Source organism: Rhinolophus sinicus, linkage group LG05, assembly GCF_036562045.2.
Source record: "Rhinolophus sinicus isolate RSC01 linkage group LG05, ASM3656204v1, whole genome shotgun sequence".
Lineage (NCBI taxonomy): Eukaryota > Metazoa > Chordata > Mammalia > Chiroptera > Rhinolophidae > Rhinolophus > Rhinolophus sinicus.
The window spans coordinates 50,452,377-50,524,465 of record NC_133755.1 but is presented as its reverse complement, the minus strand read 5'-3'; the positions used below and the strand labels follow the sequence as shown (position 1 = coordinate 50,524,465).

Here is a 72,089-nt window from a genome sequence, read left to right as displayed (position 1 = left end):
CATCCATGGTTGTCCCAGGCAGAACCCTGGGCAAGCAGATGTTTCCTTCTCCCTCCCTCTTTGGTGCCCTATCACTTCTAAATACCCCCTTTCCTCAACTCCCCAGGTGTCCAGGATCCCCTGTTATAATAAAGTAGGGCCCCTGGCACGGCATCCGTGCATGTGTCTCCCTAAGCCCTCCATGTTCTCTTCTGTTCCCCGCTCTATCAGCCCCTGATGCCCTCAAATCTCCAGCAAGAATACTGCCTCATTAGGTCACACGGATGTAAGCAGAATTGACAAATATCTCATCAACTGTCCCAGGAGTGCTGGCCTTTCAAAAGAGGAGACATATTAGCCGTATGAACCTCTAAATGATCCAACTTCAGGCACAGAGGAGTGGGGTGATGATGTTCAGGCAGCCTGGAGAGATATGGAGGCAGAAGAGCCTCAGCTCCCACTCTGTACCTGTGGCTTAGTGGCCCTCGCCTTTCAGGCTCACACAGACAGGGGTCATTTTGCCCTCTTGACTGTTCTTTTCTGACAAGGGCGGTGTGCATATATGTGTGCAAGTATGTCCACGTCTTCTTGTTAGGTCACTGTTTAACGTACGTGCATCTGTGTAACTCGTCTTGGCCCATCGGCCCTTTTGAAGAACAGCAGTCTTTGAAGTGCCTGCCTTTCTTACAGGTGGCGCTGTGCTCACATGTCGCCATCATCCAATTCCGGGGGTCAGCTTGTCCTTTCCCACCACTCCATTCACACAGGGTGGGAGAGACAAGACACTTCACATACATTATCCCAGGGCTGTGATTTGGGAAAGAAATAGGGTTCATTTTCTTGACACTATCTTTCACCACTTACAAATGGTGACAATTGCCTGTGGGACTCTTGAGAAATTATGAAGTGTTAATTAGCAGAAGCACTGTGTATTTAAAATATATGGCATATTTAAATAACCATTAAATTAAACCTACTTTGCAGAGTTGAGAAACCATCTGGTCCAAAAATCTGAGGAGTTGAATTTTGCTGTATACATTAAGAGAAATGTTTAAATGATTCTAGAAATGGTAATATTGTGTCACTTTTATTTCCTTAGCTATGGAAACTGAGGCATGGAAGCAGATGGTGACCTGGCTATGGTCACAGCCTGGGCTACTGTCATTGATGTACCACCATCTCCCAGAGTGAAGGTTTAAATCACTCCGGATGCCCGGAGGATGTGTTTAGACCGTAAAAGGACTGTGTTTCTATGACTGTGGTTGTCCCTTAGAAGTCATGTATTTCAAACTTCTTGATCCTAATGACTTGTGATTCTTTGCATTTTTAAAAGTGCAAAGCAAGCATTCTGCTCATTTTCTGCAGAGACGAGGACAGAGACAGGAAACCCAGTCCAGTCATGGGCAGCTAAGTATTTGTGTGTCTTTCTTTGGACAAATCACACCCTCTTGGTCTCAGTTTTCTCAGAGGTTTAATAAAGGGGGAGGGGCCTACCAAGGAAAATAGGAACTTCTCCAAGTATCTCAATACAGGGCATTTAATGCAGGACATTTGCACAGATCATGGAGGAACTAAAACAGACAGGGCATGGAGAGGCAGCCCAGAGATTAGCTCCAGTGGGACGTCACTGCCGCTTTGAGACTGGAGGGAGAAGGGCAGGAGGTGGTGACCCCAGCCCAAGGTCACTGTGAAAGATGGAACATGGTGGGCCTCTCTGGTGGGAGCTGGCGAAATGGAGGAGATGCCGCTTGAGGCAGAGAGTGAAGGAGGAGATGCCCCAGTGTCTCTTCCTGTCTTGGGTCAGTGCCTCCTATTGCCCCCAACCCAGCAGGAGCCAGTGACATGGTGCCTGCTGGGGTCAGCAGGGAAGTCTGAGCAATGGTTGGGTCGGGAGCAGCCCAGGCCAGGTTGCCTTTGAAGTACCCTGTCACCCTGACATGCAATGAGAGCTAGAAGTTCAGTGTGTCCTTGAGGGTTTGCCAATGGGAAAACCAGGCCAATAAAGCCAGACTAGTCTTTAATGAGACTCCTCTACTCCCACCATCAGAAACAAACATTCCTAGGGCACACCTTGGAATGCACTGGGCTTGCCTCTGTGAGGGGTACACCAGGCAAGCCTATAGGGGTGGTGTTTGTGGGTGAGGGGTGGAGGAGAAAGAGGAGACAGAAGAAGGGTCATACCTGTGGTGGAAGGCCAAACCCAAAGGCAAAGAGGTCAGAGGGCTTCAGCCATGACCAGGGGTGACTATTGTCTGTGCAAGAGGATGCTTCTCATTATAAAATAATTCACAACAGGGCAGTGTCCATAGTAGGCTTTTCTCAAATGTTTAACGGATTTTCACACAAAGCTCCTCTTGCATAGAATGTCTTCAATCAATAACTGTCCAACTGGATTGGCTTGAGATTCCCTCACCTATGGTACCTCCTCCTGAAGGAGTGGAAGAAGCATTAGCAGTCACACACTGTCCTCAGCTCAGGACAAATTCCTCACACACAAGCATTTCAGCCGCAGTGGAATTTGAGGTGCTAATGGACCCTCCTTCTCTAGGCTTCAGGCTCTGTATCTGTAAAGTGAGGGGGTTGGGTGTGCTGTCAGGGCCCTCCCAACTCTGCCACACAGGGATCTGCCCAGACCCTGGCAGACGAGTGCGGGAAATGGCCCTTGAAGCCATGCCCGGAAGAGAGCATGTGAGGCATAGATGGGACACTTACACAGCCAAGGTTCAGGCTCAGCTCGAGGCTGAGGCCTCAAGGACGGACTTAAGTAACCAGAAGCTCTTTGTAATAACTCGAGGGCTTACATTTCTGGGCTGTGAAATGGAGACCACAGCAACGTTTCCTATAAATCCATTTTCTCTGCCACCTGCTGCCCTCACACCTCACATAACAGCTCTTCTCTCAATACAAGGCCTTAAAACCCCACCACTTTCCCTGACGTTCCCATCCTCTTATTCTTTCCCTGTCTCTCTTCCCTGTCACTTCTGCATTATGAAGCCCCAACGTGCCAATGTGGAGAGGCAGGCTTTTCTTGGATTTCAGTGAGGGGAGAGGCCTGCGGGGAGGGGAAAAGCTGGGAATACTCATGCATGAATTGTTTTTGTCCTGACACACCTACAGAGATGAGTAATCGCAGAAAAATATGCAAGTCTGATGACAAATGAGAGGTGCTGGAGCAGAGAAAAGGGGGACAGTTATACAGTGGGGATTGGAAAGACCTTGACCATGGAACTGGAGCGGTCTGGCTGGAGTCAGACCACAGAAGCAGGGACATGAGTGGAGCTGGGGGCTGGCATGGGGTGGAGAGGGTGACCCTGTTTGTCTGGGGTGGGCTTTCGTGTGTCTGCAGAGAGCACTGGGACTTGGGGACGAGAAAGGCGATCCGTTCTTTATCAGCGCAGCAACCCGACTCTGAACACTCGCCAACTCTTACTGTATGATTAACAATATTGAGAACGTCCCAGGTGGCACAATGATATCAGTTATATAATCTGCACATTGGGGACCCATATATAACATCTTCTTTGCCTTTCTACTAGCATTGCCTCTGATCCGTGATGTATTTTACAAGACCTGCAACACCTTTTTGATAACATGTTTTAAGATGTCAGTCAAATACATACTCACCCCTAGCAATCTTAAAGCCTAAATGAAAAGCATTTCTTCAGCTAGCAGTGATTTGTGTGGCCAGGCTGCTGGGAGGAAATGAAAACCGGCACTTGAAAAGCTGCTGTTGGCTCCAACCTGCACTTGTCAGATGGCGTCCTCAGAAAAGGCTTTGCGATCCAAACCCTCATTCTTGAGGCAAACCAGAAGACTCAAGGCTAAAAAGCCGGTCCTTTTGCTTTGCCCACCAGGCCTGATATCAAGGCGCCGTGTCTTGGTAGTGGCTTGGTGTTTAATTCATGCACCACCCTTTCCTTCTTATGTATTATTAAAGGCTCCTTAAAAAGCAGCCTACGGATCAGATCGGATCACAGGGGAGAGGACGTGCCAGCAGTGATTTCACGTCTCCTGCAAGAAGCAACATCAGCTGCAGGAAACATTCAGGGAAAAGAGTCTGCACAATTGTGGCCTATTGACAATTTTAGCAGATCTGAAAATGATGGCCCTTGGACCCTGAACTTATAAAAGCGGCTAATTTGTTCAAATGTGTCTTATTTTATGTGCATCTATGTCATTGCACGGAATTCTTGAATGCTAGGTAATACAGATGGAAAATTGTCAGCAGGACTTATGTGCCAAGAGTGATTGTGATGAGATGGGAATTAATTAACAGGGGAAGGCGGATTCAGACAGACGTATGAACAGACAGATGGAAACCAGAACCTGGTACATTTTCAGGAGACATTTCAGTGACTTTCCTCTTGTGAGGATAGTAGCCTTGTGGCTCAAATTGAGCTCCTGCATGACTCCCTTCCCCACTACGCAAGGGATGAGCTGTGGCCTTCTGAAGCCCTCCAAAGGTTCTTTTGTTTCTTTTTCTCCCTAAAATAAAGATATTGACTCCCCTAGGCAGACAGTGGGCTCCCTTAGAAGAGGCTTCGTCGGCTGAATTCTTTGTTTCGAGGCGCCCTCCCTGCCCCAGGACTTTGCCACTCTGATTTTAGGTGGCACAGGATTCTGCTTTCCATCCCCACCTTCCACATCCCAGGGCCAACTGAGGTCGGTTGGGAGAGGGTGAGCCCACGGGCTGCTTTCCCACCTCACCTCTTTCCCCACGTGGGCCAAGCAGGGCCACCACTGGAGCTGTTCAAATCACACACTCACAGTCAAAGAGCACCTCTGAACTGGAAGGAACATCAGAGCCTGCCTTGTCATGCCCTTTCTGTTACAGATGGGGAAACAGAAACTCAGATAGGTTACGTGGCTTGCTGTACATCACAGAAGTAGTTAGTTGGAGACCCAGGACCAGACCTCTGGCCTCTGGAGTCTGTCCAGAGTTCTTTCCCCACAACACACCCCTGGAATGTCTCCTTAGGGCTCTGATTTCTCAGTATGGTGTGTGGTTCAAGTATAGCAGACCTGGGGGAGCTGAGCCGCAGCCAGAGAGGTACCTGCTTAAAACTGCTTCTGATGCAGCTGCGATTTAAAGACCCACAGGAGAATTATCCCTGATGCCCGGAAATAGGAAGGGGGTGGTGGTGGTGACTCAAGGGAGAACTTGGTTCTGGTTCTGCTGGGGGTGGGGAAAGGATAACACCGTGTCATTGCTCTGAGAGGCAAGGCAGCCCATATAGGCTCCCCCCACCCCAGCCCCATCCCCACCTCATCAGTGGAGTAGCAGGAAGGGAAGAGCTTTGCAACTCAAGGTTCCTTACGTGGCCTCTGCTTGAAGGCCCAGGTGTGGAGAGTGGAGAGTGAAGATTCTGCTCCCTGATAACTCTAGCTATGGGTATAGAACCAAAGAATTTCTTCATGTTAGTAGTGTCCCCTGACTCAGGCTATTCTTCCCTCACTCTGCTGGAGCCACTCCTTTGGAGATGGAGTGGGGGGATGGGAAGAGGCTATTGAAACCAGTGTCTCTAGGCCTCACTGGACAGGCCAACCTGACTCTACAGACCAGGGTCAAGAGCAGCCAGGGCTGGGCATGAACCCATCTTCCTGGGCTCTGAAGCTCTGCCCACAACCTTTAAGAAACAAACATCAAAAAATACTTCTCAACAAGATGAATACAAGATTATGGTGGGAAATCAGGAAAATATTCAAGAAAGGGAAATTATTATCCTGTGTTCTTACAACCAAGAAATCAATATTTTGATACCTTTCCAACCCTTTTCTCTTTATATAGATTATGCAAACAAAAATGAAGTCACATTATCTATACACATTTAATAGCCTTAATATGTCTTGACTAATTTTTCACATAATGAAAATAGGTTCTATGATATAATTTTGGGTGGATGTATGCTATTCTACGGCATAGCTGAATATGCCATAGTTTTATCAATCTCCTATTTTTGGACTTTTAGGTTGTTTCTACTTTTTGCTATTATGAACAACAATGCAATAAACATTCTTGTACCTAAATCTGTGATTATGTCCATGACTATTTTAAGATAAATCACTAGAAGCAGAATTGCTCAATTGAAGTAATGCAATGTTTTATAGACTTTAATGCATAATGTCAAATTACCCTGGAGAAAGATGGAACCAACTTATATTCCCACCAGCCACACACTACAGTGCCCATTTCCTCCACCCTGATCCACAGTATGTGTTATCATTTGTTTCACCCTCATGATTTGATAGGCAATAAAAAGTACTTTATTTGTGTTTTAATGTGCAGTTACTAATGAGGTTGGATGTATTTTCATATACATGTTGGACATGATTTTATTTCTGTAGTAAATTGCCTATCATGTCCTTTGCAGTGTTCCTACTTCTGTATTCTTTTCCTTACAGATTTTCAAATCTTTATAAAGTAAGACTATGCCCCTATTATCTATCAAATATATTGCAGTTTTTCCCAGTGTCTGGTTTGCCTTTTAATTTTATTCATTATGTTTTTGTCTTGTAGAACTCTAATTTCCACGTAGTTGAATCCATTGTTATTTTTCTTGTGTTCTGCTTTTGATTGTATGTTTAGAAGCACTTTCCCCATGGTTTATCATTTGAAAATATTCATTTGCCAAATTTTCTCAACAAGTTTATTCTTTAGAATAACTTTAGAAGTATTTTATCAAGTCTCCTCATCTACCTCAAAAAATTCCTTTTTGGATTTTGATTGGGATTACATTGAATGGATAGATTGATTTGGTGGAGAATTTATAAATTTACAATTTTATATTAGAATGTAAGTTCCACGGGGAAAGAGTATTTGTATGTTTTGTTCCCTGCTACATCCTGGACTTAGGATTTAATGTACTGGACTTAGGAAAATGTCTGGCACATAGTAGGTACATAAGAAATATTTGCATGAGTGAATTTTAAATCTTTTCAGAAATAATGTAGTTCTATTTAATTCTTCTTTAATGTCCGTCAGAAAAGTTTAGGAGTTATTTTCGTATAATCCCAACTAATTTCTTGTTATGTTTATCCTGGAAATTTTATGTAATTTGTTCTTTTAAATGATTCTTTATTCAATTTTCTTTACGGTTTTTGCTGTCATCTGGGGAAATCATTGGATATATATGTTTAAACTAGCCTCTTATCAAACTCTTAAATTCTAATATCTTCTCAGTTAATTCTTTGGTGTTGTATATAGAAAAATCACATAATCTGCACATAATAGTCGTTTTTGCATCCTTCATTCCAACATTTACTCTTTGGTTTATTTTTCCAGTTTTCTCATTGCATTTGTGAGAACTCTCAGAATAATATTTAATAATAGATTAGAGAGTAATCATCCTGGTCTTGTTTCTGACTTTAATGGAAATTCTTTTACCACAAGAGTTTGAGATAGTTATTCTTTATCATGTTGAGGAAATACCTTTTTATTTTAGTTCGATATGGATTTTTCTCAGCAATGGATGTTGAATTTTATGAAATGCATTTTGGGCATTTATTGATTTTTTTCCCTTGAACTATTGATGTGATAAGTTATATTAATAGATTTCTGAATATTGAATTCTTTTTCCATTCCCGAAATAAATCATTCCTGGTCTTGATACATTCTTTTAAAAATACTCTTCAGGGTTTGATTAGCTAGACTGTTATGAAGGATTTTTGGATCCATATTCACACATGAGATTGGTCAGCAGTTAGTTCACTTTTCTGGCAATCTTTATTTCCGTTGCCCTAATGGAGTTTAAATAAGATAAGAAGTCAATGATTTTTGAAGATTTATTATTCACTTGTAAAACCATCTAGACCTGGGATATTTTTCTTTATTAAGATTTTATTGGGGAAGGAGAACAGGACTTTATTGGGGGAACAGTGTGTACTACCAGGCCTTTTTTCCAAGTCAAGTTGTTGTCCTTTCAGTCTTAGTTGTGGAGGGCGCAGCTTAGCTCCAGGTTCAGTTGCCGTTGCTAGTTGCAGGGGGCAGAGCCCACCATCCCTTGCGGGACTCGAGGAATTGAACCGGCAACCTTGTGGTTGAGAGCCCACTGGCCCTTGTGGGAATCGAACCAGCAGCCTGGGAGTCAGGAGCATGGAGCTCTAACTGCCTGAGCCACTGGGCCAGCCAGATCTGGGATATTTTTGATAAAAATTTTTTTCTCAGTTTCATCTGGGATTTTTAAAAAAATTATTTAGCTGCTTCCTGAGCAAATGTTGGTCATATATTTTGTATAAAACAATCCATTTTGTGGAGCTTTTCAAAATTATTAGAGTGATTTACAATATTATTTAATCATTTAAACTTTCTGCTATGAATAAGATGACCTCCGGTTCCTATTCCTGGAGCTGTGTTTTCCCACTTTCCTCTTTATTGGCCAATCCAGATGTTGGTTTATTCATAGATCTTCCCACATAAGCCACTTCTTGGATTTACATTTTGGTTCTACTAATTTTCTTATTCCCAACTTATTGCTTTTGTTTTTATATTCATTAATTATTTTCCATAACTTTTCTTTTCTGTTGTTGTTTATATTTTTTCTGAAGAAGAATAAAATGGATGATTTCTTTTCATATTTAATTCAATAATAAAGACATTTAAACCTATGAATTTTTTTTGGTCTAAGTTTGGTCTTATCTCATGAATTTTGACCTAGTATTTCCTTTATTGCTAATTTCTAGATAGGAGGTCACTATTTTGATTTTATTTTTATTCTAAGAGCTATATGGGAGTGTGTTTTCTCATTATCAAATGGTTGAGTTTGTATTCTTTTAAAGATTTGTTGGTAATGTTTAATTTTATTACATATGTTTAGAAAATGTGACCTATTTAATGTCTATGTTCAGGACTTATTGAGATTTTCTTTGTGGCCTAGTAATATCATTTAAAAGTGATATATGGGTATAGACTATTTCTAGGGTATAGTATTTAATTTATATCTTCACTTATTGTTTCTGATTTTGTCAAAAGTTAGAGTTGTGTTGTCTTCTGCTGTATTTGACTTCTGTTCAGTTCTCTTTGCATTTCTGATCGCTGTTGCTTTGTATATCTTGGTGAGATGTCATTCAGAGCATAAGTGTTCTTTTTCGCTATACCTTTAACCATATAAAATGACCTACAAAACGGCTCTCTTTATCCAAAAGAATATTGTTTTCCTTGACTTCTACTTTGATAATAATATTACGACCTCTGTTTAATTTTTGTTTACAATTGCCTGGCATACTTTTGATAATTCTTTCATTTTTACCAGGTTATATCACTTTACTGTAGTGTTTGTTTTGTGCAAACCTCCTATAGCATTGTTTTTTGGCATCTATTGCTATATTAGAGAAATCTGAAACAACCTATTTTTTGTTCTATTGCCATTAACCAGATATTTTTTAGATATTTGTGGATTCTTCTCCTTATATTTCAGAAATGTTGCCAGGCAGCATGTAATTGTAGGCTTTTTCTTTTTATAGACAGTGCCCCTCTGCCCCAGAAGGCAGTAAATCCGTATAATTTATATACATAGTTCTGTTTTTCAGTCCAGAAATGTTTTCTGTCAGATTAATACTGATTATCTGTATGCTAGTTGTCTGGTCTTTGTCTCCCGTATCTATCATGTTCTCTCTCACCGTTTTCATGTCTCTGTCTGTATACTCTTCCTTTTGAAAGAGAAATAGGTCTGACCAGGATTCCCATTGCCTCAGTTACCAGCATCATCCGGAAGACAGTCGGATGACTGGAAATCTGATCAGTGCACATCCAGGGTATCTGAGTGAGGGAATGTGGAGAGGGAAAGTCAAAGTGTCATGCATTCAAGCCCAGAGAGGTTTGTCTTTGTCCAGCTCCATTTGCCTTAGAATCTGTTGTTTTGTTTTGTTTGTTTGCAAGAGTGTGTCTTTCAGTCTTAGCTTTTGAGGGGCTTGGTGAGTTTTCATCTTTTTCTGTTTTCTGAAGTCATGTGAGTAAAGAAATGGCTTAGATCTGAGTCATAAGCCTAGCTCAGCCATCCTAACTTTTGTGAGGCTGGTCAGAATAAGCATTCTTTCTATTAAGACCTTTAGAACAACTCTCGTGCACTGTTGGTAGGATTGCAAATTGGTGCAACTGCTATGGAAAACAGTATGGAGGTTCCTCAAAAAATTTAAAATGGAACTACCTGATGACCCAGCAATTCCACGTTTGGGTATTTATCTGAAGAAATCCAAAACACTAATTCGAAAAGATATCTGCACCCTTAGGTTCACTGCAGCTTTACAATAGCCAAGATGTGGAAGCAAACTCGGTGCCCATTAATAGGTGATTGGATAAAAAAGATATGGTACATACAGTGGAATATTACTCAGCCATTAGAAAGAATAAAATCTTACCATTTTTGACAACATGGGTGGACCTAGAGGGTATTATGCTAAGTGAATTAAGTCAGACTGAGAAAGACAAATACCATATGATCTCACTTATATGTGGAATCTAAAGAACAAAATAAATGAACAAATAAAACAGAAATAGATTCATGGATAAAGAGAATAAATTGATGGTTTCCAGATGGGGGGGTGTTAGGGTGAAAATGCTGAAGGGATTAAGAAATACAAATTGGCAGGTTCAAAATACTCAAGTAGATGTAAAGTTCAGCATAGAGAATATAGTCAATAATGTTGTAGTAACTTTGTATAGTGCCAGGTGGGTACTAGACTGATTGAGGGATCACTTCATAACCTATATAAATGTCTAACCACTATGCTGTACACCTGAAACTAAAATAAAAAATATTGAATGTCAACTGTAATTGAAACATTAAAAAAGACCTTGAGAGCAGAGGATGGAGACTCCTATGGAGCCCTCGGTTCTCTTCTCCTGCCCTCAGGCCTGTGGGTGGAGTAATACTCGCTGAGTCAGGGAGGGGAACTCTGCTACAGGACCCAGAGGATGTGATGGGGCGTTTTCAGTCCTATTCTGGCCTCCTGGTCATCACTGGGACTCTACAGTTATTTGTAACAGAAGGATTCAAAGAACTCTGGGTCTGAAGTCCCAACAACAGCCCACCTGCCTGGCTTTGCCTGGGGCCGTATGGTTTTGATATGACTCCCTTCTTGCTGCCTGGGGTGAAACAAAGAGGTAATTTCTCGTCTGGGGGAAGCACAGAGAGGAGGAGGGAGCCCACACTGATCCATTTGAATTAGAAACTTGATTTTGGAGTGTCCTTGTTGCTCTTCTTGCCACTTGAGTGGGTCAACTATGTTTACTGGACACATGCCCCAGTGGTGTACCATTCTGGTGGGCAGAGGGCCTTTGGGTGCATTTTCCTGACATGGGGTGTTCGAGGCTTGCTCTGCTTGCTTTGTGTAGGGCCAACAGCACCCAGCCCACCCTCATATTCACAGACCATCTTATTATTTCAACTAATGGCAAACCTGGTCCAGGGCATACATCACATTGTGTAGTAACAAGGTTTGTAGAGATGGCGGAAGCTTCCCGAGAGCATTTTAATCCATTAAAGTTAATAATAGGATGCTGGGAGAAGCAGCATCAGGAGGCTTCCAGCCAGACATCATTTTAAGCCGGAACCTTTTCCTATTGATTCTCTTATTGGTTCCTAGACACTGACTAATCAGAGTTCTGGGGCTCAGATGCCCTCTTCTGCCTTCCTGAGGTTTGCAGGCAGCAGTCATCATGGTTAACGGGACAGACAGGACGTCAACTCCTAGACCCTTTGGATGCCCTGAGGACAAGACTACCAAACCTCTACGTCCATTTGGAAATTCCTTCCACATTCCTCTAAATTCCCAGAAAGAAACTGTAAAGAACCAAGGGACTCACATCCAGAGGGGAGCAAATGTAGCCTGCCTGAGGCCTGCAGCCCTTCAGCCAATCACAGCCACAGTGACTTCTGGAAGTTTATCACTTGTTAAAAAAATTGAGGAATTTACTTCCAAGCTGACTTGGCATTCTATTTGCTCTGTTTCCAAATCTGAGAAAAATAACATGGTATAGTTACAACAATATAATTGCAGTTCTAAGGGTTAGTAACTTCTTCATAAAAACTGATGAACTATACAAATATTTCCACTCGAAAAGAAACTTATTTTTATTCTTGCTTTTATTGAAATTCCACCATTAGGATTTATGGTAAGCCTGGCCTTTTGAGAACCCTTCATTCCATGGCCTTGAGTCTTGCCATGATTTTTGACCAAAAGCAATGCTATTCTTACCCAAATAAGCAGAGGACTTTATTGGGCACAACTATCCATCTGTGGATTTTCTCTCCTTGGGTAAATGTCAGAGTGTTGAATTCCCTGCCCGTGAAAGTCTCTCATGCAGTTGTAGTGCTAGGCCAAGGACGTGGGGGGCAGGTAGGAGCCCCTGACCCTAAGAGCGGTGCTGTCCCTGCCCTGTCCCCTTGCAGACTTCTCCATGATGACGCCCATCAATGACCTTCACACGGCTGACTCCTTGAACCTGGCCAAGGGGGAGCGGCTGATGCGGTGCAAGATGAGCAGTGTGTACCGACTCCTGGACCTCTACGGCTGGGCCCAGCTGAGCGACACCTATGTCACGGTGAGGAGAGCGTCTGGGACTAGGGGGGACACTCACTGTGTGTGGCCCCCACAAAACCCAAAGGGAGAACTCCTGATTGTTGGCATAGCCATGAGACTGCTCATGCCCTTTGGCCAAAATGCACTGCGCCCTTCCAAGGTTTATAACCACTGTGGTCACCCGCCCAGGGGACACTTCTCTGGATGAGGATCGGGGAACTCTTGGATCCTACTTCTAGGACTACCCTTGACCATCGAGTGATTCCTCTTGCAGCTCCATTTCCCCAGTTCCACATAAAAGCCAAGTCCTCTTCATTGCTCTTGGGTTAGGATGGGGGGGAGATAAAGGTTCTTGAGAGGAAGATTTGGGTGCAATGGATTCAGGGGAAGAGGAGATTCAAGCAATGATCTCTTCCCTTCTTGCCACTGAGAACATGTGTCTTTCCTCCAGCTGAGAGTCAGCAAGGAGCAGGATCACTTCCTGATTAGCCCTAAGGGAGTTTCTTGCAGCGAAGTCACTGCATCCAATCTGGTGAGTACAGTCCAGCATCTCACTACCCATTCCCCATTGAAATGACAGCACCCCCTCTGCTCCTACAATGATAGATCATCTCCAGATTATCCACTGCTGTCCTGTCGCTGGTGGAGCTCCAAATCGGGTAGGGCAGAAAATACACATGGGCACCAAAACAAACTGAGTCCCCAGAGCATGATGTGACCACAAAACCCCATGTGAGGTGCAGTAGGAGGGAGGAGGGAGAGATGGGCCTGGTCCTCTGAGTCTGGGATTTACCACAAAGGCTGGGAGTGGGAAGGCCTTTCTGAATGGGGAATACATTAGATGAAAGCCAGTGCTTTGTCCCAAAGCAATGCAAGACTTGTCTCATGCTGGTGCCATTAGAAACAGCTTCTGGGACTGCTTTCAGTCCTCCTGCACCTCTTAGGTGTGGTCAGGAGAAAATTCCAGAAGTTGGTTGCAATCGAGGACGATGTCTAGGTGGGAGGAGGAAAGACAGTAGGAAGGGCTGTCTTAGAAGCAGAAGAGGCCCGATGTTCCTTAGATTTGTGGGTCGCAGCTGTTGTGCCATGAGCCTGGGAGAGGAGGCTACCACCTCGGGGCCTCTGCCAGGCTTGAGACACGTATGTTGAGTCCAGGTACTCAGAAGAACGGGCTGACAAAGCCACAGAACATCAGGGCAGGGCAGGACCTCCAGGGCTGTTAAGGCCACTTTGCAGGCAGGAGAAGGCACTGGTGCCCAGTGAGGGTACATAACTTACACAGGGCCACCCAAGGAGATCATGGCAGAGTAAGGCTGGGACCACAGACACAAAGACTGCACAGGCTCTGTCTCTAAGGCATTCATGGTCGGGTGGGGGGAGCAGGGGAGGCAATCAGTGATGAAACTCAAACCGAAGAGTGCTCTGATAGAGATGAAGGAAGCTTGGGGCGCCTAGGGCACGGGCACGGAACTCAGTAGGAGGTGGAGGGAGCAAAGGAGGAGCTCCTAGATTGAAATGGTGATGAAAGAGTGGAATCCTCAGGAGCCCACAGGATAAACAGACTTAGACCAGGGCAGCAGGGAAAGACTGGGCAGAGGTAACCAGGGGTCGCCACTTTGAAGTCATGTTCATTCTGTAAAATTCACTTAAAATATAATTTCGTAAGAGGGGATTTGTTGAACATCTTACTGATGCTTCTGCTTAAACAAATGGCGTCAATAGCATCCCTTCCCCACACGAGTCTCTCCCTTTCTTTGTACCATCTTGTCTGCCTGGGCCTTCTGGAGTGAGGGTGATGGGCAATGTGTGGAACTGCCCTGTGTACTGCTTTCAGGATATCATGGTGCTATAGTTTAAAAGGCCAAAGCTGTCGTGATTTTTAGAAACTAAAATCTAGCTTCTTGTCAATAAGTTAGGCTAATGACCAGCTGCAGGGAGATCTCACCCTGGGCTCCAGGGGGCATGTTCGATAAGAGGGTCGTAAGTCTGTTTTCTTCCCTGTCCCAGATCAAGGTGAACATCCTGGGAGAGGTGGTAGAAAAGGGCAGCAGCTGCTTCCCAGTGGACACCACAGGCTTCTGTCTGCACTCGGCCATCTACGCAGCCAGACCTGACGTGCGCTGTATCATCCACCTGCACACACCGGCCACAGCAGCGGTGAGTGTCAGCTCTTCTGCCAGTATTTGACTCCCTGAGGCCAGCAGCAGACCCATGCTACCCTCTTCTCTGAGATTCTACCTGAGGAAAGACATAAGACTCCCAAGCTAGTGACAATCTCATTGTTTGAACAGTTCTGGAAAGATTTCCTGGAACTCATACCAAAGTGAAGAGAAGGAACCCCCACAGTGGGGACCCTAATCCTGTCCATTTTTCTAACTATGGAAGTCTTGGTTTGGGGAGATAAGGTAAAGATGTGTGATGTCCACCCAACTGCATCCCCCACCCTGCCACATACACAAACTGGCATCACTTACCCACATGACAGCACCTCTTGAGTTTCTCTATTCAGGTCAGTTGTATTGGATCGAAGGCTGGTTCCTTCTCCCCCCTGCCCCCCAACCCAGGCTCTGGTGGGAGAGAGCTTGATAGAAGATGTTGGGAACCTGGACTTGCCCACTTTTCATGGCTCAGGGTGGGCTGAGAGCTGGGGACAGGAACATGGAAAACTGGGAGACAGTAGAAGGAAGCCTCCCCCTCTTCAAAGAGCAGAGTGTCCCCTTAGGGTCTCTGGTGATTTCTCCTTGGATGCCTAAGACACGGCAACGTCACTTAGAAAGACAGCGGACAACCAGTTCTGGTTGTCTCAACCTTTACCCCATCTTCCTGACTCTCCAGGCCACACACCTATAGGGGCAGAGCAGACTTGCCACTGGGCTGTGGTTTTCTCAGTGAAGCACACTGGTTATGAGCACGGACTCAGACTTTCCAGAATTTGGACCAAGACTGGATGACATATTTGTGCCAAGTGTGCAGAGCCTGGTCTTACTCATGGGGCAAAATGAATGAAGGCTCTCCTAAACCTTTCCACACTTCTTGATTATAATAAAAGGCAGGGCATGGTGTGTAGGGTTTCCAACAGGGTTCTAACCCCATCCCGTGGCACTCTTATTGCCCTGTTACTAATAAAATGGGGCTTCACAATGGGCCTCCCTGTTGGCGAGAAGTTGTGGATGTTTCTGCACTAACCTCAAGGCTGAGGGTCTCCATAAACCCACCCTAGGGGACCTTGGACCCTGATTCACCCCAGCCTGGTGCCAAATCCACCACCCTCTGCCTCTTCCCAGAGTCCTAGGACAAGAGCAAAGAAGGGGGTAGGAAGAAGCCATAGCTTTCTCAAGATCATTCTTTGCAGCAATTTTAAAAGGTGATATGGCTGCTGTGAAAACTGATGGAAAGACATTAGAGGCAGCAGCCAGGAAGGAAGACCCGAGAGGAGAGTCAAAGGGTAGTGCATTTCTCATGTCCCCAGCCTAGAACTTGACTGTGCCACTCTGAGGAAAGGGGCGGGGGAGCTGCAGGTGCTAACCATTCCATCGTCTCCCTAAAGGTGTCAGCCATGAAGTGGGGCCTCCTGCCTGTCTCTCACAACGCCCTGCTGGTGGGGGACATGGCCTATTACAACTTCAATGGTGAAATGGAGCAGGAAGTGGATCGGATCAATCTGCAGAAGTGCCTTGGACCCACCTGCAAGGTTTGGCTCAGCTGTTCTGGGAAGATGCTTCGGGGTGGGACTGTCAAAGCCGACATCACAAGTGACACATGTTTACTGGATGATGTTTAGAAATTGTACCTAAACAAAAAAGTGAAACAAAATTCGATCGCACTATCCAGAGATTTTGGTACACACCCCAAATATATTCACATATATTTACAAAACTAGGATCATAAAATATATTCTCCTTTTCCCCCTTAGCAATATATAGTAAACACTCTTGTGTGTTATTAAATATTTTCCATACCACTATTTTAAATTATTGAATCATATCTCATTGTATGAATGGCTGTGCTGCCATTTACCTGTACAGTCCTCGATGGTTGGACATTGGAAGGTTTTTTTGTCCCCTGAATTTTCTGTTAATATGCGTATCAACAACACTGTGATGGAAATACTTTCAGCTAAACCTTTGTGTATGCTTGAGACAATTTCCTTAGGATAAATTCTTAAGGTTGCACATTTTAAAATTCTTACTTCATATTGCTAAATTGCCCTCTCCTCCCTGCTATGTCGAGTATATGAGAATGCCATTTTCCGGCGGTCTCCCCAAACTTCAGTGTTATCACTTTTCTTTTCTAACTCGATAGAGAAAAACAAAAATCTCCTCATTGTTTGGTTTACATCTAAAGAACACAATCTTATAACAGCACATCGTTAGGGGTGATTAGCTTAGAAAGGGAAGGTTCAGAGCCGAGCCTGGGTTGCTGGGCTCCTGTTCTCAACAGGCTCTCACTGCCTGAGTCATTTCCCATCGGGAAGTCCCTGTCTTTCTGTCTCTGACACAGAGGCGAAATCCCTGCCACTTTCTCCTGACATCCTCTAAAGCCTCAAGAGCAGGGCCCGCGGAGGGATGAGTTGTTCACATCTATGCACTGCCATAAGAATTTGAAAGATGGGGCATTTGTTTCTACAAAATCTTTTGTGGGCCAGGGTCCTTGTCTCTTTCCAGTTTTCTGGTACTTGAGAGGAAAAACCTCCAACTGATTTCAGCAAGAGAGGACGTGCTGAGTAGGCCTCAGCCCAGGTCTGCAGAGACAGATCCAATGTGTGGATCTATGTCCCAGCTCCCAGGTGGGCGTCCGCTAGTTGCAGAGAGTTCTTGAGGATAAAACCAACCAAGAGGAATTTCTGGCACCTGGACCTTGGGGAGTCAGGCTCTTGATATAAATTCATTTTTGGGTTCCCCCCCTTTTTATCTGCCTGGCTGAATCAGAAACGTTACACCAATGGCAAGAACACCTGGATTCTAGTTCCCATTCTGCCCCTAAATAGCTGGGAGACTTTCAATTTCTTTACTCTTCTATTTCCTCTACTGTAAAACCAGTGAGTTAGATTGGAAGGTCACTACGGCCCCTTTCATAGAACCTTAGCATCTTAGAGCTGCCAGGGCCTCACTGAGTTTATAGAGAGGAAAACCGAGGTCCAGAGAGATCACGTGACTGGCCATCTGGGTCTCAGGTTTTCCACTTGTTTCTGCAGAGCCACCCCTCAGAGACACACCGCTCAGGTTTTGACTCCCAGGCCAACTAACTCACAGAGGCAAGAGGTTGCTTTTGAGGTGGGACCTCGTAGTTCATGTACCTTAAGGTAATTTCATGTACCTTAACACAAACACCAGTGTTTCAGACTTCTAAAGCTCTCCAAGGCCTAAAACCCCAGGCATTGTCCAAAGAAATCCACCAAGCTATTTAGTCTTATTCTTAAAAAGCATCTTCTGTTTCTTAGGGTGGGTGCTTAGGGTGAAAATCACATTTGGGGTAGCATTGGGGTATTTGTGTAGGGAGAATGAACAAGGAGTTGGGGGGGAGACTCAGGATTAGATATGGAAATTGATCTGAATAAAATGAAAATCTCTCCCCCTTAGACTAAAAGTTAGAAGGCTTAAAGTTTTAACTTGCCATTTGCTCCTCTGCAGATCCTGGTGCTAAGAAACCATGGCGTGGTTGCCCTGGGTGACACCGTGGAGGAGGCGTTTTATAAGATCTTCCACCTGCAGGCTGCCTGTGAGATACAGGTAAGCAAGTTCCTCTGGGGCGTGGCTCTGACAGAGGCCTGTGGGCCAAGGCCGTGGCCCCATTGGCTCTGATTTAGGGAGACCTGTGAACGTAGCCACATAAAAGCCTTGACCTATTTCTCTGCCTTGGCACCGTCCTATCCATCTAAAGTTTCACATTTAGAATCTGTTCCGTAGCTTTGAAAAATGTATCGTCCTGGTCTAACAACCAACACCCAACTCTTGGGGGTCAATGCCCAGAATGGGGAGCTGCCTACGCTCAGAATTAGACAGCAGGAGAAGCCATCATAGGGCAGAGAAGAGATTCTACCATGCTCATTTATTGTCTGGGGTATACCTATTACATCTGGTTATACCCAGCAGACACCACACAGGTAAGTTTTCCTTCTTTTCTTTTTTTTGGGGGTGGTGGTGTGTGGGTAGTTTGCAAAAACCATGAACACGGTCAAGTCCAGAAAGAGAAGTAGAGGCCAAGTCTGGAGCACCAGGGAGCCCCAAGGTGACGTGCAGGGAGCCCATCATGAAGTCCTAACCAGTAAGAGACGGCGTGGAGGGAGCGTCAGTGGTCATGGGGAACCTTAGAGGAGTTGGTGAAGAAGCAACAGGAAAACAGACACAAATCCTGTAGCTTTCTCAGAGAACAAGGTGGTGCTGGATAAGCCAAGCACTTGCTCCTTTCAGTGTGGCAAGACATCAGGGGTGAGTAGGGGGCCTTGCACAGCTGACTGGGCTCCATCCTTCCCTGCTCTGGGCTGTGTGCCTTGGGTCGGGGACTCGCTCTCCACGAATCCCCCATTTTCTCAGCTGCAGATGTGGGGCCTGTAGAGTCCGTGTGAGGACAGGGAATTTCAGACAAGGACAGGTATAGCTGATGGTATTTTGGGGACTCAATTGACAGAAGCGGAGTCTCACTGCTCCAGAATGAGTCAGCTCTGAGCGGGGCCCTTTCGGTGTCCAGTCTGCCCTCTCCTGACTGGTCTTGGCATAGCAGTGCCCCAGGAAGGCCTGCCTTTCTCTTGGCAGTTAGAGGAAGACCGGGATTGTGCTGGAAGAATTACTAGTGGAACCTCTACAAGTGGTACATCTCTCAATGGTTTTTAAAGAAATATGGTGAGGGGAATATTGTTAAGACAGTGATGAAGAGGTGTTAGAGGAAGTGATATGAGACTGCCTCCCCCCTCCCAATCCCCATCCCCCAAGAAAACCCCACAGAAAACAACAGCAGTAGTCGGAACAGGAGAGTGAGGAGAAGGTACAGTAGGACCAAGGTGGTGCCTTTCTGATGTGGGGCCTCCCTGCCCTCAACCAGCAATGCTGGCTTTGAGCTCTGACCCATGACTGGTGTTAGAGCCTGGCGGGGCCTCTGATATTCCCACTTTCCCTTCTCCACATCTGAGCTCTTAAGAGTCATCCATCTTCCTTCTGAAGAAGAGGCTCCCATGAGAAAATAGTTCTTATCTCTTTGCAAAGACAGCACCGCCCTAAGAATGAGTGGAGAGAGATGCCCACGTCCCCCTCATTGTGAAATGAGTCTCTCCTGGGCTCTAGACCTTCAGGAATGGCCACTGTGCACTTTAACCAACTGCGGAGATGGGATGGCAGAGCCGACAGCCCACCAGCTACTTCTCTTGGCCCTACCCGCCGTCACTTTCTTTCAGTCAGGACTGGTTTGATGTGACCTTATTAAAGTGCATCAGACAATGGAGGCAGATGATCCTCAGAAAAGCTCCAGTGGCTTCTTCCAGCTGGTGGAGCAGTGAGGCTTCTAGAGGGAGAAATGAAGCTGGAATGTGTGGGAGAAAACCTGGCAAGATTAGACCAGAGGTGTGGGTGGTTTAAGGCATGGAAGATCCCAGGTACCCGCAGTCTGCAGATGCTGTTGCGATTGCAGCATCCGGTGGGGTCATTTCTGGTTGCATGGCCAGCATTGAAGTTCTCTTTCTGGAAGCTGTGGATCTAGTTTTCTCCTGCAAACAAGCAAGTGTGACTGTGGTTCAAGACTAAGAGACTATTTTCATCTCATGGGACAGTGTCCTCTTTGCTCCCCTCAGTTTGGGGTTCCAGGAAATTGGGTCATCCCCAGCTGAGACAGGCAGCTCCCTGCTCCGCTTAAAGGCAGATGGGAGGAAGCTCAGGCAGTTCTCCATCTGCTACCCATCACCATGGAAACTGATGGGGGACGAGGGAGGTGGGAGGAAGCAGCTCTTGCAAGGATGTGGGCAATTCTTTCCTCCTCCATGAGTGACCAGTCCCAGAGGATATTGCTTCTCATCCTTTCATGGTAAAAACTGATAATTTATGTGTCATAAACATTTACATGGCACTCTATATGCACCAGGCGCTATTCTAAGTGTTATTACCTTCAATAATCCTCATGAGGTAGGTACTACTATTTTCATTTTACAGATGAGAATAACTGAGAAATCACTGCCCAAGGTCACACAACGAGTAAGTGGCAGAGCCAGGATTCCAACCCTGGCAGCCTGGAAACTGAGTCTGTGTTCTTAAATGCTGCCTTGCATTGTACTGCTTATCAGGATAGCAAGGGTTTGTGGGAAAGGTCGGCTGACAGGCCAGGACCCTCCTCCAGGCAGCTGGCACATCAAGTCAGTGTTTTAGGTCCCAGGCGAAAGCCCTGCCTTGGTGAGATGGAGGTCCAGGATGAACGAGGTAAATTGATCAGCCAGGTGGAATTCACTACCACTCAGGGTCCACGTTATGGGCTCAGCCTCAGTGCTGGGACTTCAGAATTAGACAACATGACAGCAGAGGGCAGAACTAGGACCAATTGGTTTCAGTTCACTGTAATTTATATCAACTCACTGTGACCCTTTGACATCAGGACAACACTACAGTTGGCTGCCTCCCCACTCATAGGGCCGATCACCTTCTGGGGATCTCAGACAAGGACTCTTACTGTTGGTGGGAGGATAAAATAAATGACCCCTAAGGTCTCTCTCTTTGCCAAGGTGTGGACTCATTTTTTAAGTTAAAACTGGAGCCTTCCGTTGGACATATGTCTTGGATGAAGAAAGCGTGGAAAACGAGTGTTCTAGCTTCCTCCTTTTCACAGGGTGATGGGGTCACCTTGGGAAGGTGGCCTGGCTGACCTCCAAGAAGTCTCTTAGGGGTCGTTTGTCACACTGGTGAATTTAACACACCCCAGGGTGTGTCCCAGATCCTCATGGGATAGTAGGACTTGTTTGTCAGCAAGCTAAATTGCATCCTTTCATTTTCAGTAAAATGAAACAAAAACAAAAAACTGTCATAAAAATTAAAACATTAAAAATTTATATAATCAGAGTAGTTCTCCCATAACAGGCTTACATGAGATAATCAAATATTAATCAGAATGCTAGTGTATGGATGCACAGTACAAAACTCCTTACTCAGATTCTTTCTGTAGTTGAGCTTGCCGAGAAAACCAAATCACAACTAATTGTATCTGAGTGGACGAAAGGGGAGTAAATACAATATACTGTTAGATGAGCATGGAATTAGAAAACGGAATTAGAGTGATGAATGCTTTTTAGGCTCATTCTAAAGTAGCCTGCTGTATACACACACCTCTTGCCCTAATACTTAAAGTCCATTGCCTACAACCACCTGGATTGTCCCCTCCCCTGGGAGCCTTGAGAATGGGACAAACACTCTACGTCCATTGGCGAAAGCTGCCTCACAGTGCCTGGCTGTGTGTTATCAGCATTTCATCTGTCTCCTGGGATTCTTGACTAACCCCATCATGGAGGATGCTTTCTTACTTTAGACCTGTTAATTCAGTCTACGAGCCTAACTCATATTTCACTGGCTTAGAAGCGAGCCTATGTTTTTCAAGTGACTTTAAGATAAAAAGGGGGAGATATTCCAAACATACAGAAAAATGCAGAGACTAATCGTATACACCTGCTACCCACCTCTCAGACTTAACAAATATCCACAGCCTTCTTGCTTCAGATCTTTCCCTCTTGAAAAAATAAAATATTATAGACAAGACTTGAAATCCCCTTTGGAGCCCTTTCTGACCCCATCCTCCCACCCTCCCAGAAATAATCACAATTTGAAGTTGGTCTGTATCCCAGGTACCTTTCCAGTCCTCTGTATTGTTTTATTCTTAAGGTTTAACACTTGCCATTTCCTTCTCTATAGCTTCTAAGGGCTGACATTAAGAAAGAAACTGCTAATACCTCTTTCTCTGGAAATGGGTGCATGCCCAACAACTTTGGGGTGGCTTTTCCTCTGGGAGGAAAAAGTCAAATACAGCTCAGTGTTCCAGCCATTTCTGTTTCTAATCTTCCCTGATCCCTACTCTCTGTTACACATACGAGTATGGTAAGTGTACAGGTATGTGCGCACACACACATACACGCACACACACGAACTGAGGGCTCTCTCCTCTTCACCGCAGGTGTCTGCTCTGTCCAGCGCTGGGGGAGTAGAAAACCTTATCCTCTTGGAGCAGGAGAAGCACCGACCCCACGAAGTGGGCTCCGTGCAGTGGGCGGGGAGCACCTTCGGACCCATGCAGAAGAGCCGGCTGGGGGAGCACGAGTTTGAGGCCCTCATGAGGATGCTGGACAATCTGGTGAGTCTCCTGCCTTTTCCCTTCCAGGCCGCTCCACTGAGGCTTAGCCCCAGAACCAGCCAGTACAAAGCACTAAGTGGGCATCAGAATTGCCAGCATCACAGTTACATTGATTGGCAACTTGACTTAGAATTAATTTGTGGTCATTCTAATAGTAGTTGAGATGGCCTTTGCCACCCGTTTCACAGGGCTGTGGTGTCATCATCCCTACAGACTGCTCCTTAGAGAAGGGGTAAGAAGATATGCGTTGGTAAAAGAAGTAGTGATCCAGTAAAAATAAGAACCGCAGAGCTTCTTCTAGAAGGCGACTTGTTCACTCTTTTGTAGTTAGTTCTGCCTCTCTTATTGTCTTTAATGCAGAAAACACATAATATCACAAATTTCTTATTCCTGGTGAGCAGCATTATATCCTATTGTAATGATTGAATCAATTATTACAGGAGTTAACTGGGACGCGTCTAGGAGTGAGATTTAAAGGATACAAAAGAATTTTAAGACATTCTTTCTCCTAGGGGCTAACAGTTTAGTTGATGACATGATATGTAAACAGAAGACAATTCAAGAACAAGAGGAAATCTTATACCATGCATGAGGAGCTAATTGCAGGAAGAGACTCTAATTTCTTAGATTGCGCAGAGGAGTGAAAGATGAGACCTATCTTTGTAACACTTTTTATATCTGATTTATTTCATCCCCCCCCTCCCACCCACGCTATTATCTTGAACCCTCTTTATTGTGCCGAGGTTGATGAAATAATTAATACTTTCCTCTTTGCCTCTAGTTCCTAATTATTTCTACCTTATTACCAGGCTGACCATGAGGGTATCTTTAAAATGATGAAAGGTACAATCCACAATGAAAACACAACTCCCGTTAGCATTTGTGTGCTGAGTACTCTATGCTGAAATAAAACACCAGAAGCAGATTGTGTCATACAGGAATTATTTCAATTCTTTAAGAAACAGACAATTCTTATGCTATTTAATCTTTCACAGAAGAGTGAAAAGACACTAAACCGTAACAATTATAACAGTCAGGCCAATTTTACTTTGAGTTGATGAAAAATGCGGCATGAGAACCAGCAAATAGTATCCAGCATAACATTAGATTAAGATACAATAACCAAATGTAGGTTCATTCCTAGTATTCAAGGATGGTTTAATATTATAAGTCTTTTAAATATATTTCATGGTATTAATGAGTCTAAAGATAAAAAACTTTCAGTCATTTTAATAAATATCAAATTTAATATCAATTTATAAAAATAATAGCAGTTATGTAGGACAGGATACTTATTTAACATGGTTAAAGTGATTTTTCTCAAAACATGAGCCAATATCATGCGAAACCACTAGAAGTATTTCCATTACATTTTACACTCAATCTTAGCCAAAAAGGTGAGAAATGATCTGTTTTGTTTGAAACAAAACAATGATTCCTGCTCTCAGCTCTATTATTTAACATTGTTCTGGAATAGTATTGGAACTTAATCCAAAGCAGTGAGGCGTAAAAATAAGATGCATAAACATTGCAAAGGAAATGAAATTACTATTCCTTATAGATAGTATGGTTACATGCCTATAAAGTCTAAAAGTGTCAACTGAAAATATTAGAAATAATGAGTGCATTTTAAAGTGGTCACTTATGAAAATGTATCTTAACATATAATATTTAAAAATACAATAATGGGAGAAAATAATCCTATTTGCAAATGCAACAACATCATAAAAACGTAAGCAGAACCCATTCACAGAAAACTATAAAGCTTTACCAGCGGATATCAGAGAACTGAGGAGCTATAGTCTATTTTTAGTTAGAAAGCTTCCACAGGGTAAAGAGGTCACGCTTCCAAATTAATCAATCTCAATGTAATTCATTTAAAAGTGAGGGAAGTCATAAGAATTTAGCAAATTGTACATCCAGCTGAAATTCAGAACGGCTAGGAAAATCCTATAAAAAGAAGAGCACTTAGAAACCCCTGCTCCAACCACATGGTAAAACTTAATTAACTACACGGATGAGCACTAGTGAAGAATGGACAGGCAAATCAGTGTGACAGCTTAGAGAATCCAGAAATAGATCCCAAATATATGAGAATTTAACATAGGTCAAAGAGGCATCTTCTAAAGCAGTGGGGAAAAGATAGATTACTAGTCATTTGGAGAATAAAACTAAGGTGGATTGCTACCTCATTCCTTTCAACAAGATAAATTCCCTGATTTATCAAAAATTGAAACATAAACTCATATAGATATTAAAAACATAGGTTCATCTTTTTGAGGCTCTTGTACTGGGCAGGACCTTTATCTCACATGGCAGGAAAGTCTGAAATCGTGATGACAAATATTGACAGATAAGATGACATCAAAATTCAAAACTTGCATTTTTCTAAACCACTCCCCCCACCATAAACAAAGGTAAAAGACAAACTATGAGGGAAATATTCGTAACAGTCAAAATATTGACGTCCTTAATGTAAAAAGATATTACAAGTCAATATGAAAAAGAAAAACATCTGTCATGCAGGGTTTCAGCTCCCGCTCCCCACATAAGAACGCAGGACATGGTGAGGCCAAAAAGGAACACCCACGGAGCCATAGGTAGGGGAGTCATATGGCTAATGGCTAACTGATTACAGCTGATGGCCAACTAGTCACAGCTGATGACCATCTACTACTTGAGCCAGCACCTTTCCATGTGAGGCTGAGAGCCTGGAAACTGCACTCCCGGCTCTGTCCCCACCCCTCCAGGATCTCGCCTCACAATCTACGTGACAAGTGTCTTCCGCAAGGAGCCCTGTGCAAGGATCCTGGAGGTGAATGCAATATCCTGGACACAGCCAGGTTCTCTGGGCACAGCCAGGGTTTCTCAGGGCACCACCAGTCCTTCTGGGCACAGCCAGACTTCCTGGGCTTCTTAGGGTACCACCAGTCTCCCTGGGCACAGCCAGGGCTCTCAGGGCACTGCCACTCTCTCTGGGCACAGCCAGACTTCCTGGACACAGCCAGGGTTTCTCAGGGTACCACCAGTCCTTCTGGGCACAGCCAGTCTTCCTGGGCACAATGAGGGTTTCTAAGGGTACTGCCAGTCTTCCTGGGCACAGCCAGTCTTTCTGGGCATAGCTAGACTTCCTGGGCACAGCAAGGGTTTCTCAGGGTACCGCCAGTCCTTCTGGGCACAGCCAGTCTTTCTGGGCACAGCCAGGGTTCTCAGGGCACCACCAGTCTTTCTGGAACAATAATGGCTCACAGCCAAGGTGCTTACACAGGAAGCAAACATCCACGGGTTCCACTGCATGGTGGTACGTTCCCAAGCAAACAGTCAAATGGCCCATCAACTCAGGGATGGAAGGCAATTCCCCATAGTCCAGTCATTTGCCAGGGCTGTGTGCCAGCCCCACAAAGTGTGCCCTGTCCACAGGGCGAGGGCTCCGGGTCCTCCCCAACCTGGGGGTGAGGGACAACCTTGACCTCACCCTCATCTCCCACCGAGGACTCAGCAAGCGTTTCCTCCTGGCACCACAAGTTCCACATCTGGGCTGCCTCAGCAAACACTGCCCAGCCCACACGGCCTCAATGACCTTTGCTTTCTCCTGCCTACGCTGGTTGGAGAACCGTCCACGTCTTTCCACCCCTCCACAGGGGTCCAGCTCTCCGGCAGCTGCTCCTCCTGGTCTTCATTCATACGCACAAACTGCTCCCCTGCCCTTCAGAGAGCTTTAGCTGGCACCGTACCCTGCTCACTGCGCCATGTGTCATGCAGGGTGTCATGTGGGGTCTCAGCTCCTGCTCCCCACATAAGAATGCAGGATATGGTGAGGTCAAAAAGGAACACCCACGGAGCCATAGATGGGGGAGTCATAACACTATAGTCTCACTGGCGGCTGGGTTGGAGACACAGGAAGCAGGAGCCACATTGTTTGCAACCTGCCGTCCACTTCTCTGCCAACCAACCGCACTTGCTAACTGCAAACCCTGCTTGCTAGCTCAGCCACGGCAGTTATATCAGTGGCTAATGGCTAACTGGTTACAGCTGATGGCCAACTAGCCACAGTTGATGACCATTTGCTACTTGAGCCAGCACCTTTCCAAGTGAGGCCAAGAGCCTGGAAACTGCACTCCTGGCTCTGTCCCCACAACATCTCAAGGGAAAAATGAACCGAGACCAAAAACAATTGACAAAGGAAGAGGCTCAAGTGGCTATTGAGTGTAACTAAAAACACCCAATTTTACTAGTAAAACAAACAAAAAAATCTAAACAGCTAGAGAAGACGGGCAGAGCTGAGAATGGCTCCACAGCTGCCAGGATTCCCGAGAATTTGTTCTCACTGAGCAGCAGTCAAGTTTTGCCCATGTGGGATGTGGTCTTACTTAGGAGATAGGGATGTTCTTGAGTCAGATTTTGGGGTTCTAAGAGGGAAATAGTTAAGAAGCCGCAGAGTTGAGGAAGGGAGGGCTGACTGATAAAATCCAGCAGGGAAGCTTTTAAAAATCCTGTCGCTCAGACCATACCACCATCCAATGAAATGGGTAGCTCTGAGGTATCAGCATTTTAAAGCTCCCACGTGGTTCCAGTGTGTAGCCAGGGTTGAGGACCATGGCATGAAAAGTTAGAGCTCTGTTTGGGTAAGGAGCTCTGTCTGGTCCACAAAGTTCTAGGGCTTTTCTCAGCCCTGGTCAGAGGGCTTGTTGGGGTAGAGGAAGGGAGAGATGCAGGACCAAGCCAGGGAACAATTCTCAGATACACCAGAGGAGCAGCAAGGCCTCGGTTGTACTATGGAGAGTTAGGTTTAAGTTGAGTCATGCGATGGAAGGGGGTGAAGTTCATGGGTGGGTGTGGAGGTGGGCACGTAGGTGGGTACAGGCCATTTCCTCCCCAATAAATGGTTCTCTGTTTGTCCTTTATAGGGTTACAGAACAGGCTACACGTACCGCTACCCCTTTGTTCAAGAGAAAACCAAACACAAAAGCGAGGTGGAGATTCCGGCCACAGTCACAGCGTTTGTGTTTGAGGAGGACGGCGTCCCGGTGCCCGCCCTGCGGCAGCACGCCCAGAAGCAGCAAAAGGAGAAGACCCGCTGGCTCAACACGCCCAACACCTACCTGCGGGTCAACGTGGCTGACGAGGTCCAGAGGAGCATGGGCAGCCCCCGGCCCAAGACTACGGTGAGGCGGGCAGAGGGGGCTCCCGCTGGGGAAGGCCAGGGTGGGGGGAGAGTGCTTGGCTGTTTGTGGGTTAGGCAGCTTTAGAATAGGGGAACAGAACAGGTCGCCCTGGGCCTGTGTTGGTACAAGCTCCTCTTAGGGCTTCCTGTCGAGTGGCTGGAAGCAGCTGTTCGTGCCCGTGGAGCCTCCGAGCACCTATTTCTTGTAAATTCATGCTGAGTTTTTGGGTCCAGAGGGTGGCTAGGTCAGGTCACTCCCAGGAGCACAGAGCAAGTAATGTTTGCTTCTTGCTCCCACATCCAGAGGGAAATTCTGGGAAGTTCAAGGATGGCTACTAACATTTGAGCTACACATCTGATGCAACCCAGGAGGCGGGTGGGATATTCATTTCTATTACGTTGTTCTCCACGGCCCCCTCCCACACTCTGACTCTTAATTTGACTTTTTCATTAACATTAAAGTAGCTGGCAGCCAAATAGAATAGCCCTTCATTAAAAAAAAAGGAGCCTTGCAAATTAATATCATCGAGTCATCTAATACTGAAGCTCCAGTGGCTGCCTGTTTGTCAATGCTGGTTACCAAGGTACTGAGCCCCACTCTTAAGTGCCGTTTGGCTGTGGACCTGGGCCTTCTCGGGCAGCTAAGTCATTTGTTGCCCATCTCTGCTCTGAGAGACAGACATCACAGAGGCCCATGGGGAAATAACATGTGTGTATAGGCTTGCTGACTTTTCATGTAAGCTGGTTGGCCCAGATCGCATGGGGCAGACCACTGGGGAAGACACACGGGTCTTATTCCTTTGCCTTACCCACCTGGCCTTGTGTGTGTTCAGTGGATGAAGGCTGACGAGGTGGAGAAATCCAGCAGCGGCATGCCGATACGGATTGAAAACCCAAACCAATTTGTGCCTCTCTATACCGACCCCCAAGAAGTGCTGGAAATGCGGAACAAGGTAGGGTGGTAGCTAGTTATCTTGCCATTTCTTCTCCCTCAAGGGCCAGTGTGTGTGTGGGGGGGCAGAGTTGATGCTCCTGACTTACTAACACCCCAGATGCCTTTTATGGGACAGAAACTACCACTTATTGGCAGTATTGCAGGTACTGTGCTAAGTGCTGTCCGTACTTATGTAGTCCTACAGAACCTTCTTACATAGAGAAGTGCTGCTTGCTTTAGGCATTAGATGTGTTGAAGAGACCTTGCCCACAAATTGAGTTTTTATGAATTTTTTTGAATTAAAGTTTATTTGGGCGAAGTTTTTATGAATGTTATGCTATTGTCCTTTTGGCCCATTTTCAAGTTTTCAAAATCCTTTATATTTATTTTTCCACCTTTGCTTTACAGTTCACTTAGATTTTGAATGTTACTTTAAAAACTTAAGTTGTAGCAGGCTGTCTCCAGTAGGACAGAGATGCTCACAAAACAGTTTTTCAATGTGTGGTCTAAGGATCCTCTGAAATGCTTGTTTAAAATGCAGGTTCCTGGGTCCTCCCTCATCCCTCTCCCCAAGAGATTTGGATTCAATAGGTGTGGAGTTGCCCCAGCAAACTGTATTTTAAACAAATTCCTCAGCGGCTTCTTAGGAATATTAAAATTTGAGACTCTCCCTCAAGGACCGATTATGCCTCATTTCACTCTTCCCCTCATACAGGTAGTTACCTTCTCTGAGTCAGTGAGAATCTGGTGTTTTACATGAACTGCTCCTTCACTCAGAAACAGACATGAGACTGTCTCAGAGTGGACAGACTGTGTTAGAATTAGAGGAGACATTCTCCCACACCATTAGGGGACCCTTCTAGACCCAAGTCGCGGACCACACTGGACACCAATACGCCCTGGGAATGCCCCTCCCAAGCTCCACACCCTGACACTGAAAGCGAGCCCACTCTCTTCCTCTCCTTCCACACAGATTCGAGAACAAAACCGACAAGATGTGAAATCAGCGGGGCCCCAGTCCCAGCTCCTGGCGAGTGTCATCGCTGAGAAGAGCCGAAGCCCGGTACAGCAGAGGCGGCCCCTGTCTGGAGGGGAAACATGTTTGCCTTCCGGGTCATCAGTGCCCGGGGCTGGGCAGCAGGACCCCTGAATCCTCATGCCCACCTCCCCCTGTGATCTCATGCGCTGATGCTCTTGCTGCAAAATGGACGCTGTGAGGACCGGGGACAGTGTCTAATCGCCCCCTCTGGGCACTGGGTGGGGCAGCAGCTGCCCAGTCTGCCCTTGGGAGTGACGCTGACTTCCATGCTTCCCCCATGGAACTCCACTCTGCCCTCTCTTACTATCCTGCAAAGTGGGGATCGCTGGAATGTGGCTGGCAGTTCCCAGATGCTCCAGGCCTGCCTGCCCTGAGCATCTCTGGCCTCTGCACGGATAGGGCATCATGAGACCATAGCTCTGGGAAGATGCTCATGTGCTCTTAGAGGGGAGGCATGTATATAAGGACTGGTGCTCCTATGGGATGGGAAGGGGCAGGTAAGGTAGTTAGTTGCCCACACAAACCCACATAGAGTTAGAAAGTAGAAAGTCGTTGTGTCCATGCTTGAGATAGAACAGTGTCTGTCTAGTGCTTAGTAAAATAGGTAAAGATCAGAATTCTGGCTTGTGTTGGAAATCATTGCTGCTCATTGCAAACCAGCAATGGGCATGGCATCGTTCTTAGCAACAGGGGAAAATACAGGAACCATTCTTCTCTGCTAAGCAAATTGAGGTGATGCAATGATTTCAGATCAGGCTGCAGTGCACAGTGTGGGTGCCCATTGGCAGGAGAAGTGTGAATGTTATGTCATCATGCCCACCTCCACCCCAGCGCAATTCAGCGAAGAGGAGGAGTACAGATGTGCCACAGGGTCAAGGCTAGAAATACCCCACAATGCTGGAGGGAGGCGGGAGTTCAAGATGATGAGCAAAATTGTTAAAAAGTCTGCTCTTCTTGGAGTCCACCTTCTTGGAATTCTGGTCTTGGACTCTCTTTTGAACCCCATGATTCCTTAAGATAGGCCCAGTGCTGCCCTCTTTTGGAAGGAGCCCATGGGCCCCTCATCCGGAGCTCTGATGGGCTAGGGAAGAATGGCCTGCAGTGCGTGGTGTGGGCCAGTGGGTCCGCGCTCACTTTCCCTGGGCTTCCCTGTCTTTGGCTCCTCCTCAGCTTCAAAGCTTGTCATTCTCAAAGGCCAAGGCGAGAAGGCTGGATGAGGAAAAAGGACTATGGAGTCTGCATTTTAGTCCCTGTCTGGAGCTAGAAGGGTCAAAGCATTCCTGAAGCTTACACAAGCTTAACCCAGCTGGTGAGCTCTCCAGAGCCAGAGGCTCCACAGAGGTGGTGAAACAGTGATTTTGCCAATGTCCACGCAGGGACCTGCAGTACAGGCGGGTTGAAGAGCCAAGATTCAGGACCTTGATCCCCTTGTAATTTACGACTATGCGCAAAACAGGCCTAACAGTTTGGACTGAGAATGCCGAAGCCACTGCGTGTTTTCCTGCTGTGTGCTGTAGCTTGTGCTGCTTTAGGAGGTGGGAGGGGCCGGGGGAACAGCTGGCATGAAGCTGACTGAGCCAATGCTTTGCTTGCTGGAGTTTGGCTGACTGACCTTGGGCCGCTGACTGTATGTGCATAGTGATGGCTTGCAAGCATCCACGGGAGGGGTTGCAATAAAGGTGTGTCTTTCTTCTGCTTGGGGGCATCCTTTGCTTTTATTTCTGGGGCAGAGGGTGGACTCTCTGCATTCATCCAGGCAGTTGCAAAGAATCTGGGTCTGGGGGTGAGGTAGCCATGGGGAGGAGTGAAGAAGCCTTCCCCTGAGGCCCTGGGCTGTTTCCAAGGAGCTGCATGCCACACTGTCCCTAGCAAGACTACTGGCAGCCACATGAGTCTGAAAGAAAGCTCGGGCCTGGGCCCCAACCCCAGCGTTCAGAGAGCAACACACACTCTGTGGTTAACTTTCAGTCTACAGAGAGCCAGCTGATGGCCAAGGGCGATGCGGACACTAAAGACGAGTCAGAGGAGACGGTGCCCAACCCCTTCAGCCAACTCACTGACCAGGAGCTGGAGGAGTACAAGAAAGAGGTGGAGAGGAAGAAGCTAGAACTCGAAGGTAAAGAACCCTCATGCTTCATGATTTCATCTTGAATCCTCACTTCCTTCTCTCTGTCTCTTGTCTGTCATAGCCTCAGTTTGACCTTTCTGACCAATCACCAAATAATATTCTTACTAGCATACTATTTAATCCACCAATGACGCTCATTGCTCAGTGCCTAACAGTTATACGGTGTCTGCAGGACCCTCTCACCTGAGTATAGTTAATCCTTGTAGAGTGCTTGGAATAGTACCTGTAAATACGGCTTAGGTCAGTAGACACCACATAAATGGTAGCTAGAAGATAATGATACTAGTGATAATTACTAATTATCTATCAGATTTGGTATAAACCTTTCAGCCTGGCAAACAAAATTCTCCACCAGCTGACTTCTTTATGTCTTTTTCTCATTCCTCCCGTATTTCAGAATCTTGAGTTAAGCCCATCTCTCCATGTTGACTCCCAGATAGATACTCATGATAGTTCACATGCCCTTTGTCGTGCGGGGAGTCATCAGGTGGAGTCTGTGCTCCCGCTCCCCACATAAGAACGCAGGATATGTTGAGGCCTAAAGGAACACCCATGGAGCCATAGGTAGGGGAGTCATACTAGTATATTCTCGCTGGTGGCACTATTGCCTCACTGGAGGCTGGATCCACACTGTCCGCAACCCGCCATCCTAACTGCAATCCACGCTTGCCAGCCCAGCCACCATCTTCTTGCTAGCCCCCATTTTTTCTGCTAGTGCAGGCACAGCAGTTATATTAGTGGCCAATGGCTCACTGGTTACAGCTGACGGCCAACTAGCCACAGCTGATGGCCATCTAATCACAGTTGATGGTCATTTACTACCTGAGCCAGCACCTTTCTATGTGAGGCCGAGAGCCTGGAAACTACTTTCTGGGGCTCTGTCCCCACACCCTTGTTCCTTCCTGGCATGTTTTCCCTTCTGGACGAGCCTGACTTGAAGTTATCTGTACTTCAGGCTCCATCTCAAACCCCGCTCCAGCTAAGAAGCCTACCGTGTCTCTCCCTTCTCTGAAACCAAACTGTCCTTTCTCTTTGCTTCAGGAGCACTTGAAGTCTGAGACTCAGAATTCAGCTCTTGGTTTTGTCTACCAGGCTAGGCTTTCATTCCCTCAGGGCAGAGTCTTGCTCCACCATCGTCCTCCCCACCCAGAGTCGGCCATCTTCCTGGGCACCAAGCAGCCACTAGAAAAACACTTCCTGGTTTGCTTGGAGTCCTGATGTGCCGATCAAAAAAGGAGGTAGAAACATATGGTGCTTTTTATCCCTAGGGATTGTTTGGACTGAACATGTAAATTAGATAAATTAAGTAATAAAGGAGCTACATGCTAACAAATCCTGGGTGGGAAGTCTCGTACACTCTTGTTGTCCATGTCCGGGGTAACATATTTCATCAGTGGATATGCTTTGATGGAGGAAACAGAACATGACTCTGACTCCTTCCATTGGCCTCCCCCAGGATGTAGCAGAAGTCCCCAAAGGTTAGGGGAGCACCTAACTGCAGGCAGAAGTGAGGACCAAGTAGAAGAAAGCAGTTTTTTTTAATTCTCTCTCTCTCTCTCTCTCTCTCTCTCTCTCTCTCTCTCTCTCTGTTTCTCTCTCTCTCTACTGCCTGTCTCTTCTCTGCTTGACCTCTATTCTGAGGTGGTTTTCTGTATTTTCAGGAGAGAAAGAAACTGCTGCAGAGGAGCCTGGTTCACCTGTAAAGTCTGCACCTGCTTCTCCAGCACAGAGTCCAGTGAAGTCAGAGACAAAGAGCCCCGTGGTCTCTGCCTCCAAGTCTTTAGACGGTGAGTGGAGTTGAGCAGCTGGGAGGGAAGAAGGTGCCTCCACAGGCTGAAGAAGGGGTCTGCATGGGAGGTAGGGCAGGTGTGCACACTACAGGGACCTTGCCTTTCAACAGTTTTCCCCCTCTGCCATTTCTAGGAAGAGGGGTTACCAAATTTAAGCTTGTTCCATTCACAAGCTGTAACCATACGCATTACAGTTTAAGCCTGGCCTAAGCAATGAGGAACAAGGTAATGACTGACTCACAGCCGTCTCACTTCTAACTCACACTGGGTTGGCTGATGGGCCTTTCCAGATGCACCAGCCCAGTCCTCAGATCTTAATGTGCTCCGGGATCACCTAGGAATCTTGTTAAAATGAAGATTCTGGTGCAGCCTGTTCAGGGTGGGACCTGGGAGTGCATTTTCAACAAGCTCCCAGGTGAGGCTGATGAGGGCATTTTCAATCTTGACTGCACTTGGGAATCACATGGCAAGTTTTAACAATCCTGATGCCTGCCTGGGTTCCATACCCAGCTATTCTGGGTTGAATTGTCTGGGGGTGGAGCTGGGGAGGCATGCAGCGTGGAGTTTTAAGATCCGCCGCCCCCAGGGGAATCTAATGTGGAGGCCAGGTGGAAAACCATGTTACTAGCTACTAATTTAGAGAATTGAGTTCTAGGCCCAAATCAACTGCTAATTTTAGAAAATCAGATAATCTTTGGGTCTTAGTTTCCTTGTCTGTCAAATGGGGCTGCTAACATTTTCCCTTTTTAAGATTCTTATAGGTATAAGGGAAGTTATAGATGAAGACATACTTTGAAAGAGTAAAAGCATGATTTAAATGTAAGATCCAATTATGGTTATGATTAATAATATTATGGTGGATAATAATACTTTCATAGTCCATTCCACCCAGATCATGAAAGGGTCTTTAATGAGCTCCTGGAATCAAATCACTTCTGGCCATTAACAATCCTCTCCTGGCCCCTGTGAGCCCAGGGAGAGCTGTACCGCCATGCAGGGAGCAGCAGCTTAGTGGCCTGATGGAATCTTCTCCCTCCTGGGCTGAATGGCCACATATGTGGAAGCTGCTAGTATCTCCCAACCCCTGAGCACCCTCCACAGATGAATTGCTGCCTTGAGAGCAGACCCAGTGTTGCTAGAGAAAACCTATCTGCTTGAGGCCAGGGCCCCAAGTGGATGTGCCCCAACTGTTTGTGTTCATTGTGTCTCATCGTGGTGTTGTCAACCTGTCTCCACAATGTCTTCCTTTCTCTTCCCATTTGTGCCTTCATCAAAGGAGTTTCCTCCGATTCTGAGTACTTGTCTCTGTAGTAAGTATAGAGACGCTGTTTACTAACTCACTCCAACACTCGCAATTGGGGAGGGAGGGGTTTTCAAAATAAATATATTTCTCCCCAATTATTATTATTTTTTGCAACTTACAACCCTGCCTTCAGGAGGTTTCTTGGCTGTAAAAGTTATGACCAAGTCCACATGTGCTATGCATGAACAAGGCTTCCCTGAAGTATATACATACATATGACACAGTCTTGCACACACACGGATATTCACCCTTGACCCACCACCCACAATGACTGGGCAACAAGCCCCCACAGTGAATGGGCAGCGGGGCCAGCTCCTGGGCACTCCCTGTGGTGAAGTGCTTATGGCCCTCAGGAGCACATCTACATTCTTGTTTCAAATGCATGGGCACCTCTACAGAGCCCATGACCTCTTCCAGGGCTGTGGGCCAGACCCAGAATGACCTAGAAACCATCTGCCTGACGGGGATGCGTAAAGCACCTGACCTGACTGCTGCTCCGGCATCCCTCGGGGCATGCAAGCCACTGCATGCAGGAAATCCAGGCTGGAGAGGAGGCTCATGGCAGGAGTGGGACAAGGGCTGGCAATTCCATTTTAGCTCCTGGAAGCCCCCTGAAGCAACCTCTGCTGCTCAGCAGGACAGAGGACAGGAGGAAGGCTGTGTGATGGGTGGGATACCCACTTCCTAACATCATCCTTACTCCATCAGGATCCCGCTTCTCTCCTGTACAGATCTATGCCCCTGTGGAGAGTACAGCGAAGTTGTTAGAAAAGTGAAGGCGTTCCCTGAAGACTCTTTCTGTAACGCACACAGAGCTGGGGAGCATGGGCCTCCTTGAAGCAGACCCCACGTGATGAGGCATAAGCTGTAGCTGCTTAGGGTGCAGTGGGGTTGGTGGCCTTGCCCAGCTCCTCAGGGCAGACAGGGCTGCCCCTCCGAGCAGCATCTGTACTTTTACAGTTCACACACCCATCAGATCAGGGGTGACTTTTTTCACCATGTGTCACCATGCTCTCAGGTCCTCTTGTGCTGAGTCCCCTCAATGTCACTCCTCATCGGTCTTCCTAACCCCGACCCTATCAGCCTCTCTGAAGGACAGTCTTTCATATCCTCTTCCTTCACATCTGGCCATCTTTGTCATCGCCTTCTCTCGGACTAGCTCCTGACTGTCCCTGCCCCTGCTGACTCCATCCCTAGGTCCCTCAGGAGCACCGGCTATGCCCGCAAAGAAATAGCCCTGCACTGAACACCAGAAGATCAGCTCTGCCACTTACTGATTTAGCCACATCAAACAAGTCACTTAAAAACACTGCAGAATGGAGGAACAGCATGAATCCTTGCCCTTTCTAACTCCTAGCATTGTTATCGGGATAAAATGAGCTAATGAATATGAGGACCTCATAACGTGCTTAGGCAAATTAGTTCTCATTGTGTACTATGTTCTCGGGATGGTGAGAGAGAATATGCCACTTGCTGTTTTAAGCCATTAAGTTTTGGGGTGGTTTGTTATGCAGCAATAATTATTAAATCGTGGCATAAGAACTGGTTTGATGGAAATTAGTTCTCCTGTAGGTTGACTGGGCTTAGCAGGATGGTTCTTTTCCTCCTGATGTCAGCTGGGAGCTTGACTCAACTGGAACTTCAAAGATGGTGCATTCACATGTCAGGTGCCATGGCAGCAGCAGCTGGAAGGCTAGGCTCAGCCAGGACACTGGGATGGCTGGGACTCTTATCTACCTGACTGTTTGTCTGTCTGTCTGTCTGTCTCTGTCTGTCTCTCTCCATGTGATTGTAGGGCCTCTCCATGTGTGTTTCCATCAGGGTAGTCGGACTTCACACGTGGCAGCTCAGGGCTCCTGGAACTACAAAAGCAGAAACTGCTAGGCCTTCTTAAGTCTTCAGCCTGAGGCTGGCTGGCTCAGTGGCACTTCCCCTGAATTCTGTTGGTTACTGTGAGCCACAGGGCCAGCCCAAATTTAATATGGGAGGGGACAACAACCAAGTGTGAGCTCTTTAAAAAAAAAAGGTAAATGACACATGCAAATGCAGAATGAATATATTGGCAGTAGGTTTAGAGTAGGACAAGCTCATTGTCAAATGTCAAGGGAGGTTTGAGTCAGACCTTGGGGAGATACATACTTGGACTGGCAGACAGGAGCAGAGTGAGCTGTCCAGGGGTTGTGGCTAGGAATCTGGAGGAGTGGGCATCCTGGAAGGGGACATTGATGACCTAGGGACAACAAGTAGTTGGAGGCTGAGGGATGGTAAAAAATTAAATATGAGAGGTGGAATGTCCAAACCAGCTCTGCTCTAGACTCTGCTAGTCGTTCAGCCCTTTGTTTCCCAATTCACAGGGGTCTGGATGTGGACCCTGGCTGCCAAGTTCAGTCTTGCTCCAAATCACCCACTTTTCCGATTCCCCCTGCCCCTCCTCCTGCTTACTGGTCACCATCCTTGAACAGAGCAGTTGCATTCATGGAGCTAGAAGGCAAGTACCAAATCATCTGAGAGGGTCAAGCTTGAGAAACGTGTCCTAATGGGTCATCCAAGGGAGTGGCCTGTAGTGACCGCCTGGACTGAGGTTTCAGAATCATGGGAAGGACAAGAGCCCAGGAGGACAAGAGTGGGGACAGTGGACTTGGTACAGGAGACAAAGGCCAGCACACACTTGTGTATGTGGCTGGGTCCCGTTCAGTTTAGAAGGCTCCAGCTGGGATAGGCAGAAAAGAAGATAAGGTACAGTGCTGGCTTGGTTAGAACAAAACTGTTCGCACATTAATTTGTCTGCCCATGCATTTGACCATTCATGGCTTCCACAAATATTTTTTTTCTTAGTATCTTCTATGAGCTAGTTACATAGATAATTTAGACACAGTCTTGCCCTAAGTTATTTCAGTTTTGAGGTGGAGGTAGTCATAAACAAGGAAGTGTGGTTATTTTCCAGTTGCTATGATGGATAGAAAGGAGGGAGTGATCAGTTCTACGTAGAAGCAGGGACGGGGTCAGGAAAGACTTGGAGGAAGAGATAACACTCAAGCTGGTTCATTGTGTGGGCTAAAGGTTGGGTGGGGACACAGATGAGGGGGAAAGGCCTTCCGGACAGAGGGAAACAGGCTGGGGTGACGGGGAGGGGTCAAAGGACCACAAGGTTGATAAGGTCAACTAACCGGTGAAGTGAGGAGAATAGACACCGAGATGGTTGGGTGTGGACTGGTTTCTTGCATTCAAGGGTACTGCCAGGTGACAGCTGTGGGAACACATGGTGGGAGGGGAGGGGAGTAGAGGCTGTAGGAGTCAAGGGTGTGGGAGAACTTGGTTGTTAGATGATGACAGAACACAGGTTGGACAGTAGGAATGGGAGCCAACGGCCATGGTCTCTAGTACCAAAAGAGAGAAAGAAGTCATCTGAGAGAGGACTTTGACTTGCCCAGCCAATTTCAGAAGTTATAAAAGACCTCACTATAAGACCTTGCCCTGATAGTTAAACCAGCCTGTTCTAACTGTCCCCAAATTTATCTGCCTCTGTCCCATCTTCCATGGAACCATACATTTCCCCAGTCTTTACCCCTGTCGAGAACCCTAGGCTTTTCCTAAAGCCCATCTTCACCCACTCTTTCTGTAACACCAGCCCCACCTGCCGCCATTAGCCACATTCCCGTACAGCAGAGCGTGTGGGGTTCCTTCTCATGATATCTCTCATGCTCACTCTCACAACGCATCCTCACACCCCCCCCCCAGTGTCCCGTAGTGAAAAGAACACTGAACTGGATGGTAGTACATGGATGTCTCCCCCCTCTTTTACTGTTTACTCAGTTTTCATATCTGTAAAGTAGGGGCGAGGTGAGATAGACGATCTTTATATTCCTTTCTATTTTTCAAAGTGTGGTTTTATAATTTTCCTTCCTTCCTCCCCATCCAGGCATTTCAAAGCTCAAGTGGATACAGAGTGAGATGAGAGTAAGAAGTGGGAGAAAGGGCCACGGGAAGGTTTAGATTCTGGGGTTTAAGCGGATCTGGCCTTAAAGATGGTGCCAGTCCTAAAGGGGCAGTGGCTGCTAGAATGGGACAGTCAGGTACCTTCCCCTTTCGGTTAATCTTTATAGCTTAGAAGCACAGGGTCCATGTCACTCAGGAATTCCATTCTCTGTCTGCCTTCCCCTCTCTGCCTACTGAGAAGTTACTCGCCATTCTTCCAAAAGTTCCTCACTGATTTCAGAAATGAAATGGGTACGAAAACGTGCAATTGCCATACATTTACTGGTGAAACTGAACCAGTTACAATTCCTAGATGCATCCACTGAGCTGTACATGACACGGCCCTTCCCCTTCCTACAGCCTCTGTCCTCACCTGTATCTTTTCCCTCGTTCTGTGCCTAGAAAATCTCCACACTGGGCCCTGGCTGAGCCTGCTGCCATATTTGGACGCCATTACTGGTTTGCATTTGTAGATAAGAGCCCAGAGTTACTGACCTGCCAAGGGCTTGCTCCCAGGGCAGGCCATGAGGAAGGGGTGCAGGTTTGGATGAGAGCCCTGCCGACCCCCTGCCCCTACCATGTCAGCCTGCCCTCTCATTGCTCTAGACTTACTTTGTGGAATTACCTAGAGATGGTTCTGGTAACCCCAGGTAAAAGCTCTCACTGGAATGATGTCTTATGGGTGATGTCTTTTGATCTTTTTCTAGAAGGTGCTAAGAAGACAGAAACAAGCAAAGCCACCACGGAGCCTGAAACAGCGCAGCCAGAAGGGGTGGTGGTCAACGGGAGGGAGGACGAGCAGACAGCAGAAGAAATTCTCAGCAAAGGCTTGAGCCAGATGACCACCAATGCCGACACGGATGTTGACACCTCTAAGGACAAAACAGAGTCTGTCACCAGCGGCCCCATGTCCCCAGAAGGCTCACCTTCCAAGTCTCCCTCAAAGAAGAAAAAGAAATTCCGAACACCATCTTTTCTGAAAAAGAGCAAAAAGAAGGAGAAAGTGGAGTCCTGATTTGTAACATCCTGGGGCTCCCATCTGCATCCTCTCTTCCCCTCTCCCCTTCTCCCATCTCCATCCCTGAAGCACAGGGCCAAGGAGGGATAGAGTAGGACCCTGGACCACACTCTGAGGGGGAACATAGCAATTGCCTGACCAACCCCTCTTTTACAATTGCCCCAGAGAAATCAGGTGACTTTCCCAAGGTCACAGTTAGTGGCAGAGCCTGCACTAGAGCTCAGGTCTCCTGGCTCCCAGTCCAGCACTCTTTCCACTATAAAACACTGCCTAGTTGTGGGCGGCCTTTGTGAGCCCTGGGCCAGAGGGCCAGAGTGGGCCACAAGCTCTCACAGGCTCAGACTAAATCAGACCGAGGCTTTCCCTGAACAAGGTCCTTTCCTCACAGGAACCCAATCTCCTGCTGGTGGAGCTATCAGTATGTTTAGAAATCTCTCTTTTCTTTTCCATAGGGTCCCTGCCTTGCTGCTCACAGTAACCAGACAGATTGACCTGCCCCCTCCACTAGAAGTTTATCTTTGTTCTCAAGGGCTGATGGCTTAGCTTGTGCTTCCCCAACCATTAACCCTGAGCTTTCCTCATGGAACCTCCTGAATGACGATGGAAGACTTGTAACAGTTGGCAGACGTAAGGGCAAGCCAAGTCAGCCATAGGATGGGAGATAATTTAATCTATATAAGAAGCCAGGTACTTGACCCATTCAAATAGTGTATCTCAGGCGCTTCAAAAGTAAAACCAAATTTAGCTTAGAAAATAGTTGTCTCGTGCTCAGGGCAGAAATTTGGGGAAATTTAGGTCTTCTGTTGGCTTATATGAGGAGGATCAAAACAACACAGGAAATGCTATGCCTTTCTAGCTTTGCATGACACATGGAGCAATGTGGTTCTACCTGTCTCACTCCTGTCCAGTGGTTAGGTGTCCCCTGACCTTCTCTGAAACCCAGAAGCACTGGCTCATAGAGTGGAACTGGCATCTTGCCCTTGAGTTCCAACTCAGTCATGCTGGGTCCTGCAGAGAATGAGATGAGCCCTTCAGGATTAATCAGATAAATGCTTGGGTGTCCCCGGCTCTGTCACTGTCTGTTCATCCTGGGGCCTGGTAATAGCCACAGCTATTGTTTTAAGTGCCAACATTATGTTTTCATATTCTTCCATGGGGCATTGATTAATGAACATTGTTGGCTTCTAAAAAAAAAAGACAATCTATTCTCTTGAAAGCACAGTGTCTTCAAAGGATAATTTACCTTTTTGTCCTGGTTATTATAAAAGTATTTTTGAGCATTCTTAATCATAATTTTCCATGTTTGAGCCCTTACTCCACACACACACACACACACACACACACACACACACTGTGCAGGCTTTACACACATTATATCCTTTAACCCTCAAAATAATCCTGTGATGTAGGTAAGATTATTCCCATTTTATGAGTAAGGAAACTGAGATTCCCAAAATATAATTCACTTGTTCCAGGTGACTTGGCTAGAAAGATCCAGAGCCTGGATTTGACCAAAGTCAGTCTGGGTCAGAGCCTTTGCTCTTAACAGCCATGGTGATCAGAAAACTTTAATCCCCAAGGGTGGTGGTTTTAGTCCAGAACCATTTCTGTGACTGGTCTCCATTGCATAATGTCAGCACTTGAAATGAAGGTAGGAAACTACCTTGTTCTCTCTCATCAGTGCATGTTAAGTTCCTGATAACATGGACGGTGGCGATGCCAGTGTGGACCTCTGACAAAGGAGAGGCAAGGGCCTTCTGGTTGGGGTAGGATGTACCATCTGTTGTTGGGTAATTTCTTGAGAAGGAAGGAAACTGACATATGACTGAGGAAAACCCAATGCTGTGTCTCTCTAGTGCAGATTCCCAACTGCTACCCCCGCACCCTCGTAACCCCACACTCTGGCCCCTCTCCTTCTACTTTTTGATTAGGTCTTACAATGGACAGCCCAACGGTCAGGGGCACCACTGCCTCAGAAAAGTCTGTGAGATGGGAAATGCCTTTAATAGCCAATGCTTTGATGCCTTCTTTAAAAAGGTAGATTTCATATTCATTCATTCATCCATCCCTTCACAGTATTTGTTAAGCACCCACTAAAGGTCAGGCATTATGCTGACATTAAAAGAAAACGATCATGGTGACTAGAATAATCAATGGCAAGCAATGGTAAGGGTGGAGTGACTACATCCACTGAGGCAGCTTTCTGTGTTGGAGTGGCTCAGAGATGGTGTTGATTGACTTTGCATTCAACAGATTCTCTTCATTCCCTTTACAGCAGTGAAAATGCCAGAGCTTGCTGCAATTTGAGCATCGTCCTTGGAATTTATGCCATGGGCCCATCTCATGTTTATCCATTTGTTCAGTCCTCGTGCATTCAAAGAACACGCATGAGCTTGCATCACTGGCTGGGCCTGAGGGCAGGACTTAGTCCCAGCCTGCAGGAAGTTCATCAGTAAAAGAAGCATGTGGACAAGTTACAAAATGATCAGTGGTGCAGAGGTGGCATTAGGAAGCAATGATTTACTGTCTTCCGGGCCAGAGAAACCATCTTGAAAGGAGTGATGGTTGAATTAGGTTTTCAAAGCAGCGGAATTGTCCAGGGTTGGCGGGACATTCCGTGATGACGGAAGAGCATGTGCAGAGGCATGGAAGCATGAAACTCCATGATGTGTGCACTCAGCAATTCAGGACTGCTGGAGCATAAAGTGTAAGGTGGGGGTGGGGCAGGGATGGGCTGGTTCATTTCACAGGTGAACAGGGCTGAATCATAAAGAAACTTGTAGAAAGTATGGAGGAGCTAGACTTTATCGTGTACAGGGGTTGGAGCTGCTGAGTCATCATCAGGATTGGGTTTTAGAAAAACTTTGGTGGCTGAGTGGAGAATGGATTAAAGGAGTGAAAGATGGGAGAGCTCCTTATAATGAGGCCTTTCTGGAACGTCAGCACTAAACCATGTTTGGGGGCCTGTCTTACACTTACATTGTCTTTCGTAGCAAATAGTGAGCTTCCAGCACAGAATTCATTTCCATCCAATTATTTGGTTAAGGCATCTTAAGAGACTTAGACAAGGAGAGGGAAATATTCAAAGAGCTACAACTTAGCAGAGTTTCCAGTTCTATTTTGACTTGTGTAGAGAGGCTGTTGAGTCCGTCTGCTAATTTCTTCTTCCCTAGTACGTGTTGGGTGTGACCCGCTTCGTTCCAGGCTCGAGGCCGTGCACTAGATATTATTGAAGTAGATGTATATAGTACCAACAGTGTCACAGGCTTTTAGGGTGACAGGAGGGGCCATTGTCTTTGGCTTTGGATAAAAGGTGGCTGAAAACCTGGACCAGTATCTGTCTGGAGAGAATGTGTATATGGAGAACTCAGAATTGGTAGGCAATGGGTTCACTTCAAAGAAAGCCACTGTGCTTGGATATGCGGCAGAAAAGGGATGAGGAGATGGAACCAGTCTGCTGTGCTGTGGCTGGCTGAGCTGGGAAAGAGGTTTCTGAGGCTGTTTCCACGGGAAGATGGGCAGGGGGTGGGGAGGCAGAGGGAGAGATGGTTACAGAGAGACAAACTAGGTCCCAGTGACTCTTCGTGCACTGGTGGCTGGCACCCAGCAATGGTGTGGGAGACCCATCTATACCACATAACCTTCCCTCAAACTTTGTAAAAAACACTGCCAAGAGACAACTGCTAGCCCAGGTGTGAGCTCCATAAAAGCCTCCTGGCCTGTAGGTGACCAAGAAACTCCCACATCGGCCAAGTTATACACAGATAACAATAATCTCCCTCAACACTCCTATAATGAAAATGGGGTTCTTCTTCTGCAGATGATAAGTTAAAGGACTTGGGGGTTTTGTTTGAACCCCCGGAAAGCATTGCCCTTATACCACTGACGTATATACCGAGGCTTGAATCCTGCTCCCTGTGTCTAATACGGTGTCACTCATTCCCACATGTGGCAAGACAATTGCTCAGATGTCGTCAGTCACTGTCGTCACAGAGGTCTACTGCCTTTGTCAGCATGGGGAGAAATGCTAAGAAATGCTGTAAAGCCACTTCTCTGGTTGCATGGTTTTGCCTAAGAGCACAATTCACTTCTGAAAATCTGAAAGATGAAAGAGTTTGGATTTTTCCATGCAGGCATGTACAGGGGTAACAGGGACACACAGCCCATCATTTGGCCTATATGCCATCTTTTGTGTAAGTGAAGTTTATGTACTAGTTCCAGGCCAAATTTCCGTTTCTGACTATTGAACAAACGACAAAGCGTATAACACTTACTCATTTCTCTCATGGGGAGTGGCACGCGCCCTTGAGCTGGCTGGCACAGTTGCAGTTGACTCTGAGCCTCGAGAATCTGCTCAAGTGGTGAGAGATGTAAGACCTGTTTCCTCTAGGGTCAGAGTCTGAGAAGAAACGAGAGAGGGGATGCTTTTATGCCCTCCGCTCCCGCAGAAGGGACAGGGCACCTCACAATTCAAAACCTGATGGACACCAGTGTTCCACATATATTCCAAAAGGGACACTTTAGCACGAAAAGTCAGAGACCTTGAACTGACTAAGGAAATATACTCATTGGTTATTTATCTGAGTAGGTCCACTTGTGCTAGAATACAAAAATGCATATGCAATAGAGCAATTATTTCCAACTTATCCATTTGGATGGGGCATCCTTTTTGCCAAAAATAAGAGCATACACATAGAGACCTGTCACGAAGGCACACCCAGCCCTCTTGTGCCTCGGTGAGGAGCTACCCTCACCCAGGAATCAACATGGAGATTTCATATGGGGAGTCCTTCTTTTGTGGAGAAAGCTTTCATCATTTATATATATACAAGCTTCTCTTTTAGGAACAATTAGAAAGAATCTCCAGTTGGGGGTGTTCTTAAAAATACAGAAGTAATGGTTTGCATTGATTCATACTTAGATGGTATTAGGTTTTGTCAAATTGATGTTGGGTGCCAATTGCCTTTAAGATATCCCCAAAAGTTGGGTTATGGCTTTGAGAAATTCGGTCCTGAAGATGGAAGAGAAATGGTCACTCTTACTGACACAGGGAGGGACTCAGGTGGAGGCAGAGCCAGAGCCCGGGTGTGGGCAGCTTTCCCAAGGTAGTTGGCTCCTGTGCTCCGTGTCTCACCCCGTTTCCCAAGCAGTTGGATGAGGCCAGCTGTGATGTGGCAAGTCCCCTATCCCTCTGTCACATAAAGAAAATGTTGTGGGGGGGTGGGGAAGTAATTATAAAAGAACCCCAAACTCTTCTCTGCTCCAGCAAATCATCTTGTATTACTTTTAGAAGCTGAAAGGCCAGATCTTCCTTTTAAAGTGAATTAGAAGGAGGATGACAGTTGAAACAAGGACAGAGGGGCCACATTTAAATACATCAAAGCCCTTATAAAATGGGAATGTATTTTAGGGACCTTCACCCCCACATTTCAACTCCACCTCATGCTTCTTGGGCATGCTTTGTGGGGGATTGTTTGATCAACATGGTTGGCTCCCTCTTTAAATTCCTGCAATCTATGCTATAACTCGGAGTCCCTGCAGAGCCTGGGCTGGCCTGGCTAGGGTGTGGGCGTCTAGATAGTGTGGTGTTCTCTAAAGCTGTGGATGGTTTCAGTGAAATGTCTATGTCAGACAATCGTCTCCCTGTACATACCTTGTCTGTGTTTAGCTTGTCCTAGTATTATGAGATTTCAAATAGGGGTTCCATGTAAATACTCTTCCTGCTACTGAAATGCCAGCCCCCGGATCATGCAGCAGCCCCACAAATGGTTTTACCTTTCTCTATGCTAACACTTTTTGAGCCACTGAGACGTGCAGATTGATGATTAGTTTCTTGGGCTTTTATTTTGCAATTTTATATATATAACACACATATATTGTATATATATATATTTATGGGTTGGTTTTGTATAGTTTTCTGTTTGAATCTCTGAGCACCAAAGCTGCCCTTGGATTTTTCTAGAGAATGTTCCAAAGTCACTTCCTGATACCTCCCACCCCCTGCTTTGGTGTTTGTGGTGCTGGGTAGTAATATATCTGAGTATATCTGCCCAGAGATTTCTGTATGTATGTGCTCTTATCTCACCTGCAGATATTACCCCAGTAAATCTACTGTGCTTGGCTTCCCGGTGTGTGACCCATCTGTCAGCCACCAGTTCTCCCAGCTCCCAGGGGAGCAGAAGCCAGAGAGGGAGTCCATGTATGGAAACATCTGACCACATCTTTATCCTTGAAACCATTCCTTACACATGCAGGGAGGCAATAAAATGCTCTAGTCCTGTGAGAAGTGCAAGGCTATGTGGATTTGCAAACAGCTCGATGGAGGAAGATCATTTTAGATGGGTTGGGATTGGGAAACAGGGTTGTAAAAACAAACATGTGGATGTCCCCGCAGGGGCAGATTGTGGGTGGTGGGGCTGGAATGGAAAGTGGTGTCAGGCCAGAATCAGAGGACTGGGGAGAGCTAAGCTGTCATCCCAAACAGTGAAAGGGGAATGGAGATACTATGGGATAGAAAGAAGAGGAAAAGACCCATTTTGCCCCCAACCAGCTCTTTTTTACTCGAATACAAGCCCAGGACTTGATGCAGATTCGCACACCTAGGTCAGGCATTGTTTAAATGTCTTTACATAGCACCTCATTCAATTCCCATAAGACCCCGGGGATGGTCCTATTATCATTACCCACTTTGCAGATGAGGAAACAGGCTCTGACATAAGGAGATCTTCGTGGGCCACAGGTTAACACGTGGTAAAGCCCAAATTCAGACTGAGGTCTTCTAGATAACCAAGCCTTACTCTTTCCCCTCCTTCCCACTGCTCAAATGTCCTGAACGAAGCTCCACAAATGTTGTCTCCATCATCGCTCACAGCCCACTGCTTCCTGGTACCTTTCCCCCAGTGCTGCCCCCTACATCCAAGTACGCTGTAGCTCCCATGGGCTCCTATGGACCTATCCACACGGAGCTCAGGCCCTCCCTGCTCCAAAGCCATCAATGTGTCCTCTCCTGACGTCACCGAGGAAACCACCTGTAAGCAACATGACTTCCCAGCTCTTGAATCTCACAGCTGTGTGCACTGATTAGTTAGTGTGCTGACTCTATAAAGCTCCCTCCAGTGAAAGGTGGTAATGCAAACCCACAAGTTGAATTCTTCTTCCTCATCCTCCTAAATTTCCACTGCAGAGACTAAAGGGATACAAACATAGGAAGAGAGTGCCCTTTACCTGCCAGAAAGGCTGAGGAATTTCTTCAGAGTATATAGTGCAGGAGAGGAGTCCAGGGCCAACCAACCCCCAATTCACTGTATGTGAATGGAGATCCTGCCTGGGGAGAAAGTGGAAAGGACCCGCCTGGGAAACCAGCTCCCACTCGGAGCTAGCTGACAGCAGAGAGGGAGGGCCAGGGACACAGGAGCTGTGGTGGGTGCCAATCTTGGCCTCAAGAGCAGTGAACAAGGTGCCAGGGTCCACACTGCAGGAACCCTGTTTGCAAGGTCTAGGTAATGAGAAGGGGAGGGATGCTTCAGCACCGGGATCCTGACAAGAAAAAGGTGCCTTGACCCCAGCTAATGCTGGCTCTCCTAATACGAAAAAGGGAACTTTCAGCCAAGTTATTGTGGATTCTACTGCTGCCACACAGAAAACTAGGTCCCTGAACTGACAAAATGTAACCATTAGAAATAGAAGTCTTTCCTTTTCTCTTCTGTTGGGCCTTTTTGGACAGGGAGCCACACGTCTCTGACAGGAACCATCTTTCATCCGATAGACATCTCACACTGTAAAGAATAAGCATGGAGAAAAAATAATATGGTAATGAGTTAGTAGTTCAAAAGTAGGAGACCAAGAAATTAGAAGACATGCTCCCCAGTGAAGCTGAGTTACCATACAAAGCAGGAGGAAGGCTGAGAACATCTCTATTAATGTTAATTTATCACTCTGGGTGGCGAACACACAATGTGAGATATAGACAATGTATTACAGAATCGTACACCTGAAATCTGTGTAACTTCACTAACAATTGTCACCCCAATAAACTAATTTTAAAATATATATATACATATTAATTTAACCTTAAAGACCAGCCAGTCATGAAAAGGGATGTGGCAAGTGCCCTATCCCTATGTCATATAAAAAAAGTTTTCTTAAATCAAGAAATTTTTTCTTTGTGGTGATGAAAAACAATGCCATATTTTAAAATGAAGCATAGGCAGTCAGCAGCAGGTTGATGAATGAGGAGAACATAAAGGTATGTTTAGACATGTAAGGAGCCCAAGTCCACCACTTGAAAAAATTATCCAGTCATGTATCCAGTTGAATGGGAAATCGATGTGAGTAAATAACTTCAAGACTGGGCAAGACATGGGATTAAAACAATGGTAGTGAGCAAATAAATCAAATAAATTTATAGCTAAATCTAGTTGATTATAGTGAATTTAGCCAACTTAAAGAAATTGTTTAAAAAGTAGTTATTGGAACACACACTTGCACACACATTTGGAGCAGCAGAGAGGCAAAATATGCCAAATTTATAATTATTGATGAGAGATCTAATAGAATATTTCATTTTTTAAATTGTTAGAGGAATACGGGTTCAATTACATATAAAGTTGTGAACTTAGAAATGATTTATAAAATTTTAAAGAAAAGTTTCGTTAGAAGGCAGCATAGCTTCCAAATCATTAAAGAGAAAAATACCAAAAAAAAAAAAGAATCAATAGAAATCCAGCTAAGATGGAATAACAGAGACCACATTTACCATCCTGCTTAAAATGACCACAAAATGGTTGAAATATATAAAACAATGATTTTTTAGACACTTGAGAACGACTGATCGTCCGCCAAGAGACAAGAAAACGTACTTGTCCTGCCACATATCTATACCGACTCAGGCTGCCAGGCCCCTTACTGCCACTACCAAAGATTTCCACCAGGAGACGACATTTCCTTTCTCTGCTTCCACTTTGCAGAAACCGTGCCAAGCAGGACTTGTTCTGTTTTTGGCAGGCAGCCTCGCTAGTGCTCTCATGGACCGTAGTCTCTTTTTGTCACCAGCAAAGGGATCAAGGAAGAGCAGTGAGCCTCCTTAATCATCCAAGGCATAAGAACCTATCTGATTTCTGAGCAGCACTTAGCTCTTGTCTAATATCCAGTACTCTGCCTGGCTTCCGGGGTCTCCATCTTTTGGGCAAACTGACCCATGGCCCCAGTTCACTGAGATCTGTTTTCCCTGCCAGGAGGCCATGCATGCTAGTGAGCAGGGTTCCAGGGCTCTGGAGCCACGCTGCTTGGACTGAATCCCAGCCCTGGGCTCCTGAACTTGGTGCGCTTGGGTAAGTCACTGAACATTTCTAAGCTACCGTTTCCTCCTTTGTAAAATGAGAAAACAATCAATAAGGGGAAAAAATTAGAATTTTGGGGGACTCATTTTTTGATGATTTAAGATTATTTTAATTTTGAATTATACAATGGGGGTCACCACAAAAATGTTCACTGCTTCAGACTTCTGAAGGTCAGCTTCTACTATTCTTAAAACGAATGCACACACACACACACACACACACACACTCACACTCACACGCACATGGATGCACACCTGGCATCATTCTAAATAAACTTCAAGTTGCTTAATTCCATTTTCATTTTTTATCTGTACAAAATCTCCTGACTTCAGAGCAAGAAGCGGGAGTCCCTCCTCTCTAGAGGTGGATCTTTGCCTTATACAAGCTCAGCATGCAATAATGGTCACCCCTGACCAATATAAGTGACATAAATCTTTCGGGGTACAGGGCCAGAGTATACGTGGATGTTCACATACTATATACCTAAATGCTGAAGAGTTTTAAATCAAGCTAAACATTTTAAGTTAAATATGTTCTATCCTCCTATCTTTACAAAAACATGATAATGAGGTGGAAGGTTAGGCTCAAATTTAGAATTCTCAGACTCATTGGAGTTCCACAGAGGAAAGTGGTAGTGGGGGAAGAGCTGATCCCATCTCTAACCACTAGCCTGAGGCCTGTTACCCTTCTCTTCCCAATGCTGGGTCCATCCCAAGACACAGAGGCCTTGTGGACACCCAGACCTCATGTCCAGGCTCTGTCCCCATGCAAACAGCTGCCCTTGGCCACTCTGAGTCCTCGGGAGTATGAACTCTGCAAAGAACCTGCGCAGACACTAGAAATGGGCTCGGGCCTGTTTGCACAGGGCATTCTGGAGTCCTGGATAGCCAGAGCATGGAGCAGCACCAAGTGGGCATGTCCCCTTGGCGTTGCTGACTTCACCCCATGGAGGGTGTGGCCAGCAAAAGGGTCAGAGCAGGACCCTCTGTGGTGCAGGGTCCAGGGCAGGGGCCCCTCTTGTTGGAATCTAAGGGCAGGATTGCTGTCGGAAGTCCTAAGGAGCAGCTGGACAGCAATGGCTCCCCTCTGTGAAGTTCCTGAGAAGGCAGTATGTCCTCATTCTTATTAACTAAAAAACAAAAGCTCAAAAAAAAACAAAACAAAAAAACAAAAAAACAAAAGCTCACCATGGGTTTGGGTGGGAGGTGTTTTGTTACAATAAGGGAAGACAAACACTTGACAAGATCTAGTCCTAGATGGCTGGTTGATTTGCCAGGTTAATGAGGGCTGAATGAAACCAAGCCTCCTTTTACCCTCACTGGATCTAAACACCGTAAGAGCTTCTTTCAGTGATACTGAATGCAGTGAGACATGGAACCCACTTGCCGTGTTAAAATCTTAATGGCGAGCCATTTCTAGTCTCTTTCATTCTTGCTTCAGAAGCATGATAAATACAGGTAGGAAATAGTGCTGGCCTGTTGGTTAGGTTATCTGGCTCTCCTCTTTGTAGGGCCAGGAAACTGACTTTATCAGATCACCCAGGGGTGATTCGGCTCAGGATTGCAGCTTATTTTCCACAGATCGCATTCTTAGGTGGCAACTTCCTGGTGACATGAAGGGAGGCACCTTCATCTTATCCTTTTGCCATCTCCCAAACACTGAGGCTGCTCCTGGGAGAACAGTCTAGGCCCCTAATCCCAGACTTTGCATCACAATTCTTGTTTGTGTCACTTCTGGCAGTGGCATTTGCTGACCTGGCCTCTAGTTCTGGGCCTGTAGTCTTAGGGCATTGTCTATAAATATCACCCAAGCTTGGGATACAGACCTGATCAGAGCTCTTCTTTTCTTCACATTGACTGTTTAGTCTACATATGTCCATGTTGGCACAAAGGCCAGCATTCCCCTGTTGAGACATGCCATCTCTAGATTTAGTTAGACTTCCCGTGGCTTAGAATGTACTAAAGGAACAACATAGATACACTAGATTAGAGGTGGGTCTTGCCTTATACAACCTCAGCATGCAACAATGGTCACCCCTGACCAATATAACTGCCCTGAATCTTTGGGGGTACAGGGCCAGAGTATACAGTCTAGCCTCTAATCCCAGACTCTGCATCACAGAGTATCCCCCAGCCATCTCTAGAATCATCCCAGCTCTGAGGGAAGGACTGGACCTGAAGCTGGGAATTCAAACACTAGGAAGACAACCCGAGAGACATGAATCCACTTCTGCCATTGTGACCTTCGCTGAGGCTCAGTGTGGCTGTGAGAACGGATCTCACACAGTCTGATGGACACTGGACTAGAGTTGCAGGGGTGCTCTGACACTGGCCAAATCCCTGCAGAGATTAAGGGCTTCCCAAGGCAGCCCGCCCATGCAATGTAGGGGCTCAGCTGTTTATCAGACTTACTCAGAACAGTAGAATGTCAGAGCTGGAAGAGGTCCCTGAGATCACGTAGTTTACTACCCCTCCCTCATTCTACAGATGAGGAAACTGAGGCACAGAGGAGCAGCAACTTGCCCAAGGTCACATTGCTACTTAGTGATGGGGATCCAGAAGGTGCCAAGAGTCAAGACTCTCTCCAGAAAATGCACATATACGCAAAACCTTGCCTATATGCTCCCAGGTAAAAAAAACCACCACCTGTATTTCAGTGTGCAGTGCTGCTAAATGCTGGCCTGTGTTGGGCATGTCAAGTGATGAACTGGCAGGGAATTGGCTGAGAGGGGAGCTCTGGAGCCCGACTGCTTGCGTTCAAATCCCAGCTCTTTCATTTACGAGCTGCATGGTTATTTAATGTCCTCACCTATAAACAGAGATAATACTGGAGCCCACCTCATGAGCTGTTGTCAACATTAAATGCGTTGATTTGTTGAAAACTCCTAGGACACAGCAGGACATGTAGTAAGTGCTCCAGAAGTGTTCACTATTGTCATTTTTTATCACCAAGTGAACCCCTAAACGAAGAACAACAGCATCAATAATTTTTTTAAAAAAGGATTTTAAAATCCCATGATGAATATTTGATTCCATCTATTCAAGTTTGCAATGTGACTCTTACAGCAATCACAAAACGACTTAACTTTTAAAGACATTTTGCTTCATGTCTTAAATTCTCACTAACTACATAGAATAGTCACTAGGCATACAGTTTATTTTGCAGAAAGTTGGACACAAATGTTAAAAATAGCACGTGCGTCTTGGTCCCAGGTGAGTTGGTTGCGACCTGTCACCCAGGTTTGGACAAACAGTCGGTGCCTCCAGGGCTCGCGGCACTGCTCTGCGACCTCCAGGGGGCGCCCTCGTACACACGGCTCCAGTCTCTTCACATCATTGCTTGAGACTTTTGGAGGACTGCCCATTCCCCATGGAGCGCACCACTCGTTTCACACGATTTACAAGGATCCTTTTGGATCTGGCCCAAACGGCGCTGCCAGACTTATCGTCTGGACTCCGTTCACCACCCAGTGGGCACCTTGCCTACTCTTCACCTTATTCTTCAATACGCGGAGCAAGTGTGGGCTCCTATGTCTCACCACCTGAAGCAGGGGCCTGCCATCCTCCATCCCGTAAATGCAGCACCCAGCACGGTGCCCAGTGAACCTGTGTGGAGGGAGGAAGTACTGAGAACCACAGGCAATCGCAAAGGCTTGCCTTTCCCAGTGCAGCGCGCGTGACAGGCCCTGGAGAACTTTCTTCTGGCTGGTTATTCACAGGCACTCAGCTGGGAATTACTGCCTTGGTTCTGTGGAATCTTGGTGTCACTAATTTAAAGTGCCCCATCATTAATTACAAAAGCAACCATCTTTTCAATAACAAAAGGAGAAAAGACACTTCGTACCCCACCCACAATTTTCCCCCACTGTCAGGTAATGTTTCTCAAGCCCTGAGAAGGGGTAGAAAGCAATACACAGCAGAATATTCTTCAATTATCATCCTATTTTGACAATTGCTTTTCCATAACTGATTAAGGCTAGAATGGTTTGGCTTCCCTGGACTGACAGATTCAGAAGCTGTGTGGAGAGGGTTTTGAAAGAAACAAAACATTTTAATCTAGTACATCCTATGTTGTTCCTTTAGTACATTCTAAGCCACTGGAAGTCTGACTAAATCTTGCATAAGCACCAGCAGCAGGGAAGTTAGACACAGAGATACAACAGCCTGCGTGCAGCCTAGGGTGGGAGGCAGGATGGCAGCCCCGTGGGAATGCTGGTCCTGAGACTCCCTTATACTTCTGTGGAATTTTTCCAAGCACTTCTGCACACTGTGTCTCATTAGATTTTCTTATCAGCCTATCAGCCCTGGCTTTCACATACCAGCATCTCAACTTACTAGTAAAGTCAATCATTCTCTTCAGGCCTTGGTTTTCTCATCTGCAAAATGAGCTCCATTGTAATACCAGCCTACTGAGGTCCTCTGTGGGCCTCCGGCATAAGGCAGCCTTTGCACAATACCTGGCACCAGCAAGTGCTTTATAGAGGCTACTATTTATTATTGTTATTGTTATTATTATTATTTCTCCCATTTTTAACATAATGAAACCAAGACTCTGGTTAAGGAATTTGCCTGAGAACCACTACATTGACAGGGCTGAGGCCATGTCCTGGTTCCAGTCAGTCTGGTGCTCTTTCCCAGTGAGCTGAGATGTTCTTCCATGGTGACAACTACATGGATCCTCCTCCATCCAAAGGGAGGAAGGTGTAATTAATGTTTTCAAGAGATTCCAGATGCTTAGATGAAAGGAAGCTCTGACATGTCATTACCCAGCATTTCTGTCTTATCGCTGCCTTTGAAGTTTGTTTTGGTGGACGAACATGGTGGTTTCCTCTGGTCCGTGTGGCTAGCCCTCTGAGCCCCAGGCGTGCCATAGCTCTTGCCAACCCCTGGGCCTCCCCTCCACACCCTCCTCCAGCTAGCAGATGGCACTCATGACATGAAAGCCCACCGTCCACATCAGCGCTGAGCAGGTTGGTGGTGGGCTAACTGGAAGCCCTCCCACATTCCCAAATAGTTTTCTTTGTACAAAAGGCTTTGTCTTCCTGTGTCCCTCTCGCTGCTTTGCTCTTTAATAGTGCAAAGGGAGGGATGACACCAGTTAACTCAAAGGTGTGGGCTATTGCTTTTAGAAGGAGTGGTGCAAGTTATGACACTAGGGGGAGAAAGGGAGTGAGGAAGAGGAAGTGGAGGCCTCAGGACAAACTTCTCTCTCACAATTATGGGGAAGGCTGGATCATTAAAGACATGAATCAGATTCATTCTCGTGGCTTTTAAAATAAACACCAAAGGACCAGCATGAACTGACAGCCTGTTCTTACCCACAGAGGCTTGTGGTCTCAATTAAAAAAAGAGAAGACAGCACGTTCCAGCTCAAAAGATTGTGTCACCCTAAAAAGGGTGAGTCCGTCATTCTTGCTCTTCCATGGCAAGAGAGAGACCCATGACCCTGGGTTTCTATTTCTGCATCACTGTGGGTCTGGTTGGGTCATTGTGGCAACTAGAGGGGAACAGGCCATTGAGTGCAGGCAAGAGAGATACAGGCCCCGAATGACAGGACAAAGGCGAGCATTATGGGAACGTTATATTGCCACCTGCTTTTTCCAATACCCCAGCCATAGCTGGGGCCTGGAGATAGGGAAGATGCTGAGGTAAATTCTGTCTCTCATTTATCACTTATTCCACTTATTTAGCTCTCAAAGGAATCTTTGGTTTTTAAGAGTCTCTTTTAAAATGCAAACTCACATTAAGTAGTAATATTAAAGTATTCCTGGAAGAGCTGTCTTTAAAGGGTGGAACAGGCCATCCAGCTTGGACAGAGGGGCAACCATGGAACCTAGTGGTAAAACTGCTATTCCAGGGACAGAAAGTTTATTATTCCATGTTGTTATGGGTTGAATTGTGTCCCCCGCACCCCAAAGGTATGTTCAAGTCTTAATCCCTGCTACCTCAAAACATAACCATATTTAGTTAAAATGAAGTCAAACTGGAGTAGGGTGGGCCTTTAATTCAACATGACTGGTGTCCTTATAAGAAGAAGATGTGAAGACACGAGAGGAAAATGCCATGTGAAGACACAAAGACGCCCAGACACAGAGGGAAGATAGAGTCAAGCTGTCACAGGCCAAGGAACTCCTGGGGCCACCAGAAGCTGGAAGACGTAAGAAAGGATCTTCCCTTAGAGGCTGTGGAGGGGGCAGGGCCATGCCCACACCTTGATTTTGTACTTCTAGCTCCAGAAACATGAGAGAATAAATTTCTGTAGTTTGATGTGACCCAGTTTGTGGCACTTTGTTACAGCAGCCCCAGGAAACTAATACACACACCTACTTCAGTATCTGACTAACCAAGTGACCTGAGCAAATGTTGACTCGTCAGGGATTCTGCAAAATGAGGTGGTTGGACAAAATCAGCTAGGATCCTTCCAGCTCTAACAATGGTTTAAGGATTGTGCTGAGGTTAGGAAGGCAGTACATACACTCAGCTAATTACCTCAGAGTATTCTTTGCCAGGCTTGGGATGTTGAGCAGGACATTGCTCTCAGGAAAGGTATGTCCTTGTCTCTCTAAGGTAAGATGAGCCTGTTAGAAAGAACTGGGCATGGGCGAAAGCCAGCAGGAGCCTGGGCCCCTCACTGTCTCTCAGAGCAGGTCCCAAAGCCATCAGAGCTGAGAGGCCATCAATGAACTGAGAGCTGGACTTCCACCCAGGAAACACAAGTGGGGAAAACTAAAAGGTAATTAGCTACGTGATAAATTAAGATGATTGATGCTTAGGAAGGTATTTAACTTGCCTTTAAGTGTTTTCTGCAAACACAATTACAATTTGCTTGTCTGTGATCACTGTCTTCATTCTCCCATATATTTTATACAGGGCATAGTTTTTTGAAATAAGAGCACACTTTAAGAAGCATACACCTATAGAAAAATAAGAGGTGGTTTTTTAAGGTGTGTGTGGGGGAGGTGGGATTGTTGTCTTTTTTCTAAGACTTACCATTGGGACAGGGAAGCCAGAAAAATGTACTACAGCATACAGAGGCAGCCATGAGACTTGTAAGCAAAGGGGCTAGGAGAAATTAATCAGTTTTTTTTAATCAGTTTTTTAAATTAATTTTTTGTTTTAACAGTACACATAGTTTCAAACATCAAATTGAACTAAAATATTTATAACAAAATATGATTCCCTGTTCCACTTCTCCCTACTTCACATGTTCCCCTCCCCAAAGGCTACCATTGTCAGCTGCTGTTTTCCTGGGTTTACTCATTGCCATGTTTCTATATTCGTTTATTGTTTCTAATAACTTTTGGTGGAGTCATTAGGGTTTTCTATATATAGCATCATGTCACCTGCAAAAAGTGACAATTTAACTTCTTCATTCCCAATTTGGATGCCTTTTATTTATTTCTCTTGCCTGATTGCTCTGGCAAGGACTTCCAATACTATGTTGAATAGCAATGTTGATAGGGGACAGCCCTCTCTTGTTCCTGAATGTAGAGCTAAGGGCTGCAATTTTTCACTGTTAATTATGATAGTAGCTGAGGGTTTGTCGTATATGGCCTTTATTATGTTCAGGTATTTTTCTTCTATACCCATTTAATTAAGTATTTTAATCATAAATGGATGTCGTATCTTGTCAAATGCTTTTTCTGCATCTATTAATATAATCATATGATTTTTGTCCTTTATTTTGTTTGTGTGGTGTATCACATTGATCGATTTGCATATGTTGAATCATCCTTGTGCCTCTGGAATGAACCCCACTTGATTGTGATGTCTAATCTTTTTAATGCGTTGTTGTATTTGATTTGCTAGAATTTTGTTTAGGATTTTTGCATCTGTATTCATCAGAGATATTGGTCTGTAATTATTCTAGCATGTATCTAAATAACAAGTATTTGCTGTTACCTGTTACTTTATCAATTTTAGATGCTGTCTACCGGCTTCCTATTATAGTAGATGAGGATCTAGTTATCTTATACCATCCTCTCATTCCTCTGTTTCCTGTCCCCCGACCTCCCCATGTGGTTAGATTACAGTTCTTAGATCAATAGTCACTGTTTACATACTATACCTAGACAAATATTATTCATAGCTGAGTATTGTAGTGCACTACGATTGTTTCCTTTCTTAATTTTTGTTTTACCTGTAGTTAATAATTAGCTTGCATTTTTATTTACTTAATTTTTTTTTGTATGTAATTGCTCATCCACCCCACAACTTCCAAAAGTCCCTCAGAACATTTTCTACAGGGCCAACAACATGAAGCAATGTAATTGTTCCTCCATTTTTTTTTTTTTTTGCTGTTGGAACCCTCCCTCCTGAAGGTGTGTTTTCTCCTATCTGGGATGCTGCATAGCTGTCTTCTGGGACTGACTGCCAGGGTGCCTCTCCTATTGAAGAATGGTGCTTTGCTGTTTCTTTCTGAGAGCGGTGGCCATGGCACCTTCTCCCTGCAGCATCCTTTCTCTACACAAACACTCGCCTCAAATTCCCTGCTTATGACAGTCCTTTTACCTATCACATGACTGGTGTTTTAGTTGTCTCTAAGTTTCTCTTAAAATGGAGTTTACATTTTGTTTCAAATTCTCCTTGTTGCTTTTGGATAAATTCCAGGAAGAAAGAGAGGGAAAGGTAACTTTGAGCAATCATCTTCAAACCAGACATCCACTCCAGTTGCTTTTTTTAGGCCTGTTGCACAACTTCATATTTACTGAACTCTGGTTAGACCTGCCATTTATATCTCATGACTTGCTCATTCTGATTTTTTTTTCCTTTTTACCTTTGTTGTTGCTTGTTTTCCCCCAAGAAGTGTGCATAAGAGGTAAACTTCTATTAGTCTGAGTTCCCTGAGAAGTAGATTTCAAGATGGGGTTCAGTGCACCTGCGTGAGGAGAAATAGGGAAGAAGGTGGGTAAGGCCTGGAGAGCTTTCAGACCATGATGCAATTTGGACCCTGAGTGATGGAGAGAGGAAGAGAAGGTTGGGTAGAAGTGTTCCAGACTGCCATTTAGTCAAAGTATATGTTTGGCAGAGACATTGGAGAATTCTTTCTCTCCCAGAAACAGATCTATCTTAGTATCTCGGCTGCATTCAGTCATTGGTTGACAGATATATTGATGGATTTTAGACACAAAAGTGGGGCCATCATTTATATTCCCCATAATCAGAGCTGTACAAGATGCATTCTTGTAGCAGACACACTTTCTTTGCTTTGCATTTATAAAAACATTTTATTTCAGCCTGACATTTGATTGATAGTTTAACAAGATATAGAATTCTAGATTCAAAATCATTTTCCCTTAGAACTTTGGAAGAATTGGATCCATTGTCTTCTAGAATCCAGTTATTGATGAGACGTCTGATGTCAATCTGACTTCTGATTTTTAAAAAATGTCATTCTCTCTCCCTTCCCTCCCTTCTCCCCTTCCACCTCTCTACTCCCCTTCCCTTCTCCCTGTTTTAGGATATACCCTAGCCTCAGTATATAGAAATTTGTTAAAGGTGTGTGTGGCTGGTCAGCACTATGTGAACTTCTTAAATCTGAAAACTACATTTCTTTCAAGCCCTGGGAAAGTCTGTTATATTATTTGTTTGCTCCACTTTTCTCTGTTTTTCTCTCTGGAACTTCTATTAGTCAGATAACTGACTTTCTGGCTTGATTTTTTAAGGCCTTTTATCATTTCTCCCACATTTCCATGTCTTTGACTTATGTTCTGGGAAATTTCTTTGACTTTATCTCCCAGCTATTGTATTAATTTTTTTCTAGTTAATTTTCTGATTGTTCCTTTATAATAGCATCCAGCTCTTGTTTTTATCCGTATCTCCATATCTATGCAATGTCTTAAAAACTCTGAGGCTGTTCATTAGAGGGTTGTTTGTTTTTATGTTTTCTTGTCTTCACTGAGTTACCTGTTTCTTTTGGCGGGATTTGCTCTGTTTGTATACCTTGTCATTTCATGCTCAGGTGTTTGTCTTCTAGCTGATGGTTGCCAATTCCTACTTAATAATGGGGCATGGTGTTGATTTTCCTCTGGAGCTGCTATGGGTTTCCTTGCTTATGTAGAGGTGTGTCTATTTTTCTCCCTAGGTGTCCCCTAGGAATGGGTATGCTACTGCCCACTCTGCAGTGTTGGCAGGGCTCAGCTGCAGGCACCCTGGATTAGCACGCACGCATCGACAGCCAGACTTTCAGCTGGGCTTCTCCTCATGCCTCAGTGGAGGGCTTTCCTCACCAGTGCTGGGACCCGGCCTGGGAATCCAATTTGGCCCCTGGGAGTAAGTTAGACATCTATGAAGAAGAGGCCTGTAGTTTGGGCCTGAAGAAAATGCTGGGCTTCCTACAATTTATTTCTTGGCAATATTGCTGAAAAGGGGAAAGGAGAGGGGCCCACTCTGAATTAACCCTTTCATTTTGGGACTCACCTCCTCACCCCTGCCCGCCATCATACCTGCCAGCTGTGGCCTGTTCCTGGAGCCTCTCTGGGGCTTCTGAGGACATTGGCATTCTCCTTTCCTGCTGTTTCTTCCTCCTGCGTATTCTGGGATGCTTTGTTTCACCCTGTTTATTCATCAAGTATCTTACATTCTCTTTCCATCTACAAGAAATTTGTGAAATCTCTCATCTACCAATGGTCTCTTTCTTTTATAATATGAGTTTACTCTTTCACTATTATTCCACTGGGGTCTTGGGTAAAGGAAAAAAATTGTGTGTTCAGCCTTCCAATGTGAACTTTAAAATCCCCATGCTACTCTGCCTGTTCCACAGTAAGGAAAGAATTCGCCTGCTTCCTAAGTCACGTTATGAATGCCCGCACTCTCCTAAGGACACTGCATCCTCTTGCACTTTCTCAAGTGAGGGCAGTTTCCTTTCAGCTCCTTGCACCGTTGAGCCTGGTGGGGCAGCAGGTGACCTCCTTGCCCCTCATTGCTGGCGTTAGACCGGACTCTCCTCTTCATTAATAAGGTTATCAGACTGTATCACTCACTACTGCTCTTCTTGTGACTGTCATCTACCACCAGCTAGTCATTTCCCTCGATTCCTTGAAGATTTTAGCTCTGGAATCACTGTCGCCGTCTCTAACACTACTCCTTTCATAATTCATGATGCTTTAATAGCCACACAGACGGCATTTCCAATAGCCGACATCTTAGTTCCTTGTTCTTATCTCTTGCAATGATCAGGTTCTCCAACCTCGGTTACTCAATTGACCTTGTTACCACCTGTAAAGTCAGTTTCAAGCATTCTCTCTTTGACCACCATCTAAATATCCAGTTTACTTCTTCTAGTCCTCTAACTCCAATAATGCTTATCAGATCTCCAGTCCATCGATCCTACTACCTTTCCACTGCTTCTCATGTTCGTATTTTGTGTCTCACCTTCGTAAATGCCACGATCCAATACTATAACCCATTCTTTAAAACTCTTTTACCCTCTCTCTCTTCACACCTGGAAAAATCTCCACTATTGGCTTATTAGTTATACCTCTTTTTAAAAAATATGTAATGGTTGCCCTAGAGTTTACAATGTATATCTTTAATTTATTGCAGTCTATCCCTAAATAATATTATAGCACTGCATCAATAGTATAAAAACCTTACAACAGTATACTTCCAGTTTCTTCCTCTGATCCTTGTGCTACTTTTTGTCTTATATTTTACTCACACATAGTTTATAAACCCTACAATACATTTTTCAAAATTATATTTGCCTTAGACCAGAGGTCAGAAAACTATGACTCTCAGGTCAGCCACACAATTTTGTAAACAAAGTTTTATTGGAACACAGCCATGCCCACTTGTTTACATATTGTTGGTGGCTACTTTCATGCTACAATGGCAGAGTTGAGTAGTTGCAACAGAGACCATATAGCCCACAAGCCTAAAATATTTACCATCTGGCCCTTTTACAAAACATTGGCTGACCCTTGCTCTAGAAAATTATCTTTTAGAGCACTAGAAAGAATAACTTTAGCTTCATTTTCAATATGTCTGGAGTTCTTTATCTCTTTTTGTGGATCTGAGTTTCGGTCTGGTATCATATTCCTTTTGCCTGAAGAATTTCTAACATTTGTACAGGTCTGTTGGCAATGAAGTCTCTCAGCTGTTGTTTTTCTGAAAAACAGTTTATTCTGCTTTTGTTTTTGAAAGACATTTTCACTGGGTGTAGAATTCTGGATCAACAGCTTTTTTCTTTCAGTATTTTAAAGAAGCTGCTTCTCTGTGTTCTGCTTGCATAGTTTCTGATGAGATTCTACTGTAATTCTTCCCTTTGTTCCTTTGAAGACAATGTGCTTTTCCTCCTTTCCTCCCTATGGCTGCCTTCAAGATTCTCTCTTTAACACTGGTTTTCAGCAATGAGACTATGATGTGTGCAAGTGATTTTGTTATTGTTTGTTTTGTGTTATTCCTTCTTGGTTCTCTGATCTTGGGGATCTATGGGTTGATGTATTTCATTTTTATGGAATTCTTGACCAATATCTTTGAAAATATTTCTTCTGCCCTGTTCTCTTACTCTTCTTCTCTTGGGCAAAAGAGGGGTCTAGGGACCTGTCCAAACACAGCCACTAGTTACCTTCTGCATGCCTGCATGGAGAAGGCCTTTTTCAGTCTCCTGCCTGCCTTTCATCTTTCTCAGGAGCATCCAGTGTGGAAGCTTGTGGGGAAAGCTTGTGAGTGAATGCAGATTCCCTTTGTGTCTGGAGCATCCATCTATTTTGGACCAACACACTAGCCCACACTTGGCCTTTGGCAGTTGGTTAAAACTTAAGCTTATTTCTTCTTCCCCACTTGACCTGCAGATTCCCTTTTCCCCATGCTCTTCCTCAGGTGGCATAGTCAGCTGACTCCTATCTCTCCTCTGAAGACCTTATCTCTCTTTGGAATTCCAGTAGTTTGCTCCTTGTGACCTCAGCTCTTGCTGTTTTGAAGAAAAGTGGTGATTGTGTAGCAGGTTAGGGCAGGTGACATCTGTAGCTTTCTACATCATAAGCAGAAGTGGCATCTCCACTGATTGTACTTTAAATTCACAACTTTTACTGCTGCTGGGCAATCCTACTCCACCTTCCTTATGTAGTCATTCTCTTGTTGTCCTAGAAGACTATTTCAAACTTTCCCCCCTCTCTGCCTTCAAACTCACTCTCAGCTGATCAATTTGCTTCCCATTAAGCTGACAAAATCCAAAGAATCCTTCCACCGATTCCCACTGTGACACCTACTCACGTCCCTCTGTCGACAATCTGCCTTCCCTCCTGTTATAGGATGAAGGGCCCATGATCCTAGCAGAAAACACCACCCTTATTTGTCCATCAGATCCTATCTTTTCTCATCTACTCAAGGAACTCACTGCAACATTTCTCTCCTTTTTCTTATCATCAATGTTCCCCTCTTTGCTGGATCATTTCCATCAGCAAAGAAATATTTATAAATTCTTCATTAAAAAAATACCCATTATTGTTTTCACATTTCCCTTTTGCTATTGCCTCTTTGTCTTCTCCCATTTATAGAAAATTTTCTCCAAAAAAGTTGTGTATATTCACACTCCTCCATTTTCTCTTAAATTCAACCCAACTGGGAGTAAACTTGACCAACCTCCAGGCTCACGGAAACTGCTCTTGGGGAGATCACTAGTGACCCTTGAATTGTTAAATTTGGTTTCAATGATCAGTTCTTATTTTACTTGATTTCTCTGTAAGGTGACTATACATCTCAGTTTGCCCAGAATATCCCCTCGTTTATACCTATTGTTTCGGCCTAGTTACTCATAGTGCCCCATTTTGCTCTCAAAAGGACCCCACACTGCATGAGGAAGTAGGTCTCCCTACTATTTGTAGTATTTGATACACTGAATTGCTGTCTTGTTCTTATGATACTTTCTTTATTTGGCTTCTAGACACCATTCTCCTATTATTTTCCCTCCCTCAGTGGCTATAAAATCTTATACAATCTGGCCCCTCATTACCTGTCAAATCTCATCTGCTACTACATTTAATGGTGCGATTACTTGATTAATTTGTCAGCTATTGCTACATTCCTGATGTGACTGACAAGCACAACCGCAATAATCTATTTCCACACTCAGGTCTATAGATGGCCCATGGGGTAGGCTGGGCCAGGTTGGACTCCGGACTTCTGGTTGGTGTGCTCTGCATGCTCCTTGCTCACTCTGCTATAGTCACATTGGCCTCCCTGCTCTTCTTCCACCTGTCAAGAGTGCTTCCTCTCTATGCCCTCTGACTTGAGCACTTTTCTCTTAGGTATCTGCCTGGCTCACTTCCTAACCTCCTTCTTTGACTCAGGTGAGGATGGATTGATTCAGTGTGTGTGTCTCTGTGTGTGTGTGTGTGTGTGTGTGTGTGTGTTTGTGTAAAAATTGGCTAATCTTGATGCTTAGCTATTTATCTATTTGTTGTCCAGCAATGATTAACTACTTGCTTATAGGATTATGCCTAAGTTGACAATCCTACCCTCAACTTCATAACCTCTTTAGGATGGCTAGTATGCCAAAAAAAAGTGTTTTTAAGCCACGTAATTAGATTTGGATGAAAAAAATTAATGCAAGTAGAATTTATTACTCTGCTAAAATCCAGGATGGATATTTCCAATGGGTCAACACCCTTAATTAAGATACATTCAGCAGAACTACCTTATGACCCAGCAATTCCACTTCTGCGTTTTTATCCAAAGAAATCCAAAACACTAATTCGAAAAGATATATGCACCCCTATATTCACTGCAGCGCCATTTATAATAGCCAAGGTATGGAAGCAACCAAAATGCCCATCAATAGATGATTGGATAAAAAAGAAGTGGTACATATATACAATGGAATATTACTCTACCATAAAAAAGAATAAAATCTTACCATTTGTGACAACATGGATGGAATTAGAGGGTATTATGCTAACTGAAATAAGTCAGGAGGAGGAAGACAAATACCATATGATCTTACTTATATGTGAAATATAAAAGAACAAAATAAACCAACAAACAAAACAGACTCATAGATACAGAGAACAAACTGATAGTTACCAGATGGGAGGGGGGTTGGAGGGCTGGGTGAGAAAGATGAAGTGATTAAGTACAAATTTGTACTTAGAAAATAGTCACAGGGATGTAAAGTACAGTATGGGGAATATAGTCAATAATATTGTAAAAACTATGTATAGTGTCAGATGAATGCTAGACTTATCAGGAGATCACTTCATAAATTATATAAATGTCTAACCACTATGCTGTACACCTGAAACTAATATAAAAAATCTTGAATATCAACTATAATTGAAAAAAAAATAGTCGCGATGACCTAAAGTATAGCATAGGAAATGTAGTAATAATATTGTAATAAGTATATACAGTACCAGGTGTGTACTAGACTTATTGGGGTTATCACTTTGTGAGGTATATAAATGTCTAATCACTACGTATGTTGCTTTGTACACCTGAAACTAATATAATATTGTATGTCAACGGTAATTGAAAAATAAATTTTTAAGAATTAAAAAAAGATACATTCATCTGAGAAATAGAATGAGACAAGAACGTAAGTGCCAACTGAGGTACAATTGACCAATCTGCCATTGCTGCTGCTAGATTTTTAGCTTAACCAGCATCCTCTGCTCCCTTCTAAACTTTTCTAGGTTTACTAGACGTACTAGGTTTACTAAACTACATAACAGAGGCCTATATTTGCCTATTTTACTTTCTCATAATGGTTATGTTAGACTTTATTGCCATTTGTAAAAATGGAGGCGGGCCTAATAAGCTTCCTTTGAACTTTTCTAATTCTCTCAAATTCTATTCTTGTAGATTCCTGCAAGTTGGCAAGCAAATCACTGAAAATAACTCCCTAAAGCCAGCAGAGGGCGCCCTCATTGGGCGCACTCTTTTTCCCGGAAGTGCATTCCGAAGTCCAGGAGAACTTTGGTTTGGGAAACATTTGTCCCGGGTTTCTGGTTAACATCTTTTCCCAATAGGCACCTGTTTGACTGGCATTTCCTGGCACAAACCTCTCTTAGCATATTTCTTTGTCGGTTGAGTTTGGCTTGAAGGGAGGTTTCAGTTATTCATTACTTCACACCATCAGGTAAGTTCAGATTTTCTTAGCTTGGAAACCAACCTAAGCAGAGTGATGAAAATAAACATGATCTTGAGTAACTCAACAAGGATATTGCTGTTATACTAATAGGGTGTTAATTAGTAAAGAGCGCTTAACCTTTTTCCTGCCAACCTAAACAAGCTAGCTTTGTTTTTGGCTTTGGGCCCTACAACTGCATCTCAAAGTGATTTGCAAACATTAATTAAATACTTCAGTGCACATCCAAGTAGTTGGTATCATCAAGCCCTTTTCCAAGATGTGGAAAACAAATGCCCTAAGCCAATGTATGACTTACCGAAGGTTAGCACCCAGCTGGGGAGGGGTTTAGAATCCTGAGGAAGATTCTCAGACTCTCTGCTCCCATTTCCCCAGATCTCTCTAGGAAATCATCATCTTTCAGTGGATATGGACACTTCTTCCTTTTGTCATCAACTACAGCGTCAGAATTTTCCAGGATGATGCTGACGTGGTGAGCCCTGCCCACTTGTATTCTTTAAGAGAGTGGTTCACAGCATTTGATGAACATACTCAGCCCGGATATTTCGTGGTCATGTTTATACTGTAAGCACATTCCTCACAGTCATCTAATGTTCTCTCTGAAAAGGGACACTTGGGCTTTCTATCATGGTGGCAGCCAGGATCCGGCCCACAAGGCTTGGTGCTCTAACATGGGAAAAGTTTAAGCTCTGTGAAGAGCACAGGGTTCCTTCCCTGTGTCATCTATTCTCCGAGAACTAATAGCACAAAGACATCCCCATGCATTCCATGATGGTGTGCCCAAGGCACACTGTTTATGCTGTGCCCTGCCGTGGGTGCAGTGGCTCACAGGCAGGCTGGGCCAGTTCTGTAGAGAAGGGGGTGGAACCACCTCCTATGCCTCGCTGCTGGGAGGAAGCCCTGCAGTGGATGGGGCTCAACACTTCCATTCTCTGTACCCCTACACGTGCTGCAGTTGCAAACCCGGAGGCTGCAACATGCCCTGGGCTTTACTTCCTGGCTTCCAGATGTGATGTTAGGCTGACCTGTCCAACTGTGACAGGCATCTGAGAGCGGATTAATCATTCTACTCTGCTGAGTTAGTAGAATATTCCCAGAAGAGGTTTCACACTAAATGAATCACTTGATCTCAGGATGTGGTTAGCCAGGTATAGCTCACACCTGTCTCCTCCCCCAGGAAAGTGGCTCATGAGGACCCCTCTACGTTTAGTTTACTAAGCAAGGGAGAGTCTCAGGGGAATCCTGATCTCCAGCCCAATGCTCAGCAAGAGCTGCCTACCTGAGATAAGAGATCTCACCACCTGAGAGCCTGACCCCTGCTGTTATCTTCTTTCACCTGCTCTCATTGCTTTCCTTACTTTCTTAAGGCAGAACCCCATAAGTAATTAACCCTTCACAAACTGCATCACCAGACTTGGGCTAATATGGGATTAGAGCGTTTAGCTGAAGTAGCTCAGGTGTGTAAATGTGCTTTATAGGTTTGCAGAGCCTTTGGCAATATCCTATTCAGATTTTCTGAGTCATCAGCAGAAAGCGCAGGTAGGTAAGAGATTCTTGGGGTCCTTCCAGCTTCTGGATGCCTGAGGCTTGCTGGAGATGTGAGGTACTTGGCACACTCTGTGAGTGTCTATATGGACACGGGTTGGGCTAGAGTGGACAGCATGAATGACTGAGTGGATTCATTGTGGAGGTCATTGGATACCACCTCAATGGTCAGATACCTTCTTCTTACACAAATTAGGAGCAAGTTTTGGTGACATCATGCCACTTAATTGGCCCCCACAACTACTTCTGGAGTCACGGTTCTATGAGTGTTATATAGAACGTGGGAATGTGTTCCATTCATTCTGTTAATGTGTGTTGGGCCAAAAAGAGGAAGGAGGGAAAAGAAAAAGTAGGAGAGGAAAAGAGGCTCTTAGAATTTGGTTAAATATAATGTTGAAATCCTGGGCTTCCCCATCTCATTATGGCAACAGATGGAGATAATGACAGATCTAGGGGCAGTCCCTAGGCTATACCCAGATGTATGGATAATGTGTATTAATTTATAACCAAACCTATTGTATAACACAGTGCACAATACAAATCATTATGATATACTGGATTTAAAAATATTTTCAAATTCATGCTGTCAAGAAAGCCAGGAAACCCTCTAGAGGTGCCAAACAGAGCAGGAATCCAGACAGGCAAGAAATAAAGTCATGGGGTGGCCTCAGGGACTTAGCACAATTCCCCATAGCCTAGAACTTCATTTGTATGGCCACATGTAGGACAGAATGTTCCCAGGCTGGAATGTCATGTTAGAGACTCAAAATGTTGACTTCCAAGGGCTACACTACAAGTTACAGCAAGAAACAAAACTTTGATCCCACACAAAAAGAAGGCAACAAGAACACCTGGCTGTCAGCCTTGGCTCTAGAGAGAGGAGAAAGAAAAAGAAGAAATGTGGTCTCTCTCTCCCCTATGAATTTAGAAATAAAAGTTGGCCTGGATACAGTTTGGGGGCCTGAAGTCATACTAGTCAGGTGGTTCAAAGGTCCTTAGGCTTCCCTAATTAATGATAATGCAGAGAGGTATTTAGGAGGAAGTTTACTGATGCCTGCAACTTACTTTGCAATTCATCCCCAAAATAAGGTGGATTGATGGATGGATAGAGGTGAATATTTCCATAGACATGCACAAAACGTGCATAAGAAAATGATAGTAGAATGTAGGTGGTGGGCATATGACATCTTATGCTTTTGAGTTTTCTCAGCCATGAATGTTTTAAGTTCCCATTTCTTTAGGTCTTCTTTAATGTCTTTCTTTAAAGCTTAATAATCATCTTTAAAGATATCTTACATATCTTTTGTTGGATTTATTCCTAGGGACTTAATATTTTTAAATGCTATTATAAATGAACCATGAGGATTTTTCAAGATGTCTAGTTTTCTACCTTACCAGATATTAATTTTTGAGGTTTTGAACTTTGTTTTTCAGAGATTTGGCTGCAAATATGTTTTGTCTACTTGAATATACCACTTTAAAAATCCATTTTCTAACTAATTATCCCTTTTATAATTATAACTGGTATGTCCCAGACCTTCTCAGCCTATGAGATTATATTTCTATTGATGCTCAAAAGTAAAATGGTCCTCTGTCCCCCTGATATTCTACTGCCAGGAAGTCCAGGGTTGATCTAGTTGTCTCTTTCCCCCACCCCTACTCCCCTCAAAGAATTCCAAGGTTCAAGCAGAGATGATTACGTGTCACAGATCTTTCCTAGGTGCCGCTTGCTGCAGGCTTGTGTCTCACTCTGGCCAGCTGATCTGCAACAGTCCTTCAACGGGACGCTGCTCACTGGCTGGTAATTTCCCCAAGTCTGTTCCTGCTTTTGCCTGAACCACCTCTTCCCAAGTGTGAGCATACAGCCATCCTTTAATTCTTTGGAGTAGTGGCTAAGCCAGGAACTAAAGTTTCAGAGATTGTAAGGGGTAACAGATGGGGAGACAACATAGTAAGTAGTGGACCCTGCCCCCAACTATAGCCCAGGCCCAGAATCATGCCTCTGTGTGGCAGGAGCAGCTTCTCTCTAACATAGTCTTACTCTTGAGTCTTCAAGTCCAAACCAACATTCACAAAACCCAAAGAAAGGAATGGGTTTTTGAATCTCTTCCCTCTGAGGTCTGCCTCCCTATTCTTCATTTCCTATCCCAGAGTAAAAGCCTTCCCAAGATGGCTGACAATGGGGACATACTGAAGATTGGCTCACTCAGCTCAGTTCCAAACCTGTTCCCTAGCAGTGTGTACAGTTCTATTTATTTGCCTGGCCCCCAGGAGGAGTGGCTCTGGGCACAAGTACATCTGAAGGGAAGAGGCTAGGAGCCTGGGAGAAGCTTGTTGGGGTGGAGTCCAGGAGCATGGATTGCAGTGATGTCAACTGTTTGGACTGTCTGCAAGGGGATGGCACTGAGTACTGAGACTGATGGGCTGACCTCATCAGCGGTGGATGGTGTCCTGCCACAGCTGCACTGGTGGCCAGAGTGCCCACCAGGGTCACTGCTCAGCCATGGCCTGAAACGAAGGGCCACTGAACCAGCCCTCAAGCCCTCAAAGAAAGAGAGAGAGAGCATCCAAACTCTCTCCATTTGGGCAGGGTCAAACTTCTCATGGTTGGGCATAGACACAGGTGGGATAGGAGAATGGAGACAAGACACGTAAATGGCAGCTTTCAGAGGTGATGTCAGAACAGAAAGCCTGACACAGCCTAAGAGATGCTGCATTTTCCAGAGGCTGGGAAGGGGGTGTTCATCATAACGGTCCCAGTACCAGCACAGCTGACAGCTCAAGAGCCCGGCTCAGTGCGTTCCAGGCGTTTTCTCCTTTACTCCTCACACTCCTCTAAGGAAGGCACTGCGTTACTGCAGGGGAAAGATGAATCAGGACAGAAGGGTGGCGGCCAGGCCTTGGCCAACCTCTAACTCCAGAGCTCTTGCTCTGAATCCCTGTTCACTTCACTTTGTTGTTCAGATAACAACAAAAATGCAAAAAAAACAAACACAAAAAAAATAAAAAGAGAACAAAATGCTATTTTTTAGCTATTGTATTTGGCAAAAAATTGTAAAAGAACATGAACTGTGGAAAGGGCAGCCTCACACAATCATGAGCCCCAGCCCTCTGGAAATCCTTGCATCCCATGCTCTGAATCAGCAGTTATGTTTCTGTGATAAAAAACATTCGAAGCCTGTGAAATGTACTGTAAGGAAACAACCAAAATGGGGACAAAGTACGACTACTTTATATAATAGCTTTTCCATGAATTCTCTGGGATAGTCTAGTCACAAACAGGAATAACAGTTTTCTCTCCTCCTTCCAAATAGCCATTCATCATGTCATTGTTTCAGAACTTCCAGCTCCAAGTTAAATGAGTATCATTGTTATCTGTATTCCTGCCTACTTTTCTGCCAGCCTGTCTACATACCGCCTTCCTAATTCCTCCAGAAAGGAGAAGTTGCTCATTGGATTGGTCAGAACCCATGAACCTGGCTGGTCTTCCTGTGCTTGTGGCCAGGGTCACTGTCTATTACAGGCGCAGGCAGCCTTGCTCTCTTTGATTTACTGCACCAGGATCTTGAGCAGCTCTGAGGCCCGCCCCCATTGAGGCGTGCTCGTCACTTAGACTTCCTACGCAAGGAACCCACCAGAAGGGGACAAGACCCCAAGATTGAGACTCAAGCTTGGGGAACACGTAAGCCACCTGCTCCAGCCACACTTTGACTAGAAAATCCTGCGCTGGAGGTGATTAAGCTCTGGGCCAGCTGTCAGAGGACACTTACGTGCCCATCTGCTCTTCCTTTTTGTTTGAACAGCTCTCAGGAGCCTCATGGGGGAAAAGTGATTGGTGAGATGGGACTCTGGTTTCCCTTGGAAGTTCTGGCCAATACGATCAATTTCCACTAAAACCCCACCTACGCTGCCTTCAGGATTTCACTTTCACCCCATGTGGCAGGAGCAGAGTTGAATCAGGGCCCCCTTCTGACTGCAGTCATCTCTTCTGAGCTTTCTTCTTCTGTAAGCACCACATAGCAAGGCATCTCAACTCCTGGAGTGTCCAGCCCTCTCTCCATGTCCTCTTTGTACTCTCCTCTTTCACAGTCAGTTCTGCAGCCATCACCATGGCACCGGCTTCACCAGGCCAGGGTGGCATCTGGCACTGGGGGCAAACCAGATCTTTTTCGCTCCTGCCCTCCCTCCCTCCTTCCTCCATTTTGGCAAGAATGGACTGGTTTTCTTCCCTCTATTGGGGGTGGGTGGTGTGGGGGGAGGAGATGACTCCAGATTAAGTCACAGAAAATTAACCAAAGGACCAGTTATCCCAACCATCAGATGGTTTGCAGCAGCTGAGGATGGCAATACCCCTCTGTCCACATGCTGGGTGGAAAGGGTGGGGAGAGAGGCCTGAGAGGTGTTCCTGCCCAAACAAGTCCTGCTCATTCCATTCCCTGGGCTGTCCCTAGGGGTGTGACCATAGGGGTGCCCTGGGCAATGTTCCAGGAGCATGATCCAGGGGTTAGAGGTATTTGTGGATGTCCATTCTGAGTGTCTCCCTCATCCAAGCCCACCTCAAAGGATACAGGGGGTGCAAAGCTAGGAGAAAAACTAAAAGCTAGGTGGAAATCCTTAAAGACTATTCAGACAGTTTCATGCAGCATGGATCATTATGAACTTGTCTTTGATAGAAAAAGGTTTTGGGGAACCAGAATGGCCCTGGTGCAGGGAGAGGTGGTACCATAGCCTGTTCATCCCCATCCACCAATAGCAAACAGCTTGGGAGAAGCCAAAGCAACACTTAAAATTTCCAAAAATGTGGGTACTGACCACCAGGCAAATGAATTTGTTGGCAAATTTGGTCTGCTTGGGAAAGCAGCTCAAGCCTCTAAATGTCTCAACAAACACCTTGTTTTGTCCTGGTTTTTCCATTGATTACTGCAGTGGCTGTTAGTTTTATATTTCTATTATTTTCACCTTA

At 45.2% G+C, this 72,089-nt stretch overlaps 1 protein-coding gene across 1 annotated transcript; it reads left to right on the top strand.

The window, feature by feature from the left end:
• The first annotated feature begins 12,342 nt into the window (after positions 1-12,342).
• On the top strand, positions 12,343-46,280 carry ADD2 (adducin 2). The gene is made up of 12 exons (XM_074332139.1): positions 12,343-12,517; positions 12,947-13,027; positions 14,503-14,652; positions 16,043-16,186; positions 18,126-18,224; positions 22,630-22,806; positions 27,714-27,971; positions 28,804-28,923; positions 29,878-29,967; positions 31,912-32,059; positions 33,733-33,858; positions 39,847-46,280. The coding sequence occupies exons 1-12, from the start codon at positions 12,374-12,376 to the stop codon at positions 40,152-40,154; spliced, it is 1,845 nt and encodes a 614-aa protein (XP_074188240.1). The 5' UTR covers positions 12,343-12,373; the 3' UTR covers positions 40,155-46,280.
• The last annotated feature ends 25,809 nt before the right edge of the window (positions 46,281-72,089 follow it).

Excerpts from the sequence above, each read along its gene's own strand:
- ADD2 (XM_074332139.1), top strand. The coding sequence starts at position 12,374 with ATGATGACGCCCATCAATGACCTTCACACGGCTGACTCCTTGAACCTG. Across the intron at positions 18,225-22,629 it reads AGGCTGCCTGTGAGATACAG|GTGTCTGCTCTGTCCAGCGC; the intron begins GTAAGCAAGTTC and ends TCTTCACCGCAG. Across the intron at positions 28,924-29,877 it reads TGCTGGAAATGCGGAACAAG|ATTCGAGAACAAAACCGACA; the intron begins GTAGGGTGGTAG and ends CCTTCCACACAG.